Source organism: Cavia porcellus, unplaced genomic scaffold (assembly GCF_034190915.1).
Source record: "Cavia porcellus strain 051 isolate PalLab524CR breed Dunkin Hartley unplaced genomic scaffold, mCavPor4.1 scaffold_24, whole genome shotgun sequence".
NCBI classification, from domain to species: Eukaryota; Metazoa; Chordata; class Mammalia; order Rodentia; family Caviidae; genus Cavia; species Cavia porcellus.
This window is the reverse complement of record NW_026947507.1, coordinates 36,235,658-36,296,605: the sequence shown is the minus strand read 5'-3', so window position 1 is coordinate 36,296,605 and position 60,948 is coordinate 36,235,658. Positions and strand designations below refer to the sequence as shown.

Below are 60,948 nucleotides of genomic sequence, written 5' to 3'. Positions count from 1 at the left end.
ACCATAGTGTGAGTATGAAGCTACAGCCCAAGATGTGAAAGATGCTTTCCTAACCATAATCTACATGTTCAACCATACCCCCAGGATGACCCTGGAGGTGATCACACCAGAGTTTCTTTCCTAACCACAATGTGAATATTCAGCTACACCTGATTAAGATGCTGGAGTTAAGTTTCTCAACCACGGTGTAAAGGTTCTGCCCCATTGTGAAGATGCTGGAGGTGGTTTTCCAACCACAGCCTGAAGGTTTCAGTCACACCCCATAAAGATTCTGGAGATGGTTTTCCAGCCATGTGACTGTCCAGTCATGCCCCATGATGCTGCTGGAGGTGATTTCCCAACCACATGTTAGAATTCCATTCACATCCCATAAGATGTAGACTGGTTTCCCAGCCACATATCCATCTACACCAAATGATGGTAGAGGTGGTTTCCCAACACAGTATCAATGTTCAGTGATACTTCATGAAGTTGCTGGGGGTGGTTTCCCAACAATAGGGTGGATGGACAGCCACATGCCATGAAACAGAGATATTTTCACTCTGACAGGCTGACTGCCCAGTCACCCTGCTGAGAATATTGTGGAGGTGGTTCCCCACAACACTTTAGAGACGCAGTCTAAGCCCATGAAGATGTTGGAGGTGGTTTCATCACCACATGGTGGGTGTCCAGGCCCAGGTGAATAGAACACCACTTGGTTGACAATGAAGAAGCGAGCCAGCAGTACACAAAGATCCCAAGAAGATGTATCAACTTTAGCGCCTTCGTCTTGTTTGCAAAATATTGAATATAACGTTTCAAAACGCAATTTGAAAACACGTGAAGAGGCTTCTCATGTTTGGGCACTTCCTTTCAGGGGAGTTTATCACTACACATCTTGGCATCATCCCACCTCCTGTACCCATCAGGTTGACTTTCAGGTCCCTTCCAGGCCTCGGTTTCTCAGTGTCCTGGGCTGGTGCTCCCAATACTTTCCCCAGCTGGCTCAGCTGCTGACTTACCTGGCACTGTGGCCAATCTAGCCTGCTCCTTGCACTCAGCCTCAAAGCCTGCTGCTCCCAGGGCATGGTGGATATATATCCAAAGCAGGGAAGCATTTTTTGCCCAGCACAGGGCTCACACTATGATGTTAGAACCAAAATGCGGATACACAGGTGGCCAGGGGAAGCAGAAAAAAAAAACAAAAAACAAAAAAACAGAAAGAAAAGACAACACAAGGGTTTTCTCTTTTAATTATTTACCAGTTAAAAAAGAAAAAAAAAATATTTTCTTCACCCTTGTTTCCATTTACCAAAGTTTAGTGGGAAAGAAGTTTGTTGAGTGGAGTTGTACTTCCAGCCCAGAGCCAAGTACCCCGCTCTGCTCTGCAAATCATGAGGAGCAGGGCAGAATCCTTCAACCTGGGCAGCGGCCTGGCCGTGTGGTTGTCACTGCTTCTTTTTGCTGGAGCACTCACACCTGCCTGCCCTCTTCTCCTCCATCAAAGGAAGTAGGAAGATGCGACCACAGGAGGCAGGGCGAGGTTACAGCAGGACCCAGGAAACATGCAGTGAATCTGGCAAAGCCACAATCACCTGCTCCTATTGCACATCTAGGCTCAGGTCCCCCATCCTGAGCAGTGGACTACACAGGAAATGATTTTCCAACTCGAATGGGGGCTCTGTTGGTGTGGGTCAGGTTCTCAAAGGGGAGGAAGGAGTGATATTGTGTGGCATCTTCAGTAACAAGCATTTACATATATAATTGCATGAGGGGGCAAGGTAAAAGCTTTGCCGCTATGAAAAAAAAAAGATCATGGGGTGTGGATACCTTGGGGCCCTGTAGTCACCTGGGCCTCTCCCCACTCAAGTTCCAAAGCTCAAGAATGACTGACTCTTTCCACCATCAGTAGATCTTCTGCATTAAGATGGAAGAGCTGCATCCGCTGACCACACAAGTCCCCCTCCCAGCTATATGACCCTGGCCACTGAGGGTTGACATCCTTTCCTCACGTCTGGAGAATGTGACATTGCACGCTGAGAAAAATCTTGCACACTGTTTCTCCATGAAGTAGCAGCTGTTAAGTCTCTTCGAATTTAACTTTTAAGTATTTGATTCTTATTCTTCTCATTATCAATGAAAATGGAATTGGACAGGAAGTTGTTAATGGACATTACAGATAGAATAAATCCCTCTGGAAAAAAATGGAGGGGCTGTGGGAGAAGACTGACTTTGATTTGGCAAAGCTGCAAATTTTTCACCTTCATTGGCTGGAATGAAGCTGCTGGGTGAAGAGAAACCTAACTGAGCCGTTGGCAAGAATAGCAGGCTATGAGAGACAACAGGTCACACACAGCATTGTACAAACTGTGGCACTATCAGGATGAGAAGGGAGGTCTATGACACCCGCCAGGAGCAAGCTTTTGGAACACTGCTTCCAGAGCTTCTATCTGTCCTGCAGAGTGGCAGCATCCAGATATACCAGAGTGCTTCTTTTTCCTCCTCTTCCAATTCTGACAGGTTCTCATTTAAATAACTATGTACACACGTGAGGCTGGTCTGTTATGTGAGGGTCCTTCACTTGAGGGTCCTACAATGGCTTTAGAGAGTTGGTTCCAATAGCCTTTTTGGAGATTTACTGCTCGGGACCAAATCTGCAAGGAAAGAAAGGATAGCACTGCAGTAGGAAGATCTTCATGATGGAAGCATCCCAATGTATAAGGGACTGAGTTTTAATATAATATCCCCACCCATTCCTTGTAGAGCCTTGGGCTGCAATCCATCCATTCTGTACTTGGCTTCTCTGTCAGTCAGAGGGTCCCAGGCCCAGCAGCAACCCTAGAAAACAGCCCGTACCTGGCTCTGATAAGGACAGTTTCTCAAGTTCAGCTTCAAGTTCAGCATCAGAGATCCTAGGCACACTGTTGGTGTAAGACTGGGGTCTATCAGGCAGTTCCAAAGGTTCTTTGGTGGTGTCCTGAAGGAGGATGTCCAACTCCTTCTCCAGTTCCTCACTGTCAAACTCTGGGAAGAAGAAACAACAAGAACATATTAGCTTTATGGAGGAAATGCATCAATGAATACCAAACTAAGGTTCTAGTTTTAGGATTTTCTGAAACCCAGCTCAGCTTTACAAAAATGCCCAGGCCTCCTTGCAGGTTAAAGAGTCACAAGTGAGGAAGCGAAGGGGACCTTCAAGCAGATCTTTTTCCATAAGCAGACCTAGATTATCAGGGAGACAAAAATTCTGCTGACACCACTGAACTGGCCCTGATTCCTTTTGCACTAGGACCATGACAGGGGACCTATGGCACACACACTGCAATGTGCACATATGGGCCCCTCTGTGATAACATCATGAGTTGTTGTTTCTAAACTAGAACCTCAGTGTTCAGGTTTAACTGCAGTATTGGCATTCTGTGATAATCAAGTGGGTTTTGGATAGCAGTTGGGGCACCTGTTTCTAGTAAAAGGTTCGCCATCACTATCCTAGAAGGACCTGCCAGCTGAGCCTTGCAAGGAAGGGTCGCTGAAGCAGAGAGGACCATTGGGACGGTAGATCTAGGCAGGAATGGCAGTTCCCTCCAGCCACTCCTGTGAGTGACCCCCATGTAGGGGCCTCCCACATCAGGGAAGTCCATGAGCAGACCTGTCACAGCACAAGGAAGCAAGACCTCTTAGAAAGAAAGGGAAGAAGAAAGTGTCACCCTGGCAACTCACCTAAACCGTTGGTTACGCCACCAGCCAGAGTCTGAGAAACTTCATCCTGGGTGTCACACAGCTGGAAGAGACAAGTGCAAAGCCCTGAACTAGGAAGGATGGTCTAGCACCCTAAGGTCTTTAGAGGAACACAGTGTTACAAGGCTTCTGAGAGTCAGGGAAAGGCTCTTCAAAGTCACAAGGTCAAGGCTGGGAAAGGGGACTGCAACGAAGTCACGGCTGTCCTCTGTGACTTGTTTTTGCATGTGCCCCTCCCCAGCCCCTTCTTGTACCTCTTGGATCTGATCCACCAGGCTCTCTGCCTTCTCCACCGTGACGTCCTTCATGGACAGCTTCAGAGCTCCTACCCCAGCCTGGTAGGCATTGAAAACCTAAAGACAAGGCCCAGTTCTCAGTGCAAAGGACATTTCCAGCAAAATCTAAACAATCATGCTTAAAACCCTGAAAGCCTGCTTTGGGCAGTTTTGGGCACCAAATTCACACCCACACAGGGGCCAAACCTCCCAGAGGAAACACAAAGGTAGCCTAGCTATGCCCTGATAGAACTGAGTTCCTTCCCAACAGCACAGCCACAAGGCCAACGTAAGCTGTCAGCCCGAGGGGAGGGGAATGGCTACCATCTGGTCAGTCTGGGAGGCATAGATGCGGTCCAGGATGCCTTGAACAGTGTCCAGCTTGGCGTGCAGGGCCTCAATGCGCTTCTCTGTCCGCTGCTTGGCCTTGAGGGACCTTAGTGCCTGGGGGCATGGAGATTTAGGTTAGGGCTAGCCAGAGTTGGCCACAAAGCAAGAGGAAGGCAGACCCTCAGGTGGTAAGATCACACCAGGCCTTCTCTCTCATATATAAAATAATCTGTTGCTAGGCATAGTGCCATAGGCCTGTAATCCCAGCACTGGGGAAGCTGAGCCAAGAGGATCAATGTAAGTTCATGGCTACATAGTGAGTTCAAGAACAGCTTTGACTACATAGTGAGATCCTGTCTCAAAAAGTAAAACAAGCTGGGTGTGCTGGTCATGCCCATAACCCCAGCACTTGGGAGGCTGAGGCAGGAGGATTGCTGCAAGTTCATGGCTACATAGTGAGTTCAAGATCAGCCTGAACTGCATAGTGAAATCCTGTCTCAAACAGAAAAATAAATACATAAAACAAAACAAAACAAGCTATGGACTTTGGGCCACCTGTAGCCTCTGCTCCTGATATCCAAGAAGGCCACTCAGAACTGCTGGGCACCCCTCCCTGCCAGCCCAGGACACTGCTACATGGCTACAGAAGAAGAGAGCTCACCAGCTGTTTCTTTCCTGCTCGGCAGGCCCTTCGGGCTTCCTCCTTACACCTGTCAAACAACAGACAGATGCAGGGGACTGTGCACTGGACAGTGGTGATGTCCCAAAGAGGCCCTGGGAACCACACTGAGTCTAAGTGATCTGGGATCTGAAGATCAAACCCACTCCTCCCCGTGGCAGGGCAAGGAATCGACCCCTAACCACTGCGATGACCTTGGCCATATCGTGCCACCTTGCGACAGACATGTGCTCTTCTCGCTGGGAGGAGGGTGAACAAGTCCCAATTTACTGTCTGTCTGTCCTCCTTTCAGAGACACATCTATGGCTGTCACCACAGATCCCATGCAGGCACCCAGGGAAGAACAGTGGTCCCTTGGGAAGATCCCTAAGAAGACACCGAGGGCCCCGCTCACTGCTATGTCTCCTGTCCCTAAGCTGACTCAGCTCAACAAATGCTGGCTAGACAGACACTGCCACAGGAGGACACAGTAACAGGTCAGTAACTGTCATCAATGGGACACATTCACATAGGTCCCGCTCCTCTGTGATACTCAGTGTTTCCCACGGTTTCTGGGGTTAGGCTCCTCGGACAGCCCGCTGGGGAGGAGCTACCCACCTCTCGGCCTCCTGGGACAGGGACTCCACTTTGCGTGAGAGGAGCTGCTCACTCTGCATCAGCTGGTACACCCCAACATCCACGTCATTGACAGGGGACACCTTGGCGTGTGGCCCCCGGGCAAACTTCACAATCTGTGGGACAGGAATGTGTCACTGCTGCCCCTCCCTGAGGCCCAATCAAACCACTATGTGAAAGGAGTGAATGAACAGGGCTCTGACCTTCTCCCCGTTCTGCTCGAGGACCGTGACCCGCTTCTCCTTCTGCAGCTGCAGCAATACCAAATAGAAGGTCCTCTCATCGGGGCAGGAGTTGGCGCACAGGGTGCTGAGCTCCGACAGGGCCACCACAGGGTGGGAGGACAGGGGCGAGTGCTGGTACAAGCGATACACCTCCTCAGCCTTTTCCTGCAGGAAGGGCAAGGACGCTCACAGGCTTGGTCGCCACCAGAGGAAGGGTGAAACCTGGCCCTGAGCTTCAGAACTAGGCCCGGTCAGCACAAGAGTCAGGGAGCAGCATCCCCATCCTTCCTAGAGCGGTGACATCTAACAAACAAAAGAGCCTGCAAACTCTGCAGGTGAGCCATGACTGCACGAACTGAGGTACATAAAGTGGCAGCTGCCAGCTGGCAGGTCTGCCTGGACTTCCTGTGTGTGCCTCTCTGTTGGGAGCCATTGAAACTGGAAATTGAACACATATTCATGGCTGGGGCAAGATAAGATAATGGTTGAGGACACCAGGCTCCAACTAACTAAATAAAGACTGCAGCTCAGGCATTTCACCCCTGTAGTGAAATGCAGATAGAGATCTTCTCCTAAGATACCTCTCCTTGTTAATGTAATTTGTTGCTTGAAAAGCCCTTGAACCACTCCCAAGGTCTGTTCAATTTCCTGCATTTTCCACTCTAACCCCCTAAGTAAATATGGGCAATCCAGAAACACTCTCTTAGCCACAAGAGTCCTTGAGCTCTGTAGAGGGTTTTGATCCTCCTGGAGCCCTAAAATCATACCACTTATCATACCAGTAAATAAATGCCCACTCATTTGGGAGATTGGGGATCTAGGCCAGGTCTTTGATATCTCCCCATAGCTGTGCCCCTCAGGAGGAAGAAGAGCTGGGGTGTGGTGGAACTGGCCACGAACCAGAGTGCAGCCTGACTTCTGCTAGTCCATGTGATCCTACACCCCTCAGGCTCACAGGTCCTCAGCATCCCTCTCAAAACTGGAAGAGCCACATGGATGAGAAGATACCTACATCTCCTTCCCAGTCCAGTCTCTGCATTTCTAAGGCAACTGGCAAGGCCACAGGCAGGGATGCTACTGAGTTTGTAAAGGATCTGAAGAGCAGAGTACATGATGAGCAGAAGGGCAGGGTTAGGTCTTCCGGGAGAACATGGTGGACAGAGAGCAGCACCTCGCAGGCTCTCTGCGAGACCCAGCTTAGAATCCAGGAATGGCGCAGAGTGAGGAATCCTAACCAAGAGGAGATATACCCTGCTGACCCAAGAATGAACTGGGCTGAGAGAAACCAACTGGGAATGCAATCCTGGTGCTATAACAGGAATAGGTAAAGCCTCAGCATGGAAGCTGGAGCCCGCGCCATTGGAAGCCGCGATTTGGGTTTTCTGCTGCCGCTGCTGCGTCTGAATTGGCTCGGCAGGGAGAGATGCACGAAAACTCTGAGAACAGGAATCGGTAAATGGAGTTGAGAGCTGGACAGGCGGGCGGGGAGCCATGCATCGACCTGCAGTGAGTTAGGGAAACTGGGACTCTTCCACGGTCTAGGAGGCTCCAACAGAGGACATTCTGGGACCGGGCAGACTTGCCAGAACAGGGCACTGTAGTGACTTCAGTCACATATCCCCCTCTCAAGCGGGATTGGTGAGCAGTGCCTAGCCTATGTGATGCTGCAGGCTGAGACCCAATAGGCTAGCACAACCCAGGTCCCAGCACCTGGAGGTGCACCCTAGTGGTGAAGTCTTAGGTAGATTGACCTGGAGGGGCGGGCCCCGCATAGGCTGCCCGGTCCGTAACTCCCTGGTGCGCTGCGGTGGGTGGGAACACCTAGCCAGCACAATTCAATCAGACTGTGGCTGACAGGGAAGGAAGCTGGGCCTCCTATATAAGAAACAAAGAATATGGGAAGAGGGAGCAACAAGAAAGGCTCCTCGGCCCCCAATCCTGAAAAACAGGCAATAGCAGACATGGCACCAATAGACATAAAGTGGTATCTCCAGAGCCTCATAGAAGAGTTCAGGAATGAAGTTATTAATGACCTGAAGCAAGACATAAGCAGAATAGTTAGAGAAATGTTAAGCACCACCCAAGAAAAAGCAGATGGTGGAATGGAAGAACAGAAAAAGAGGGGAGAATTGTTTGATGGAGAAAATAGAGAAAACACAGAATACATGAAGCAGGTTCAAAGAGTTTACCAGGAAACTAAAAACTCTATCAAAAACTGGCATAACAGCTTGAAAGAAACTAAAGATAGATTATCTGAACTGGAGAACAGATTTGTAATATGGGAGCATGAAATGAAAAACTTCTTAAAAGTAACAAAGAAACAAACAGCAACAATACAAAGACTAGAAGATGATAAGAGGATCTATAACTTAAGAATTAAGAACATAAAATAAGAGGTAGGGACACAAACAAATGAACTACAAAAGCTACTCACAGAAATAATCCAGGAGAATTTCCCTAATTTAGCAAAAGGTAAAGATACTCAGATGTATGAAGGATACAGGACCCCAGCCACCTGCAACCCAAACAGAGCTATACCCAGGCATATAATAATCAAAATACCAGAAATCCAATATAAGAACAGAATATTAAAAACCATCAGAGACAAGAAACAGATCACTTACACAGAACACCCATCAGAATTACAGCAGACTTCTCGGCACAAACCATCAAATCACGAACAGCGTGGGGGAAATAATTCAAGCTTTGAAAGCTAATAACCTCCAGCCAACATTGAGATATCCTGCACAACTATCCCTGGAAATTGATGGAAAAACAGGTGCTTTCCGGATAAAGAGGAACTAGGAGAATATGCAACCACCAATTCAACTCTACAGAGAATACTGCAGGACATTCTAAAAAAGAAAAATATGAAGAATCCAGAAATAGTGGCAGAGAGGCCACAATGAATGGAGCAGAAAACAAAATGAAGAAGACAAACTGACAACTAATGACAGAAAAAGAGCTCAACAGAAATGAGGCAGAGAAGATTGAATGATAGGAACAGCTATTTTGGAAACAACAAATAGGTAGTGCTGATTTGCTATCATCTTGTTTTGAAGTCCCATCAAGCTTTTGTTCTTCTGTCTCCATAGGTCTTAACAGGTTGTATCTTATTGGATTTTATTATATGTGATAGTATAAACAAAAACTTTTATAGACAAGGAGATTATACAGAAAGCATAGTTCATTATCTGTTAGTTGATTCTAAATACCCTGTAATATTGTCATTCTCTTGAATGGTTTTACATTGTTTTGGTATATTTGATGCTACAGTATATGAAGTTATACTCAACGATTTCAAGGAAAGAGACACTATGGTAACTACTTTTATGTCCAGATTATATTGTGGTGAAACACTATTTTGCTTAAATGGTTGTTTTGATCTGCACTGTTTTGTTATGCCCTCTTTTATCTCAATCTCCATTTTATTATTTACTTTTTTATTTTTATCCTTTTAATTAAGGGAAAAATAAATTTAAAAATAGCAGGATATATTATAGTAACCCACTTTGATTTTCTATTAACTTGATTTGAAGCCCTGTATTGCTCTCACCATCTTGTTTTGACTGATGTTCCTCTATTCTGTTTTGTTAATAGTACCAGGTTCGAAAGTTTAGGCAACAGCTGTGAAGATAGTGGGATTCATTATGACGCCCATTCTGGTTGACTACTATCTACTTTTGAAGACCTGTAATGTCTCCAATGTTTTGGTTTTGTTGGTTTCGTTCTTTACTGTTTTGTTCAACTTTATTATAACTGATGATATAGGCAATTTTATTTGAGATAGCGGGAGGCATTATGGTAACCATTGTTGATCACCTTGTATTATGTTTTTATATTATCTATTATGTCCACCCTTTTGATTTAACCAACTCTGTTAAGTCACATTTGGTTTTACTCTCTTCCAAAAAAAGTAATAAAAACTGTGGGAGCAATAAAACCCAAAATGTGTAATAGTCATTGTACAAAACAGAGGAAAAGAAAGTGCTCTAAACGGTTTAAATGCATGTATATTTAAGTGTGTAAGATAGACAATGGTATTACTGAGTTTTGTTGGATCATTGAACAGAACTGTTTGCAGTCTCACTGCTTGAATGTCTACTTCATATGCTTTAATTTTGTAATTTGAACAAACATTTCTAAGATGACAATATGTAATTCATTAACTAGTGATTTCCTACTGTTTATTTTTTTTTTCTGAAATTCTGTATGACTTGTACCTTTTTTCTGCTTTTTTTTCCTTTTTCTCCTTAAATAAAATTTAAAAAAAAAAAAAAGGAGGGCAGGGTTAGTGGGAAGCCAGGAAACGTAAGCTCCAGGAAAAAGTGCCAGTTTCCCTTGGACATAGAAATCACTTCCGCAGTCAGATGACCACTGAGGGGGGCCCAGGATGCTATGAAAATGCACAGAAGAAAGCCAGAGGATTCAGAGGTTTCTTTAAAAAGGCTGCACTGGGAATGGTTAGTTCAGTGTTGAGGTGGGACCAGCACACACATGGCCTTGGGGTCAACCCCAGCATCAATAAAAAAGGCTGCAGAGGTAAAGCCTGAGGGGTACTGCCATTACTTGGTGAAGCGGGTGGAGGAGGATCTCGGGAAGAGGGGCAGTCATGAGCACAGAAGTGAGTCGGTATGGCAGATTGGTCACCGGAGGGCACAGGAGAGGAGTGGTAGTGCTTCTACGTGATGCAAAGAACACTCTGACCCGCTGCACTTTGTCCTATGGCAGGCAGGCCATCACAGGAGGGACCAAGCAGCTAGACAGAAAGCAAGGACTTTAGAGCAGTGACTGGAGGCAGGTACCAGTTATGCACGAGAAGATATGGGGCTGACCAGAGAGAATCTGTGAATGGGGGAGAGAAGGGCAGATTCACGCAAAACACAGATGATAAAACTGATCACGTACAACGACAGAGTACAGGACTGAAGGAGAAAGAGGAAGGTCTAGGCTCCAACCTCGGCCACTGGTAGATATGTTACTGTTAGTAACAAACTCTGAAGGAAAGACTAAACATTCCTCTTGAGACATGCTGGTTGGGACACCTAAGGGACAGCCAGGACGGTAGGTACAGCAGAGAGCAGATGTGCAAATCTGAAGCTCCAAGAAGACACCAGGATAGAGAAAGAACTCTGAAAGTCTTCAGCACCTGGCTGGTAATTACGACCACAGAGGGGAAAAGAAAAAGAAAAAAAGGGGAGCTGAGGATTTAGCTCAGCAGCATGAACACCTACCTGGCAAGCAGGAGGTTGACCTTGATCCTCAGTACCAAAAATAAATAAATAAATTATGATCACAGGTGTAAGTGCAATGACCAAGGAAGGAAAGTGACAAGTGAGGAGGACCAATGTTTACACAGTGAAGAGACTCACCCAGTGGGACAGCTCAAGGGAAACCAAAGCAACTTGCTGCCCAAATTCAGGGAAAGGGAAAAGAAAGTGAGTCGGCAGAAGTGTCAAAGGAAACAGACAGTCAGTAAGACAGTGACTTAAGTTTCCATTAGACTTGGTTGTCCCATCAGATAATCCTACAAAGCTACAGTGGTCAGAACTGTATGGTGCCCACACACAAATAGATTCATGGTACACAACATTAATAAAAGGTACTCAGAGAACAAATAGGTGAGATGTTCCAGTAGCAAATGCTAATTTAAAAAACACAATGCAAAGTGATACAGCACAGAGTATGAGAGGGTCAACAGTAAAGACTGCAAACATGCACAACCAGTGAGAAAGGAACATACCAGAGAAATAGAATGGGATAAACAAGAGGAAACCAAAAGGATTTTTCCCTAGACAGGACACTACAGCAATGAGAGGTGGGACCAAGGGACATTTACCTTGAGGGCATTTTCCCCAAACCTAGGCAATTAACCTGTGGCTCAAAATGAGTTCCAATCATCTGCTGGCACATCAGTAATGCCCCTTTAGGCACCACCGCAGACCAAAGCTATGTGTATGCCCCTCAACACATGTATGGCAGACAAAGCCAGGACCCCATGGTCACCGAGTTTCTCTTCGCATCCTTAAAATAAAGGCCACTTTACTTTATATTCTGTCTTCTAACTGTGCCAAAAACTCTTTCATAATAGTGCTGTGACTCGGATGGCAGAGTGAGTGGCTCCTGGGAATTCCTGCCAGTTTGAGTCCCCTTGCCTAAGAATCACCTTTATCTTGCTCCGGGACTGTTTACTTGCTGCTTCTAATCTGCATGCAACAGCGACTTTCCTCACTCCACGCAGGTGAGCTGCCACCGCCGTCCAGGGTTTTTTGTTTTCATTCCTTGCAAGCTTGCGACAGAAAATCCATCCTGCCATCCCTGAACAGGGACACCAGTTTTCATACTCCTTAGGCTGCAAGGCTTGAGGCAAGACTCACATTTTTGTTCGCTGGGACCCACCTCGCACTCGTGACCAGGCCAAAGAGAATAGGTGTGGAGACAGGTTCTGTGTCACGCTTACAAGACAGGTGATGACCTCTTTTGATATGTGAGATCCAGGACAGCTCCACGCTCCTTGGGGGGAGCCGTTACTTCCCAAGGCAAAGTTGTTCTCTCAGCTCACTTATAATTCGGTCATGGGGACCACTTCTTGTTCTCCAAAAAACATACCTCTGGGGTGCCTGGTTTATAACCTTGGTGCTCTTGGCCTCTGAAAGGCTACCAAAACCAAAGCTGATCTTTTATTTATTCTTTTATCACAATGGCAGCAAGTTGGCAGAAACTCTCCATCTTTAGGCCTTTTTCACTTTAAGGATGTGTCTTTCACTCTGCTCTTCTGGGATCTCTCCCCCTCCCCAAAACCCTTGCTTCATCCTCTCCTCCCCCATTCACCCACAAAACTCTTATTCCTCAATCCCTCCTCACTGCTGCGCACCCCCGAGCTCAGTTCTGGGAGCAGTGCGAAGGAGGAGGTGACCAGACATGTCGGGAGGGGAAGAGCCATGGCCACCCAGTGAGGCAGTGAGGTGGGGCTAATCCTTTTTAGCTTTCTGAGCTAACCATAAATTAGGTTCCTTTTCTGGTATTCTTATTTCAAGAGATTGCTATTAATTGATCTACAAGAAGTATAGTTCAAATTGGCCAGATATATTTGAGTGCACTCTAATTTTATAATATGATTGTCTATGTATCTGTTGTCTGTTCAGTCCGTTTATAATGTACAGATCATCTGTCCATGTTTGTCCATTTGCCTGCTCTGTAAACAGCTATTCCTTTTTATTTGAGCTCAACAATCTTTTTTCCTTTTTTATATTTTCAAACCATTTAATCAAGGTTTATTTGGGTTATACATTTTTAAAACATGCTTCCACCTAGTTTGCCAGCTGGTCAAAATGATACTAAAATTGGTTAAACAAAATCCCTTGAGAAGACATTGGACAGGACTTCAACTGATGGACAGGAAAGTAGCCACCTGTAATTTTAACCAGCCCCTGTTTATTAATTGAAACCTCCAATAATCTCCATAGCCTTATGGGAGACACCTCAACTAAAGTTCATATGACTGGGACTGGGGGTTTAGCTCAGTGGTATAAGCACCTGCCTTGCAAGCAGGTGGTCGTGAGTTCAATCCCCGGTACCGATAAAAATGAAAAAGACAAAAAAAAATATTAAAAAAAAAATAAAGTTCGTATGACTAAGACAATGCATTGCTGCTGATCTGATGGTATAATCATGCCTTCAAATATAAAATTGGGGTTGTTTCTGCTGCCTTTTTCTTGTGTTCCAGCCAGGAGATTCAGATCAGACCAATACAATGTCACCAGTCAAATAATAATTTTTAAACAAAAACTTATGTAATGTATGATGACAAGTGTTTTCTTTCAGATCCAGATGTATGCTTAGAGATGCTTCACAAATTTCTTCAGCACTCAAATCTTAAAATACACATGGTTAATAGCCATTTAATGTTCTATGTTAAGCTTATTGCCTATACTGCATGGTACTGTTACCAGTCTTCTGGATGTTCAACAACTGAAATTAAGAGATTAATTATAAATTCCTTTTGGATTCCTATTGCCAGGATCCACCAGATCCCCCCCCCCCAAAAAAAATGGTTATATGATACATGCAGAAAAATGAGACCAGTACTGGGGCAGAGGCTAGGATTGAGCCTTTCCCAGCCCATCTGCTGGCCCTGGCTTAGCCCTCCACCGAGCCATAATTAACTATACTCAACTGCCGTTAAATGACACCATAGCTGATCTCTCTACTAAATAAAAAGGCCATCCTCCAAAAATCAGATGGCATTAGACATTCTAACAGGATAAGAGGTACTTACATATGACAAATGAATGACGTGTCAGTTCCTAAAATTCTCTGGACCTTATCCTTATCCTCCTTATGGGAAGCCACTGCTAAGGTTATGATCATAAATACCCTGTTGACTGTATTATTTGACTCCTGCATACTTAATTGATTTTACAGATACCTTCCACTGTGGGCCAGATTCCAAGACAAAAGGCTAAACTTGTCCCTCAAACCCCACAGGGAGACCTTCTTAGTATGGCTTTTCGTGTTTTCAACAACAGAGATAAAAAATAACATTCTGATCTTTTAGCAGTGACAGTTGAGAGCTCTGAGACAGGTAAACCGACACAAGGTGGAGCTGCCTGAGCCCCTCCTGGACCATGCTTCAAGTGCAGCAAAAAAGGACATTGGGCAAGAGAATACCCCAGTCCTGGAGTTCCTTTGGGGCCTTGCCCCACGGCCATGGGCTGTCCTAGCTGCCAGAGAGCAGGTAAGCCAAATCCTTGCCCTCACAGGAAACACCATCACTGCCAGATTCCCCCATCATTGCCAGATTCATCATTCTCTATACTTGTGGACATAGAGGCCATGTATAGGGTCCTTCCTAAGTTTTCAGGCCACTATATTAAGTCCTCAGTCTCTAGAGGAGGTGTTGATGGCCAACCTATGCAGCCTTTACAGACAGGACCTATTTCATGCAGGTTCCAGGCTCCCTTTTTCTCTGGTCGATCCCATAGTTTGAGAGACCTCCAATTCCACTTGCGCTGTCCATGCCATTCCTATTTTAATTCATCTTAGGAATCCTTCAATTTTTCCTCGTGTTCCCCAATATTCCATAGCTCCTAAACATTTACAGGGACTTAAATCTATAATTAAGTACCTTTTAGACAATGGTTTTCTTAAAGCTACCCATTCACCCTATAACACTCCCATTCTCCCGGTACTCAAGCCTGATGGGTCTTACCCTCTAGTAAAGGACTTTAGGATAATCAATAGTGCTATTACCCCAATCCACCCAGTGGTATCAAACCCTTATACCATGCTCTCTCATATTCCTCCCTCTACCACTCACTTTATATTCACAGATCTTAAAAATGCCTTTTTTATTCCTTTGTGTTTATGCAGACTAACCCAGACACTCTGAGGTCTCAACAGCCTACATCTGTTATCTCTAGGAAAACCTCTCCTCAGGGACACATAGCACCCCCTTCCTTTCCTATTCATCAATTTCTCAGACACAACCCTGGTCACACACGTGCCCTCCCACAAAACTCTCAAAAATCTCCTCACCTTTGTCTGTACTTTTTCTAGATAGATAAAAGCCTTTCCCACAACCAGGGGAACTGCTGATATACTAAAGTCCTATAACAGCAAATCATCGCAAGGACTACAACCAAGGTGAAGTAGCCCATACTTGGTCTTCTTGGCAACCCGAACAGCAGTCAAAGTTGCTAACTGCCATCCTCACATCACTCAGGCTAAGCAGTGCCCTCCCAGCCCTAAATCTAACCATCCTCAGCGGTCATCTCATCTTCTGTCGCCCACCCATCTCTGTCTCATCAAGGCCTCACAGCCACAACTCTCAGGCTAAGTCATGTTTTGTTATCCAATTTGGTTCCTAATTTCTTACATTCTATTAATTATTCTTTTTACAGCAGAACTCTTAACAGTCTTTCCTAAAGACTCCCACATCATGCGTAAGATTGTCTTCATACTGTTTTACGTGACAACTGTCTTAGTTCTCTCTACCCTCAGCTGTTTGGTCAAACGTGACATCCCTAAAGGCCTAGGCTCTTACCTTCCTTAAAGTGACACAGCCATGGCCATCCCCACCCTCTTATTCTTTCCAGCTCAACTCCTGGACCAGAGACAAGCCCTGCCTACCTACACTCTTAAGTTTTACCCTTTCAGATGGGAGAATAATCACCTCTCATAGCTTTACTCTTCCTAACTTCACACTTATTTTTCAGAATTCTACCTCATCATGGTAATGATTCTACCTCACAATGGTAATGAATCTACATATCTAAATAAAAGGCACCTTTTCTTCTACCTCACCTGCCTCTTCATAGCACTTTGTTTCTTTGTTTTTCCAGTCTAATGTGCAGGCATTTTCCAATGATAAAGTTGTCCTGGCTGAAACACCTGGCACCAGCTTCTGCATGGACATCAACCGTCATTCTGTCAACCCTCCTAAACTCCAATACGGGGCCCCCTTTCAGCAGAAAGTAGTAAGACAGAGAACTTCGCCCTTTTCCTAACAATAAAAAAATGGAATGAAAGGATCTGGCCCTAGATAGGACACTACAGCAGTGAGAGGCAGGACCAAGGGATGTTTACCTTGAGGGCATCCCCCCCCCCCCGGCAATTTACCTGTGGGGTGAAATGAGTTCCAGTCAGCTGCTGGCGTATCAGTAGCGCCCCTTTAGGCAGCACCCCAGACCAAAGCTGTATGTATGCCCCCACACCACGTGTCTGGCAGAGAAAGCCAGGCCCTGGTGGTCATGGAGTTTCTCTCCACATCCTTAAAATAAAAGCCACTTTATTTTCTGTCTTCTAACCACACCGAAAAGTTTTTCAGAAACTCAATTTTTTGTATACTTTTTTCCAAAGCAAAATCATAGGCAATTTTTTTTTTTTTAATATTTTCGAGACTGTTTAAAAGAAGATAAAAAGTTACAAGGTGTTTTCTAAGTCTAGGCTTAGGAAAACCAATCTCCCTCAGCTGCAGGTTTTTTTCTCTATGTCTGCATCTTTCTCTTCTACACCTAGGTAAGAGCCCTATAATGTCAGAAATGTAAGTAGCCGCCCCCAGCCCTGCCCGAGAAAACAATGGAGCCACCAACTATTCAAGCAAATGGTGAGGTGCTCAGTTAGTGAGGCGAGCACCAGTTTAGCAGTACTGCACTCAGAGAGCTTGAAGACTTACTATTCTTTGTTATTTCTGTGGTACTGGGTTGGGCTTGGTCTATGGCTTTCAAAACTAAAACCAATTAGCTGACTATCTGGTACTCAGTCAACTTCGTAAACACACACCCACTTCAAGGTTTCGTAACCCTGTGCACAGCAGCTTCAGTGAGAGATAGACAGACAAATGGAGACAAACAGAGAGAGACAGAGCAATAGCTGGCAGGAGCCAGAGACCATAAAAGAGTCAACTTGTGATGGGAAAAGCTTGGTGGGTTGAAGCCAAGGAAGAAAGCATTGAAAGAGAAAGAAATACAATATAAAGAGCAAAGGCTGATGGGACACAGGGACAGGGAAGGTGGGGCAGGCTCAGGAGCACTGTGGGAGGGAAGGAGGCCACTTCACCCTCATAGCATAAGAATGCAGAACTTCAGGGGGCAGGACAGCAAGTGGAAGGCATGCTTCTGAGGCCATCTTTTTGTGGCATTTGCAGAGAGAAGGGAGCAGGAGTGGAAGGGCATTGAGGGTTGGACGTGGTCTGCAGAGACACTGAGGGCCCTCGAACACCTGGAGATACAAGCAGGGCCCCATCTGGGTGACATAGAGCAGGAATGGCTGTGTGTCTTTCCAGTGGGACAAGGGGGCAACTTGCTACGGGCACTGAAGGTGCCTGTTAAACCAGTGGAGGACAGAGGCTGGGAGAAGGCAGCAGGAAAGACGCTGCTTGCACAGGGGAAGACGGGACCAAGTGCTGGTGGCTGCTTCGAGGCAGAAGAGCAAGGTCAGCGGAAGGCAGCCCTCAGCAAGCTGGAGGGGAAACTGAGCAGATTCTGAGTAGGAAATTAGAGCCTTGTCTGTTAATTTAGTGGTAGGCAAAACTGAAAGTCACAAGATCCTCAGAAATCCTGGGGATTTCTTACAGTAAACTACAGAAGGCAAAGCATTTCCTCAATTATCACTTATCAATATTCCTTACAACACCAGGAAGCAATCAACTGTTTGTTACAGATGATTCCTAGAACAAGCATCACACATAACAAATGATAACACTACAAAGGACAGCTCAGGGAGGCTGGGTAAACTCGGGTATCAACTCCGTCACCATGGAAGAGTCTTCCTCAAGAATGCACACAAGCAGACACTCCTGTCATTCAGGTGACCCCAGCCCTTCCCTTCTGTACACTCACCTTCAGCAGCTCTACGGCCACAAGCACCTCCTCAGCAGGGACCTTATTATCCCCCAGCACATTGGACAGAGTCCACTTGAGGGGTTTCAGCAGGAAGACGCCAACCCCCCAGGAGATCCAGCTGCTGTCCACGCTGGCCATGAAGTCTGACTCTCGCTGCAGCTCCCCTCGACTGTAGGGAAAGGAGGAGAAAGGCACAGGGCAGCACTTAACGCAATGGCCCATTCCAGCCCCTACCTGTCCCCTCAGCCCAAAAGAGAAATTTCTTCATCTCAACAATCATTTGTTAGGCCTATTGCTCTACTGTGCACTTATTGCTTATTGCTCTAGCGTTCAACCTCATAACCACTCTGCAAGACAGGTGGTGTCACCAGCACGGTAACCAGTGAGGAAACCCAGGCCCTGAGCAGGTAAAGAAGACTGGGTAGAAGCCAGGATCCAGATTCTAAATACAAGTGCCCACCTGACTCCAGAGACACAGCAGGTACTGCGCCTGCACTAAGTTTTCCTCTTACAAATGGAGCTCAAAGAAATGCAATGAAAGTAACAACAATGGGCCACAGTAAAAGACATAGGGAAAAACACAAAGTTGTATAGAAATAGGGCTTCCTGCTATCCCTAAGCTAAGCAGGTCATAAGATTAAGTACTTCCTGCTACCTGTAACGTAAATGCAGCTAAATATGCTGAAGTTACTATGTTAAGAGCTACATAAGGATCTTCAAATTCTCACAATAAATGTAGATACAATTATCACCACCATCTTATAATTAATTTGTTAAGCTAGGGGTTAAACATGACATATAACTTGTCCAGAATCACACAATTTAACAAATGGCAGAGCACTCCTGCAGAGCTGTTGACTGCTATGTTGAGTCTGTGGGGAAACTCAGTCAGGTGTCACGCCCAGTCAGGGACCAGGCATCTTCAAAGAACTGCACTCAGCAGAGGAGGGATCAAGCTCTTAAAAGGTCTCTGGATTGAAGTGGTAGAAGGCCCACTCCACTCTTGTCCACCATGGTTTCTTTAGCTAATGTCTCCCCTGTTCTCCACTTTAGGCGTGAGGCAAAACTTTCTCCATAGTTCACTTGCTCAGAAAGGAGAAATTCTGAAAGCCTGGTTCGTCAACGTCAGTCAATGGAGAGGTACTGAGAATAGGAGAGAAGCCAAATCCTTCCATTAGAAAGAATAGCAAGCTAAAAACTACTAGAGTTAACTTTCTCCTTCACTCACTGAGGCAAGCACCATGCTAGGTACTGGGCTTAGTACAATGCATTCAGTGTGAAGTGCAAGTAACTTAGAATCCAAAGAGTAGGAGGAGCCCAGTAATGAGGGGACTTCCAAGCAGCCGTAAGTCAGTTACTTTTTCTCGGTCTGCTTTCCAAGGTGAATTTTATTATCTCTTTCCTAAGACTGCTGAAAGAGTCAGATGAAAAGTATCTGCATACTGTTGGGTGCTATCATCTACTAAGTATCAGTGCTATCTACTCAGGCACTTCCAAAATACAGCACCCGTCACGGATGTGTCACCTACAGACCTCTTCGGGGTGCCCAGGTACTCAGGAAAGCCCTCTTCTTCCCCATGTCCTCTCTGCTCCAACAGCCTGTGCCAAACACTGGCCAGGAAAGGCTGGACGCATGCCTGCCCACAAACACCCTTTGCTCCGATCGTCCTTAGTTCAATGAATACTATCTCCTAGACCTCGTGGTACACGGGCATCTCAAATGTGGCCCTTAGGTAATAACTACATAACTACATAATGGGATTTCAGTTCACACAAGTCATTGTCACCTTTGCCGGGCAGAGACATGTGGAACGCGTCTAATTGGACTACCCCAGCCCCACCCCGAGCTCACCCCTGCACCCTGTAGTCCGGCCTCCTTGTGTGTCTCCTCTTTTGCCCACTCTGGGCCAGACCCCGGGCTGGGCACGCAGCGCCGTCACACAGTGGGGGAGCACGTCCCGCGGGGAGCCGCCCCGCCCACCGCCCGGGCCCCGGCCCGCCCCTCACCGCAGCAGGTCCTGTAGCACCGTGGCCAGCCCTAGCGGGACGCTCCCCTTGCGCTGAAAGGCCTCCTGCAAGTCTCGCAGACGCAGGCGCACCACCCCCTGGCGGCGGCTGTAGCTCAGCACCAACGGCGCCCAGAATCCCATCTTGCTGTCCCAGTCGGTGCTGTTCACCTCGCGACTCCTCTTGAAAGCCGAAAACAGGAAGGACATACGCTCCTCATCCTCCTCCCACTCCGGGGGCAGGAGGCCCGCCGGCTCTCCCCCGGCCGGGGCCTCGGCCTCCCGTTCCGGGGACCACATCGGAACCCCCAAGGAACCGAACACAATCCTGGCCCGTGGTCCCCTTCCGCCCTAGTTCCTTCCCGGCTTCCGTTCCTTGACTACTCATCACGTCACCGCCGCCCGCAGCGTGAAATAAATCCTGAAAGCCCTCACAGCGCAGGCGTTGCGCTACTCCGTTTGCCAGGAGGCGGGATGATGACGTTCTCCTCAAAGAGGCACAGAGCGCTTGCGCATACGCCTCCTATAGTCTTTGTGCGGAAAGAAGGGCTTCGCGCGTGCGCACCAACCAGAGTGTGCCGAAATGGTAGCGTCTATACTACAGCGCGCCAAGATACTGCGCCACCAAAAGCGGGGGTGGTCTCAGGTAGTGGGACTGAAGAGACCTTCCTCTGAGGCTCCGGGACATGGATCTCGAGTCTCGGATCAAGGCTTATCTCTCCGTTCCAGCCGTTCTTACATTAGGTCATTTAACTTCAAGATCGCCTCTATTCATGATGTCAGCCGAAAACAAAACTGCCAGTCACTCCAGCTGTCTGACAGTGCACACTCGTGTTTTTAGAGATATGTGAACTTCTATTATATATCTCTGACACAGGGAGACCCCTGTGTGTTTTCTTCTGAGTACCCTTTCTGATCTTTTTAAGGTCTTTTTAAGGTCCAGCACAGTTTTACCTTTTTCCTGAAACTTTCTTCTACTGTCCTGACGCATGGTCACCTCTTTGCTGGAAAGTACAGTGTAGCATTTGCTATCCCATCTCCCGTTCCCTCCCTGGTTGCCTGGGGACAGTGACTCAAATAGTTTAAGTCTGATAGCGGTGCTGAATTAAACATAAACAGAAAGATGTGTAACTTAAAGCTTGACTCTCAGTTATTAAAATCTTGTTAGAGATAACATAGAGAATAAGAGTCTCCCAAAGAATCTCAAGAGTAATTAATCTGTTCAGTGTTGATGAGGTAAAAATAGTTTTCCCGTACTGGAAGTGGCGCCCAGGGCCCCTACAATGGATCTATGAAATCGGTTTTCTTTTTAATGAAACCATTTTTAAGTGAGTGTTTTTTTTTTTTTTTTTTTTTTTTTTTTTTTTTTTTTTTAACCAGGGATGGAACTCACGACTGCCTGCTTGCAAGGCAGGTGCTTATGCTGCTGAGCTAAATCCCCAGCCCCTAAAATGAGCTTTCTGTAACTTGTCATTTGCAGTTTTAAGGGGCAATAACTACAGTTATATGAATCTGGCCTCTGCCACTCACTATCTGTGAGCCTTTGGTTAATGCATAACCTTTCTGAACCTGTTTTCTATTAAGATATTTCCTGTTAGGGTTGCTTGAAGGAAACCTTGATGTGGTATGTAGAATATTAGATGTTATCACAGAGTTTCAGGATTTACGATAATTAGAACTCAGTAAGGGTGAATTTTTATAAGCGTTTTGAGAGAGGATGATTAGTTCTAACACGTTTCAATGTTTGTAAAAACCTGTGAGGCAATTTTTGGCACATTATCCACTCGAGGGAAAAGGAAGTTGAACAGCAGCTATTTTAGTTCTGATTGTGAACATTCCAAGAAAGAAGTCTGGAGTATAACTTGAGCAAATAAGTTGTACCCTCAAGAAATGCCTGCCAGGTTGTCATGTCTATCAGATTAGATTGCTTCAATCTTTTGAAACAGGTCTTGAAGGAAAGTGTACTTGGTTTTTGGGTCAGATTAAGTCTTGCACCTAAACATTTCCAAGAGAGCAAAGTTATGTATCTAAGATTCTTGCAGCTGAAAGTGCCACTGATTACTAACATCAGCAGGAGAAAGATCTCTGCTCTCACCTTTTTGAGGCTGGAAAAATTACTGGGATTAGTGTAGAATTTTACATTACAAGAGGTCTACAGATCGGGGAGGGGGGCTGTTGGGTACATGGAGAGCTCTTTCTCACTGTGGGGCTCCCACCCACTATGCTCTTTCTTTTTTGTATGCAGTTTTCTGTCCTTTAGGTCACAGTTTAAAATTCAGTTCTCCAGAAGGGCCACACCCTATCTAAAGTAGCACCTTTGGGATTTTAGAATGGGTGAATCAGTTTGACAACACCTGCTGACTAATTGTACCTTCCCCAGAGAATGACAGCTAGGTATCCTGGGCCTCCTGAAGTAGATCGATAGAAAGTGTACAGAACTACTCATGCAATATTTTCCTCAAAAATTAAAACAATCTACTCCAGCTACTAGATGTAAGTGCTAGTTTTATTTTTTTAAATCAGAAGATGGAATATATTAAGTGAAAAGTAAGATTTGAATCAACCTCCAAACTGTGGGAATAATGACCCACTTTCCTCAATAAAATATGTCAAAATTGGTAACATGGACACTGGTCCTGTTTACACAAAGAATCATTAAAAACTCACTTATGAAACAATTACATCTTTTCAACACTGACTAGATATTTGTTGGTAGTGACATATTTTGAGGGCAATGATAATGGTGGCTATGATTTATAAAAAGTCTTCATATTTTGAAGAAACCCAAAGGCTGGAGGGTTAGTTCAGTGGCTTAAGTGCCTGCTTGGCAAGGGTGAGGTTATGAATTTGATCCCCAGTACCAGAAAAAGGAAAAGAAAGAAAGACTCCCAGAGTTTTTATGGATGAAACTGCATGGATACCAGGAGATGGGTGGAACAAGAATGAAAAATACATGTATACATTTTGTACTCACATCTAGCACAGTGCCTGAGACTTAGACATCATTCAGTTTTTTTAATGAATATATCTTTTTTACTGATCCTGGAAATCAAACCTAGGGTCTCATGCTTGCTAAGAAAGTGTTCTTCACCTTAAGCCCTCATTTTTAAAAATAAGGAAACAACATAGCCCTGGTTTCCTCCCTGTTAGTAAATAGCTTCATGAGTTCCTGCAAGCAACTTTCCTATCAGGTCCCCCCTCTAAAATAAAGGTTTCTAAGCTATGAACTTGAGAGTGTTTTCTTGCACACACTTTGTGATTGTATCTTTCTGGCATGATTCCTATAGATGACTGACTGCAGAGGTTCTTTAATTTGGGGGATCTTGAAGACCAGAAATCTACCTAAATGTCACTGTATTATGTAACAGTGATTCTTGTCAATTGATGCTCTAGTGCATGGTAGCAAACTTAACGGCACGCAGAGCCTTCTCTGTTGGCAGTTGAGCCAAGTCGCCTAAGCATCGCCTCAGTAGCTGAGCATCGGATAACAGCTCACCTAAGGGCCATGTGCAGGCTTGGAAAGGACCAGGCAATGATGTCACCAGCTGATCACTCGTGGCTCATCTGAGCTTTCACAGGGCTGGTCATATATTGAGGTTTAAGTGTAGTGTTGGCACTTTGCAATAAATATGTGGGTTTTGAGTTGGTTTGGGCACTTGGTCTCTACAAACATTTGCATCACTGCCCTGTGCTTTTGGTTAGACATCTAGACACCTGCATTCTGGCTGTAATCTACAATGTTGCAGAGGCATCACTATAACCCCTGTGAGGACCCCACATGACCTCCCTCTGGCTGGTTTGGGATGCTTCATCATTTTTGCAGCAACGTGCAAACCCTGCTGGATTATCCAGTTATTTGCACTTATCCCTAAGATTGACAACCTTTAGAATATGGCCAAAAGAAGGATGAAAAAAATACATAGTCTGTGGGATTTATAGGGAAAGAGGTCAGGCTTATTAATATTCTTTCAAGTGCTGCTACATGCTGAATGTCTTCTCTGACCTTTTTTTTCTTACTTTGTTCTTCCTCCAGGCTGGGTAGGGTTTCCCCTCACCATTCTGCAAACCTGAATACCTCGTATTATCTAATGTGTCTCACTGTTCTCTGACTCTATGCATGTGACCGCTTTTCTGACTAGTTTAAATGCATTTCTGGCAGGGACTGTGTTCTAATTATATTGAGTTCTAGCATAGTGCCTGGCATATCCTAACGACTGTTTGATGACTAAATAAATGAAGGAATTTAAACTATGAGTTAAGAAAATTGCTTCATCAAAGCCTATCATATATGGAGATTTATCCAGCTATAATGTACTATATGAGTTATAATTTTTATTAATTTAATGGATTATTTGTTGGTAGCCATTTTGAGCTCAAGTATCTCCAAATGTAGTTGCTGTTATGTTTGCATACAGTGATTAGAAAAATCAGAGATGTGGGAAACTCCCTTTTTGCAAAGTGTCTAAACCACAGGAAGCTGTTGCTATCCATTCATTCATGACCATAACTTTGTAGAATACCTCAGTGACCAGTTTTTAAACTGGCCATCCACGTTCATGCCAGGGACACTCCAAGGAATTTATCCTTTAGGAAAAGATCTCATTACCTTCTCTCCCCTCTCTTTTTTAAAAAATTGCTGTTTCTGGTTCAGCAGGTAAAGAGGCTGAAAACCAAGACTTCATCTTAATAAGTTCGAAACAGAATAAACACCTCCTCCGTGAACTATCAGAGAGTTGAGGTCAAGGAGCAAGCCACTGCCCCCACTGGAGAGAGAGACATTCAGGTAGTGTCAGAATGAAGGGATGGTCTCTATGGGAAACCTTCGTGGAGACTAGTGCCACATAAGGAAAACTATAAATGAGGGGGGGAGGGAAATGATGAGCCTCTGGAGGCTGCGTGTGGATGAACCTGAGAGTTAAGAACCGGAGGGAAGGCGGCTCCTAGGGGAACTCCAAGCAATCAGTCCAGAGCTCTACCTCCTGCTCTGCTAGACTCACAATAAACATTTAAAAATTCCCTGTTGCTTCCAGCAGGGGGAGCAAAAGAGTAACATTCTGAAATAGGAAAGGTGCTTAACCAGGCCAGCTCTCAAGAGAATCCCATTCACAGGAAAGTGCTGTCTTATCGCAGTCTGACAGGCCTGGAAGGACTGGAAACACCCAACTCTAACCTCCTGGAGCCATTTTGTCCCAGGGAATGGGGGAGGGGCAGGACAGCGAGGCACTTATGAAGGTTACAACCAGGAGTTGGGGGTTTCTAAAAAAACTGAGATGTAATCATTGATCTACCTAGGCTTCACTTTACTACCACTACTTAGAAGGCCTACTTAGAAGAATACCTTTAACCTTTAGCACGTTCTGTCCACCTTTTACATACTGAAAACACACCAAACCCTAGCAACCCACAACCAAGTGAAATTAAACCAACTAAAGCAAAACAGCAACCTCAGTTAAAGAGGGAGAAACACGTGTGAACTATAGCCTGATGTGGCAACTATAGCCTGGTTTGGTCTTGAAAGACCAGATCTGCATTGTAACTATGATCACTATTAATGGTTCTAATTTTAAAGGCAATAAAAAGACCACATAGTTTACAAATTAGGAAGATAGAAATCGCAAAAAAAAAATTTTTTAGAAATGTCAGGGACCAAAAATGCTATAAAAGAAAAGAGAAATGTGCTTGAAGCATTCATTAATACACTAGAAATAGGTGAGCAGAGAATTCATAAGCTTGAGGACACATCAATAGAGACTTTCAAAAATTAAAAAAATACAGAGAAAAAAGAAAAAAGTCAGATATGACTAAGAACTTTGGGAGACATATAAAAGGTATAAATATACATAATGGAAATATTAGAAAGAGGAAAAATGGAAGAAATATTTGAAGTGATAATGATTAAGAATCTCCCCTAAACTAAGATAAGACAGCAAACCACAGGTCCAGGAGTTTCAGAGAACAAGAAGGAGAAATGCAAAAATAAAGCTACATCTAGGCAAATGACATTCAAACTGCAGAAAATCAAAGAAGGAACATCCTGAAGGAAGCAAAGATAAGAATTAATCTGACTTCTCCTCGGGATCATATAAGCAAGAGAATGGAGTAAACCATCTAAATTGTGTGTGCATATGAGAGACAGAGAGAGAGAAAGAGAGAAAGAGAGGCTACCAAATTATAATCCTATATCAAGAAAAATTATTATTCAAAAGGAAAGGAAAGCCAGTGTGGTGGTTCACAGTTACAATCCTAGAACTTGGTGGCTGAGGCAGACGGATCGCCCTAGGTTACATAGTGAGTTCAAGACCAGCCTGAACTACAGGGTAAGATGCTATCTTAAAAAAAAAAAAAAGTGAAATAGAGATAGAGACTTTATCAGACAAACAAAAATAGTTTCTGGTCTGAAAAACAGTTTTTGTGGGTTTTTTTTTTTTCCCCTGAGAAACCACGGGGAACAGACTTGCTTTACAAGAAATGTTGCCGGCTGCAGTGGTACTCAGCAGTAATTTCAGCACTAGGGAGGCTGAGGAGGGTGGATCACTGGGCTAAACCAAACTACAAAGAAAAATCCTGTCTCAGGAAACCAAACAAACAAAGGTTAAAGTCTTTTAAAAAAAAAAAAAAAAAAAGGACAGTGGTCAAAAGGGCAGGGAATTTGCAGAAGTTCAAGTTTCAAAATTTTATTTTTCTTCTTAACTGATTCAAGAGACGTTTCCTTAGCTCATAACAACCATGAATTTGGTCATTTAGGTCTAAGTGAAATGAATGGCCGTGAGGGAACAAAGAATGGGAGGAAGGAATTAGCATTACTTTGTTACTGTGAGGCTTTTCCTCTACCTATGAAGTTGTGCAGTGTCATGTGAAAGTGATTTAATTAGTTATAAATGCTTCTTGCCATTTTTAAACCACTTAAAATAGTTTTAGAAAAACAATCTATATGCCAAGAAAGGAAAGAAATGGGATTTTTAAAAAGGTGCTTGATGAAAACCACAAAAAGAAAATAACAATGGCAATACATATAAAAGTATAATAAATACAGTAGATGTTTGTTCAATCAATAATTGCTTTAAATTCCAATAATCTCTACGAATACATTGCAGACTTGCAACATGGTGTCAAGAGTGGGGAAGCAGACCCCCAGCTATATGTTGTCATAAGAAATTATTATTCTGGCTTTTTTTTCAGTGCTGGAGACCAGTTCCAGGGCTTTATACATGCTGGGAAAGCTTTCTTCCACGGAGCTGCACCCCCAGACCCAAGAAACAGTATCTAAAATGACGGTTGCAGGTTACAAGGAAATGAATAGCTGGGTGTGGTGGCACAAACCTATCTCCCACCTACTTTGGAGCTGAGGCAGGAGAATTGCAAGTCCAAGGCTAAACTGAGCAACACAGGGAGACCAGGAAGTGGACAGAAAAGAACACACCGTACTAACCCTAATCCAAAATAAATGTAATTCTATTGATTGCAAACAAAGCAGACTTTGGAGCAAGGATAGTTATCAGGAATAAAGAGGGACATTACATAATACCAAAGGCATTGATTTTCCCTGAAAACAATACTGTGGGTGCACCGGACAGCAGAACATTAAGATACATGAGGTATAGAACTGATAGGATTATGAAGAGAAAGACACTAGAAATAGAACTAGAAATTTCAGAAAATGTCTGTTAGAAATACACAGATCTGAGGCAGCACAGTGTCCATGTTGGACAGTATATTTCCTTCTTTCAAATTTTTCCTACTCTTTTTTTTTTTTTTTTTGGTCTTTTTCCTTTTTATCGGTACCAGGGATCGAACTCACAACCGCCTGCTTGCAAGGCAGGTGCTTATGCCGCTGAGCTAAATCCCCAGCCCCCAAATTTTTCCTACTCTTTTTTTTTTTTTAATTTTTTTTTTTTTTTTTTTTTTTTTTTTTTTTTTTTTGTCTTTTTCCTTTTTATCGGTACCAGGGATCGAACTCATGACTGCCTGCTTGCAAGGCAGGTGCTTATGCCGCTGAGCTAAATCCCCAGCCCCCCCTTTTTTTTTTTAATAATTTTTTTTTGTCTTTTTCCTTTTTATCGGTACCGGGGATCGAACTCAAAAATCTTTTTATGCTTTTTTTGTTTGTTTGTTTGTTTTTTTTTTTTACTGGTACCAGGGATCGAACTCATGACCACATGTTTACAAGGCAGGCCCTTATGCCGCTGAGCTAAATCCCCAGCCTTTCCTACTCTTAACATAGGGAAACATAATATTAGAGCATCCCTTAAAGGACTTTGATATAAAATGTTATAAAATGGTCTTTCCATGAATCTAGCTAATACTTAGAAAATATACATGCCTATTAATAAACCATAGGACTCTTTCTACGAATTAAAAGATGCTAGGTCAGTGGTCATTCTTGAGCCTGGAGGACAGGTTTCACTGGGACAGACTGGCTCTGATTCTCCTCTACACTCTAGAGGAGGTATAGGGCCTGCTCAGCCTCAGCCTCCTCCTTGGTCTGATCTTCCACTGGTGAGAAGGCAATCTTAGCTCTTGAGATTTCCCATCATTCTCATCCTCCTAGGCTGAAAATGATGACTCATAGGCAAACTGTTTCAGTAACTCACCCTGAGCATGGGAAGAAAAGACTTTCTTCTCTGTCCTTACTTGTTCTCTTTTCTTGCTACTTTGGACTTTTCTTTTTTTTTTTTTTTTGGAGACATGTAAGAGTAAAGAAAAAAAACCTAAACTGTCCCAATCTTTCCTCCTATCCAACAACTAAATGAATCCCACAGAAAATGAGCATTTGCTAATGCTGAAGACAGGAAAGTCATTCCGGGACATAGACCTCCATCTTTGGCTTGCATGAGTCACTGGAATTTTTCCCATCCGGGAGAACACACATAAAAGCCATGTCCTGGCTTAGTGGTCTGGTCAACAGTCTTCCTCAGGAAGACTCTGTGGTGAAACCAGAAGTGCTGGAGCACAATTATAATGCAAGAGCAAATTTATAAAACAGAAAAGTTACAAGTATTTCATGATATAAATTACAAAGCAATTAGAGGCCTCTGACCCAGTTTCTGCGGCTGAATTCAACTGACCTTCACAGTTTCTGCAGCCCAGCTGCACACCTCTGATAAGAACTGAGTTAGAGGGCTGGGGATTTAGCTCAGCGGCATAGGTGCCTGCCTTGCAAGCAGGCAGTTGTGAGTTCGAGCCCTGGTACCGATAAAAACACAAAAGACAAAAAAAAAGAACTGAGTCAGAGCAACTGTCTATGCCTTCAGGCACCCTGTGCTGGTCTAGGACACCTTTAACTCTGCTCACCCTGTAAGGGACCCTTCCCTTGTTCCCAGAATGTTTCTATATATGATAAAAATTCCTTTTTCAACAAATCTGTTCAAGACTAGCCTGCTTGTCAATATAGGCCTCAGTGTAACCAGTTATGCAAAGTATTGTCACTTGCTTTGTACTTTCTGCTTCTAAACGCTATATAAACTAAGCTCTTTGTAAAATCAGTGCTGTTGCTGGAATGATCTGGCAACAGTCTGCTGGCATAAACATTAAATGCTGCCTTCTCGTCTCCTCAGTACGAAGACCCTTTCAGTCTGAGAAGTTTCCCACAACAGAAGGAGCTATTTCCAAAGCACCGCACTGAAGGGACCAAAACACTTTACCCTGAGGGAGGATCTCCAACCTTTTCTCTCCCCTCCTAGGTCTAATTATCATTTATGTGCAGGGGCAGAGGACAGATTTCCCCAGCATCTTTTGGTGCAGCCCTATTGAACACTGACCAGATAGGCAGCCGAATTGCTTTCGGGAGACTGATCTCTGGTTGTGTGGGTCATCAGAAACTGAGAACAACTGAAGGGTCATGGCCAGGGCTACTCTCTGGTGAACACCCAAAGGTTCCTAGGTAGAAACTGGTTCCCAACACAGAAAAATCTCCACTTACCAATTGTATTTTTCTCTTTACAACTAAGTTAGCAACTCAAATTTTTCTCCAACTTGTTGGGAGTTCACTTGAAAACCACCTTGTCCTTAGACTGCCCTACTCTCCAGAAATTAGACTGAGGCAGTTTGCAACAAACACTTGCCTTTCACAGAGGAAAACCACTGTGAGGGCAAGAGCTTACATTTGTGTCTTACATGGGCTAGCAGAATGAGAAAGATTTCAGCCAGACTTTTGTTTTGTTGTGCATGTAAAAGGCTAATATATATGCTTTCAAAATGTGAATTGTGATTGCTAGACAATGAATATAAGTTTAACCTGTGAGGTTGAGAGATATAAAAATTTTAAAATGGATTAAAGGCATAGCCTTGTTTTGCTGCTAGAAAAGGCTACCGAGGTGGTTAGATAGGTGACAGGAATGTTTTAGAGGCTTGTTCACCCTAGGGCCCAGGGTGGGACTTTTCTCTGGGTTATTTTTACCTGTCTGTAGCTGTCTCTACAGATGATCTCCTCTGTAGGCAGAGAAGCACTCTGACTACTTTCACTATTGTTTTTTTTTTTTAGTATTTGCACCTTCTTTCAAAGAACTAGAAACTAATGGTTTAAGGCTAAGCAATGCTTTTCTGAAGATGGTTGTTACAGTTGAGATCAATTGTAACGTGCTTATAAAAAAAAACCGCAGGAGTGGATACATGAATTTCCTGGGAAGATAAAATTACGCACCAGTTTCAGCAGATAGACTGCTCAGATTTATCTTCTGGTCCTTCTCCAGATGGCATCCACCTGTGCTGGAGTGGAGTTTATTTGAGGGCATAAAAAAATCAAATAAAAATTTAATGGGATGGCCGATTCTTACTGTTTGCATTTCGGATAGGAAGATCAATGTCAAAATCTCTTACTTCTTTGGAATGTACACTTAAGCACTGGAAAATGTTCAATTCTCACATCTGAAAGACAGCAATTCATATTTTTCTGCACCTGCACATGGCCTACCTATCTTCTAGAGCCTAAATGGAATGCAAAGGGAAGTATTAATTATGATGATCTTTTACAGCTAGAAAACTACTGCAGGGAAGAAAGAAAATGGTCAGAATTGTGTTATGTTCAAACTTTCTTTACATTAAGAAGTAATTCTTATTTATACTCAAAGTATAATTATAATCCATGTAAGTCCACCCAGGTTTATATCTCTTCCTCTCAAAGACCTAAAACAGATCAAGTTAGATCTAGAAAAATTTTCAGAGCATCCTGATAAGTACATTGAGAACTTTAGAGGATTTACTCAGACTTATAGGCCACACTGGAGTGATGTAATGTTAACCTTAAATCAAGCATTGACTTCTAATGAGAGATAAGCAGTGTTATAAGCTGCTATTGCATTGGGGAGGGATATTATGTTGGTAACTTTAGACAGTCAGACAATAGATAATCTGGGAACAACTAGTTCCACTGGGGCCAAAGAAGTCCCTACCCAAGACCCCTGGCCTAACTGCCAGACAGGCGTATGGGGTAGGAGACATTTTCAAGTGTGTATTCTTGAAGGTCTAAGGACAAAAATCAACCCTTCTAATTATGCCAAATTGTCAACTATTTATCAGGAAAAAGATGAAAACCCCTCTGCCTTCTTAGACTATTTGCAAGAGGCATTGGTAAAACATGTATCTTTAACTCATGATTCAGTAGAAGGACAGGTTATGCTTCCTGAGACAGGGTTTCCCCTGGGTTACAAAGTTCAAGCTCATACTGGCCTTGAACTGCAGTGATCTTCCTGCCTCGGCCTCCCAAATACTGGGATTACAGGCATGAGCCACCACCCATGGCTTAAGACAAGTTTATTACCCAGTCAGCCTCAGATGTTGGAAAAAAGCTGCAAAAGATGGCCTTTTTGCTTAAAATAGCTCACTCAATACTTTAGTAAAAACCTCTTTCTCAGTGGTTTGTAACTGGGACTAGGAAGATGCCAAGGGGAGAAACCAGAGACCAAGAGAAAGCAGCTGCCTTTGTTATGGCTTTAAAAGAAATTGAGCCAGGGCTGGGGATTTAACTCAGCGGCATAAGCACCTGCCTTGCAAGCAGGCGGTTGTGAGTTCGATCCCTGGTATCGATAAGAAAAGAAAGAAAGAAAGAAATTGAGCCTAAGTCTGGTTCTCAGGGATCCAAGAAGAGTTCAACAACTACCAACCTCACCTGTGACAGCTGCCAAAAGCCAGGCCACCTCAAGACAAGGAGGAACCGTGGGAGTTCATGGCACCAACCCAACCCTACAAAAAATACTGAAGCACATTCCAGAGAGAGAGAGGAAAAACTATCAGGATTCAGCAACAGTGGCAGAGAGGCCTCAATGAATGGGGCAGATGTGGAATGAAGGAGTGAAGTGGACAAATAAATAGCAGAAAAATAGACTAGCAGACATGAGGCAGAGAAGGTGGGCTATAATCGCTAATATAGATGGCCATGATACACTAACAAAAAGAAGCACAGGCAGAATAGATCAAGAGATAGGATCCATCGAGATGCTCTGAATAGGAAATATACTCAACCTGAAAGAGGGTTAATAAACTGAGAGTCAAATATGAGAAAACAATGCTATATGTAACAGGAAACCAGAGAGAAATAGGGACAACTCATCCAGCAGCCGCAGATAGACTGGAAAGCTATGACACTTTGGGGCAGTGTAGAACTACACAGCTGGAAGCTGTGACTTTGTAAGTAAAGGAGTACAGCTCAAGATCAAGCTCAGGGGTAAAAAGGTTCAGCAGCACTCAGATAGATAACAGATTGGCCCCCTAGTCTAAAAACTAAAGGAGCTAATGGGACCCAAAATATACAAAGCATCCTGAGAAAGGGAAAGGGGAGGAATTGTCTAAAAAAGGAAGGCAGAGGATATTGTTAATAGTGTATCAGGATTTAAAAGTCACAGTAGTCTTATCGCTCTGTTTAGTTTGATTATATTTTGTTCCGGTCTGTCTACTCAGATTAGATTTGAGGGCACAGACAGCTAACCCCAAAATAGCAGGTTATACTATGGTAACTATCTTTAATTTCCTATTAACTTACACTGAAACCCTGTATTACTTACATTGTCTTTGAAAGGTTTGGCCCAGACAGGACACTGTAGCCAGGAAAGCCACAACCGGAAGCAGGAAGCCCCATCTTGCCCTGCCCCTAGGAAGTTACCTGTGACGCCATCGCCATCTTCCCGCCCCTGGGAATTTACATATGGCACCAAACCTAGGACCAATGGGCTACCTGTGTATCCCTAATGCCCGCCTTAGGTTCCACCCCAAACCGAGGCTATTTACAGGCCCCCACGCCGCGTGTCCGCCGGAGAGATCGCCGGACGCCAGTGGTGGGGTGCCGGTCATCTCTCTCCGTGTTCTCAGAATAAAGGCCGCTTTTTATTTTATATTTCTCATCTTTTGTTAATATTTTTCATCTTTTGGGAATAACTCTATCATTTGGTGCCGTGACTCGATCGGCAGGCAACTGACTCTTGGGCCACATACCCAAAGTCTTCTAACCGATAACCAGATAACATCCTGGATTAATCCCGAGCTTTTTCCTCTCCCGAGACGTTCCTGTCGCCAGCCGCCTGCACTCCGCATCGGCCAGACTGATTTCAGGTGAGCACTCCCCGGGGAACTTTTCGCACTGGGCAGCCCCAGTGGAATGTTCTCCCCATCTGCGTGGGTCTGTGCATTTTCACGTCCTTAGGACTGCCCAGGATAGGGTTCTTTCTGGGCAAACCTGCGCCCACAAAATCTCTCACGTTCTTTGGGTTCAGATAGCCCAAAGCAGAGATTTTTGGGACCGCTCACACTGAAAGAATGCCTCACTTCCCTTAAAGCCTTGTGCTTTCACGGGCAAAACTGTTACTGACCCCACGTAGACTCCATTCGTAAATCTCTCAGTGACGACTGGAGTATACGAGTTTTTGGAACCGTAGCTGCCGCGTGGTACCACAAATAAGTGACGACTTTTTCTGGACCTCCGGTTTTTTTTCTTGCCTGAATCAGTCATGGGGAACGTATTTTCTAACTCCCAAAAGACGCCTTTACGATGCCTAATTTCCAATTTACGTACTCTAAAAATTAAAGGTACCATAAAAACTAAACAACTAACTTTTTACTGCCAGGAGGTCTGGCCAACCTACCCGCTTATCGGCAAGCCTTGGCCTCAGCAAGGAACATTTGACCCCTGCATTCTCAGGAACTTGTATGATTTTTGTCAATCTGGCAACAAGTTATTAGAACTCCCTTATGTCCAAGCCTTTCTTATTCTGAGAACACGCCCATCTCTCATTAAGTCTTGTGCTCCCGCTGAGATACTTTTAGCTAACTCTACCGCGCCGCAAACTTTTCCACCCTGCCCTCAGGATTCGCTTGAGGACGTTCCTCCGGTGTTTTCCCGGCTGCCACCTGCCTACCACCAAACTCGTTCCCTGCCGTTACCTCCCACCGGGCCACCCTCCCCCTATGCCTGATTCTCCCAGCAGCTCTAATCCCTCTCTGTAGCAGATACCTCCCGCTGTGCGATCATCTCCCTCTCTGCCTTCCGGGACCCATAACTCTCCCAACAGCTTTAATCCCTCTGTTAGCGCTTCCTCGCAGTCTCCGACTTCCTCTCCTGAGAATTCTGTATCCCCTACAGCATTCTCACCGCACGCCCACCATACTAGGTCTCGGTCGCTATGTCCTTCCAGCAGGTCGTGTGATTGTTCCAGCTTGTGCGGGGAACAGTCGCCATGTTGCAACCCTCTGCCACGTGGCATGGTGCCGCCATGTTCCCAGGCGCCGCCATGTTTTGGGTCACGTGACAGGGTGCCGCCATGTTTCCAGGACCCTCACTGTCAACAGGCGTCTCCTTGTGGCTCCTCTTGTGAACTGCAACAGCCGCCCTGTTGCAGTGCACATGATGCTTCATTGTGCTGCCGACAGCAGTCCTCTCGCTGCAAGGCACACAGTGAGACGCCATCTGCCTGTGTTTCCCAGGGTGACCGGCAGCAGCTCTGTAGCCGCTCTACAGATGATTGCTCACATGCGCCTACCAGAAGGATGGCTGCTCAATGGCCCTCTGCTCCGGAATCTCCTCAGGCTCTGCTACCGCTTCGGGAGCAAGCTGGCCCCGAGGGACTTGTTAACATCCATGTGCCTTTTTCCCTTTCTGATCTATCCCAGATTGCCCATAAATTAGGTAGCTTTTCTGTTGACCCACAGAATTATATCAGGCAATTTGAATTCATTACTAATTGTTATGATTTACGTTTTAAGGATGTTTATGTGATTCTAGATACCTCTCTCATCTCACAAGAATGGAATCAGCTGTGGCAAGCAGTTCGAGAAAAAGCTGATCACAGACATGAGGTAAACACTGCTGGTAATGACTCTAGGCCTATAGCTGTGCCAGAGCAGGACAAGCATATTAACTATAACAAACTTTTAAAACAGGTCCAGGAGGCTAATCAAAACCCAGCTGTGTTCCTAAATTGGCTTTCTAATCCTCGAGCCCTGCAAGCAGTTCCAGCTTTGCGCGCTGTGTCAGGCCGCCTCCCAGCCCCTCCCCCATGCACCGTCCCAGCCCCTCCCTCCCCTGTGCACCGTCGTCGCTGCTGCCACCTTACACATTTCCGGGGCAGTCCGAGCCCGCCCCTGCGCGCTACATCCCAGCGCTTGCCCCACCCACTGGGCGTGCTCTGCTGGAGCACCGCGAAACAGCAGCTCAGAGGCTCTGCTCAGGCATGCTTTTTTTTACAATTTGGCTCCACTCAAAAGATGCTTTTTTATTACAATTCTCAAACCATTTAATCAAGGTTATTGGCCACCTGATAATTTTACCAGCCTTGTTTATCAATCAAAGCCTTCACCAATCTCCTGTTTAACAACTAAGGTTATAAATTCCTTTTTGCTGGGAACCACTAGCTCTATTTCAAGACAAGGGTTTTCTTCAAAGTTTTATTTTATTTGTCTTGGTTCATACTACTGCAAATAACAACTTTAAAAGTAAATGTGTTCAGAATTTGACAGTATTAGATCAGTTTTGATAGATTTATTCATAAGATTGCTAAACCTTTACTGCAAAACATTTCCATTAAAGCCTTGTTTGGCAGACTAAAGCTTTGTTAATTCTACGTGTCACCCTATAAAAAAAAGCGATATGCCATCCAGATAAAGCCTGCTCTCTAATCCAAAATGCCAATATTAAATTCCTGCATACTTACTTAATTCTACCATAGTCCAAATCCCAAACAAAAAGGCAAAACTTGACCTTCAAACCTTAGAGAGATCTTAATATGGTTTTTCATATTTTTAACACTTGTGACACTTGGAGTTCTGAGACAGGTAAACCTACACAAGGTGGAGCTGCCTGCCCCCTCCATGGACCACGCTCAAATGCAGCAGAAGATACTGGGCAAGAAAATGCCCCACCCTGTCATTCTTTGAGATCTTACTCCAGGGCTACTGGACTGTCCTAGCCACCAGAGAGTGGGTAAGTCATCCTAGCCCTCACAGGAAATGTTGACACTGCCAAATTCGTCACCGACAGAAAATCGCTGCTGAAGACTGAGGAAGTTCAGGGCAACAACAGCCCCCTTTAAGGTGTCCATCTCAGATTCCAAGTCACACAAAACTCTCAGGTAAGACATTCTCTATATTTGTGGTCATAGAGGCCATATATACAGAGTTCTTCCTGAGTATTCAGGTTGCTATATTAAATCAATCTCTATGACATGGTATTGATGGTCAACCTATGCCATTTACAAACAGGGCCTATTTTGTGCAGGTCCCAGTCCTAAATCTTTTTTTTTTTTTTTTTTTTTTTGTCTTTTTCTTTTTTTTTTTTTTGTCTTTTTCATTTTTATCGGTACCAGGGATCAAACTCACGACTGCCTGCTTGCAAGGCAGGCACTTATGCCGCTGAGCTAAATCCCCAGCCCCCCCCAGTCCTAAATCTTAAAATGCCTTTTATACAGGCTGACTTAGACACACTGAGGCCTCAACACCTGTTGTTGCTGGTGGACCCTTCCTCAGTGATATAGACCACCCCCTTCCTATCTTATTCACCAATTTCTCAGGTAACCCTAGTCAAGACTCACAGATACATTTTTGTCTTCTCACTTGGTTTATACTTTTTCAGGATACATAAAAGCCTTTCTCATACTTGCTAAAGTTCTGTTACAGCAAATCATTCCAAGGACTACAACCAGGTTACAGTGACCCATGCCTAAATCAAAGTTGCTAGACTGCCATTCTGGTTTCACATCACTCAGGCTAAGAGGTGCCCTTCCAACCCTAAATCTGATCATTCTGCGTAATCACCTCATCTTCTGTTGCCTACCCGTCTCCGTCTCACAAAGGCCTCGCAGCCACAGTTAACAGGCTAAGTCATGTTTTGTTATCCACTTTGGTTCCTAATTTCTTACATGCTATTAATGATCATTTTTACAGCAGGATTCTTTAACAGTATTGCCTACAGACTCCAACATCATGCATACCAGAGACAAGCCTTACCAACCTACCGTCTTAACTTTTATGCTTTCAGATGGGGGAGTAATCACCTCTCATAACTCCACTCCTCCTAACCCCACGTTTAATTTTCAGAATTCTGCCTTACCGTGGAAATGTTTCTACCTCAACATGGTCCTGATAGAATGATATGTCTAAATCAAAGGCACCTTTCCCTCTACCTCACCTGGGTCCTTAATATGACAGTGCCATGTCTCCTCATAACATCTTGTCTCTTTGTTTTTCCAGTCTGACATACGTGCATTCACCAGTGAAGCTGTCATGGCCAAAACACCTGGCACCAGCGTCTACCTGGGCATCAACCTTCATCCCGTTGACTCCCCTAGGCTCCAGTACAGCGCCCTTTGCCAGCAGGAAGTAGTTAAAGAGAGAAATTTTCGCCCCTTTTCATAATAATAATCATAAGACGGGATATGAAAGGTTTGGCCCAGACAGGACACTGTAGCCAGGAAAGCCACAACCGGAAGCAGGAAGCCCCATCTTGCCCTGCCCCTAGGAAGTTACCTGTGACGCCATCTTCCCGCCCCTGGGAATTTACATATGGCGCCAAACCTAGGACCAATGGGCTACCTGTGTATCCCTAATGCCCGCCTTAGGTTCCACCCCAAACCGAGGCTATTTACAGGCCCCCACGCCGCGTGTCCGCCGGAGAGATTGCTGGACGCCAGCGGTGGGGTGCCGGTCATCTCTCTCCGTGTTCTCAGAATAAAGGCCGCTTTTTATTTTATATTTCTCATCTTTTGTTAATATTTTTCATCTTTTGGAAATAACTCTATCAGTCTTACTATGACTGATCTTATTTGAAGCTGGTTTGTTAGACTGCTGTTTAGTCTTGACTGATTTCATTCGAATTTGGTATGCTTGATAGTATCAAGTCTAAGAGTAGAGACAACTACTCTGAAGATGACAAGATGTAAAAGATACACATTCTAGTTTTATTATTAACTGCGTTCAAGTCCTACAATATCTTCAAAGTTATGTTTTTATTAAAATAGCTATGTAATGTTATGTTCAATTATATTATGCCTGATGATGTGAACAATTCTATTGAAAATAACAAGAGAAGGCATAGTAACTACTGTAGATCACCTAATATTTTGGTCTTATATGTCTTTTTCATTTCATATTTTTCTAGGAATTTATTTTGTTGTCTTGTTTTGATCTGTTTTTCCCTATAATACAGAAAGGATAGATATACATGTTGAGATTCACACATGGGAAGAATTTCTAAACTATTCACGGGAATAGATTATATAATACACGATGTAATGAACGGATGCTCTGAAGAAGAGACACTAAGAAACCCAATGCTAGCTCTGTAGCATTATGATATGAAATTTAGCAATACTATCATTCACTGTTCAGAGTGATATTAGTCTCTTATCTTCAATTTCAGCATACATAAAGATAAAGACTGCTACTACAAAGAGACTGAGAAACATTATGGTATACATTATTGACTTCCCCAAAATCAGGTCTTGAAGACCTAAAAAGCCTTCATCATCCTGTAATGATTTGATTAGTTCTATAATGTTCAGTATATATTCAATGTGTGTGAAGATGGCAACAAGTATTTGGAAGAAAACTGGAGAAAATAAGATAGACAGTGAAGATCTCCAGTGGACTTGCTTGGAATTCTATGTTTCTTTAAATTGTTTCCTTATAAACTGTTTTGTTCTGTTTTGTTATGTTTAATCTTACCCTCTTTAAGATAAAAACAAGTGTGTAGGATTGATAACCATATTACTAAGTTCTTGTTGGATTGTTGAGCAGAACTGTTTGCAGTGTCATTGTTTGAATATCACTTCGTATGCTTTAATTTTGTAACCGAGCAACTTTCTAAGATAACAGTATGTAATTTTTCGACTGGTGATTTCTCACTGTTTAGTTTTCTGAAATTCTGTATTGTTTCTATCCTTTTTATCTTTTTTTTTTCTTTAAATAAAAAAAGAAGAAGCTGCAATGAAAATGCCCTGGGCCATGCCCAAGTTGCAAAGGTGACCCTTGGAAGTTGGATTGCCCCCCTGAGGCAGAGGCCCCAGAGTTCACACCCATCTTACCCTTTGGTCCAGCGCTCTCTGCCTTTTCCCTTTGGCTGGACTGTCATCTCCACAGAGGACCTCAGGTAATCATGACTGTACGGGGAAAAGAAGCCAGCCTACTTTGGAACACTGACATGTGTCTCTCCATTCTCCTATTCAACCCCGGCCGGCAAGAGTCACTGGAAAGGCAAGTGACTCACTATTTCCCACAGTCCTTAGACTGCAACTAGGATGGCTTTTTTTTTGTTTTACACGTTCCTTTTAGCTATGCCTAAAAGCCCAACTCCTATCCTGGGCAGAGAGATTTTATCCTGTCTAAATACTATAATATGTGTACCCAAGTTGCCAATTAATTGAAATGATGCCAGACTGGTTTTATAAATACAATAAAATTTTCTCTCTATGTGTAATGATTTGGGTTTTTCATTGGTCAAAAATAATGGATTAATTTTTATATATTTCTCATAAGTCATCAAAATTTTGGAGATAATTATAGTTAAAAGTACAAGAACTTAAAACAAAATAGCAGACTCCATCAGTAGAGAGGTCTAAGAGCGGGTTAGAATTGCTATTGGATTAGAATTGCTATTCCAGTCCCTTAAGAACAGTTTCTAGGGCTGGGAATTTAGCTCAGCGGCATAAGTGCCTGCCTGGCAAACATGAGGTCATGAGTTCAATCCCCAGTACCAAAACAAACAAACAAACAAAAAAAAAACCAGTTTCTAGATTTGCTGTCAGATCTAGTGCTTGTGTTTTGATTAAACATGCTCTAATTTCTCTAAAATTTGTTTCTTCTTGCCTAGAGGCTGCCAAACCCCAAGTGGATCCTACAGATAAAACCAGTGACAATTATGCTAGACTCTAACTAGGATCCACCAGATCAACCTTGTCAGGAGAGGATTATCTGACACATACAAGGCTTTAACTAACTACACTCAGTGGGCCTTAAATGACCCTGCATCTGGTCTTTTTCCTGAAAGAAGAAAGTAAAACCTTTTAAAGACAAGGAGATTATACAGAAACCATTGTTCATTTTCTGTTAGTCAATTCTAAATATTCTGTAATGCTGTCATTCTCTTGAATGGTTTTACATTGTTTTGATATACTTAATGCTACAGTATACGAAGTTGTACTCAAGGATTTCAAAGAAAGAGACAATATGGTAACTACTTTTAGGTTAGGATTATCTGGTGGTGAAACACTATTCTGCTTAAATGGTTATGTTTTGATCTGCGCTGTTTCGTTGTTATGCCCTCTTTTATCTCAATCTCCACTCCATTATTTACTTTTTTATCTTTATCCTTTTAATTAAAGGGAAAAAATAGCAGGATATATTATAGTAACCCACTTTGTCTTTTCATTACCTTGATTTAAAGCCCTGTATTACTCTCACCATCTGGTTTTTAACTGATGTTCCCCTATTCTGTTTTGCTGGATAGTATCAGGTTCGAAAGTTTAGGCATCAGCTGTGAAGATAATGAGATTCATTATGACGCCCATTCTTGTTGACTTTTATCTACTTTTGAAGACCTACAATGTCTCCAATGTTTTGGTTTTGTCGGTTTTGTTCTTTACTGTTTTGTTCAATTGTATTATAACTAATGATATAGGCAATTCTATTAGAGATAGCGGGAGGCATTATGGTAACCATTGTTGATCACCTTGTATTATGTTTTTACATTATCTATTATGTCCACCCTTTTGACTTGACCAATTCCTTTCTGTTATGTCACATTTGGTTTTACTCTCTTCCAAAAAAGTAATAAGAACCGTGGGAGCAATGAAACCCAAAATGTGTAATAGTCATGGTACAAAAGAGAGGAAAAGAAAGTGCTCCAAACTATATAACTGCATGTATATTTAAGTGTATAAGATAGAAAATGATATCACAGAGTTTTATTGGATCAATGAACAGAACTGTTTGCAGTATCATTGATGGAATGTCCACTTTACAAGCTTTAATTTTGTGACTTGAATTATTTCTAAGATGACAATATGTAATCCATTAACTAGTGATTTCCTACTGTTCATTTTTTTTCTGTAAATCTGTATAACTTGTACCCTTTCCCTGCTTTTTTTTTCTTTTCTCCTTAAATAAAATTTAAAAAAAAAACTAATGAGACAAATTGGCCTCCAAAACTGGATTGCATTAGATATTCTAACAGCAGCACAAGGGGATACTTGTGCAATTATAAAATTTGAATGTTTTATGTTCATTCTGCTAATATTGCAGTAGCTGTTCAAGATATTAGACAACAGGTTAATGATATGTCAGGTTCTGAAACTAACCTTCTAGACCTTCTCCTTATCCTCTTTATGGTTCCTCCTGGTGGAAAACTTTGTTGGCTACATTTGTAATTATCCTGTTGGTTTTATTATTTGGCCCATGTATACTGAATTATTTCCTTGGCCTTGTCTCCTCCAGGCATCTATCCAAGATAAGAATGTGTGAGTCTATCATGGGCCTTTAGATAGCAGCTCTGTGGGGTGTCTCTGACTGCTGATCCCAACTGCAACCCTCTTCATCTAGAAGTAGCCGGATCAGTCTTCACTCCTTGACCCTCAAGACAGGTAGGGGTACTTCAGAGGGGGGAATACGATAGGAAGCTAAGCTAGGTAGAAACATTATAGGAAGTCAGTCAGCACTGGGCCCTTGAGGGATCAATGCAGAAGACAATTGTGGCTGGAGGTGTATTCACTGAGGGCCAGACTTTAGGAAAAAGAGGAACTGCTTACACTTATACTTCCCCTAGGGGTAAAAAAGCAGTGACTGATAGTCTAAGTAGACATGAATCACTTTGGAATGCAGGACCAGACAAACCTCCTTACTCCACCCCTTCCAGTGAAGTCTTATCTGCCCTGGTGTGCTTGTGATGAGACTTGCTTCCCCATTGGTCCCCATTTAGTCAGTATTACTCAAGTGACTTTACTTGTTGTAACCTTATTGGATCACCAATGTCATGTCTCACCTCATACTCACCTTGTGATTTCCTATTGGATCAATATTACCTAGGTGACTGTATCTGTAATCTTGATTGGTTATAATTCTGTCCCACCTTATACCTGCCTCACTTTATGGCTTTACTTGATAAAACACCCTTGAGAAGCTTGGTTGGGGCCACTTCTGACACTCTTAGATGGAACTTTTCTTTATCTCAATAAATTATTCCAAAAGGAAGAAGAAAGAAAGAAAGAAAGAAAGAGAGAGAGAGAAAGAGAGAGAGAGAGAGAAAAGAAAACTAATTCAAGCAGACAGAAAATCAGTAAGAACACAAGTAAACTAAACAATACTATCAGTGCACTGAGAGGAATTGACAACTGTAGAATACATAATCAAACACCAATAAAATGCATATTTTTATCAATATTGCATAGAACATTCACCAAGCTAGACCACATTCTGGACCATGAAGCAAATCACAAATTCATAAGAATATAAATTAAATATAAAATATAAATGAGGTGGCGCACTTCTATTTCCACGAGGGGATGGAGCCCTGGATGGGTTTCTAGGTTCTGCGCGCAATGAACAAAGAATTGGCTATGGTACATGATGGGAGGGAAACAGCAGCATAGTTTTAAGTAGTTTTAATATAGTCAGAGCAAATAGCCTCATGCTAGGAAGTAAACAAGGGCACAAGGGTAGAATGTGTTGGGATTAAGAATTTAAAATGTTGCGCTGGGTCTAGGGCACCTCTCATCAGGCCTTCCAGAAGATACTTGATGATGTGATTGACATGGCATTGACAAATCACTCTGTTATAATTGGACGTACGAGCTGTGGTCCATATGTGTGAACTGGCAATGAGCACCAAGTGGAGAAAGGTTATTGCAGGTCAAGCCCAAGAATATGACACACAGGTGTCGTGATTTGGGACTTCAGATCTTTCCAGAGGTCTTAAAAATTCTTTTTTAATCTCTTCTTCCAGGTAGTAGCCTTAGGACAAAATAGAGGATGCGCTGGCCCTGGGGCGATGCCCACGATCCACTGAGTGGGAGTGGTCCCAAACCCCCAGTTGTGTTATCTATGTTACTTGTATAATTCTAGCACTAGAAGACTGTGAGGCAGGAAGATCACAAATTTGAACCTGGTCTGGGCAACTCGGTAAGACCTTGTCTCGAAATAAAAGAATAAAACAAGGTCTAGAATTAAACTACACTTTTGCTTTTAGACTATAATGGATTCGACAAGTAACTGATGACATAAAGATGGCTAAAAATCTCAAAAATACTTGGATACTAACAACACATGTTCAAATATCACAGGTCAGAGAATAAATCTCAAGAGAAATTTTATAACACTTTGAACTGTAAATGAGAAAGACAAAACAAAACAAAAACCCTGGCCACAAAATAGACATGTTTATGCCTGAAACAGAATAGAGAATACAGAAATAAACCTATACCACCACAACCATCTGATTGAGGACAAAAGGCTGAAAGATATACATTGGAGAGAAGACAGCCTATTTAAAAAATGGAAAACTGGGAAAGGCTGGAATCTTTTCTAATCTAGATTAAAACTAGAACCCTATCCCCTATCCTGTACAAAAACTCACTTACAAAATGGGTCAAATACCTAGGTATTATAAGACCTGAAACTTTTACATTGCTAAAGGAAAATATAGAGGACACATGTAAAAAAAACCAAGAGCACAAAATAATAACAAAAAATAAGAAGTCACACTCTATCAAGTTAAAAGTTTCTACACAGCAAAGGAACAACTAACAGAGTAAAGAGACAACACATCAAAAATGGAAAAATCTTTGTGGCCGCGGATTTGGCTCAGCAAAGTAAGCACTTGGCTAGCAAATGCAAGGTTGAGAATTAGATCTCCAGTATTAAAAAAGAAAAGAAAAGAAATCTTTGGGAGATACACTTCTAACAGAGGATTAATATTAGAATGTATATGGAACTCAAAAACACTTAACACAATCAAAAGCTCATTCATAAAAAGGCAAAAGATCTGAATAGACATTCTTCACAAAAGAAAAAATACAGAGGGCCAATAACTATGTAAAAATGGTCAACATTTTTAGCCGTAAGGGAAATGCAAATCAAAACCGCAATGAGATCTCCTCGCAGCCACGGAGTGAATGGCTGAGGCCTTTTGTATCACTCATTCTTCAGACTGATGTAGACCTAGGCCACCCTATCAAAACCTGCTTGATTTCATTCCCGAACAATTGAAGATAGCACTTTCTTATTATCCCAGGTGTGCGGTTTGGAAATTTCTGTGTCCCACCAGTTCGCTTGGCTTGCTGGGATAGATTGGCACAGGTTGTCTGTTACTGAAACCAGGGAGCATCTTGGAAGTGGACAATTGGGGTTTCTTTTTTTTCTTTTCTCTTTCTCTTTTATTGTTTTTATATGAATGTGAACATTGGTTCTTAGCTTCTTTGTGGGTATGGTTCTGCCCTGTTCTTCCTTGTATCTTTTCCATCTCTCCCTAACCCTAACCCTAAGTGGATAAAAACTGAAAACTATCTCTCTAAAGTCAGGAAGAAGACAAGAATGTCCACTGTCTCCACTCTTATTCAATATAGTCCTGGAAACTTTAGCTGTAGCAATTACTCAAGAGAAAGAAATAAAATGAATAAAGATAGGAAATGAAGAGGTTAAACTATCATTATTTGCAGAGGACATGATACTCTACAAGAAGACCACAAAAGCTCCATCAAAAGACAACTAGATTTAATAAGCAAATTCAGTAATGTAGCCAGTTACAAAGTCAGCACTGAAAAATCAATAGCCTTTCTGTACAAGAATAACAAACTCACTGACAGAAAACAGAGAAATCAGGGAAATAACCCTTTCACAATAGCATCCAAAAAAATACTTAGGAATCAATCTAACAAAGGGTGTAAAAGACCTCTACATTGAAAACTACAGTACTCTAAAAAAGGAGATTGAAGAGGATATTAGAAAAATGAGAGATATTCTGTGCACCTAGATAGGAAGAACCAATATAGTGAAAATGGCCATACTTCCATAACTGTTATACAGATTCAATGCAACCCCAATCAAAATTCCAATAGCATATCTTATAGAATTAAGGAAAATAAACCTAAAGTTCATATGGAACTAATAGCAAAGGCAAGTCTAAGCAACAAAGACAAGATATGGGCATCACAATCCCTGACTTGAAATTATACTATAAAACTACTGTGATAAAAACATTGTGGTACTGGCAAAAAAAACCAAAACAAACAACAGCAACAAAAACAGACCCAAAGAGCAATGGAACAGATTGGCAGATGCAGAAACAACTCCAGACATACTAAGTTACCTAATCTTTGACAAAAGTCCCAAACACATTCACTGGAAGAAAGATGTCCTCTTTGGTAAATGGTACTGAAAAAACTTGCTGGGACCCATGAGGCTCCTAAGGTTCCTGGCGTGAAGGACTGCGAGAGGATGACAAAATAAAAAAGAGACAAAGCTAGGGTCAGGTGGAGCCCTTACTCTCCTAATGGGAGGAGAACTGCTCAACCACTGTCACACATTTATTTATACACTCAGAAGGGGATGCCACTTTCAAACCTGCTGCCCAGCAACACACTGCTTGGATTGTCTAGTGACTTGGTATTTTTCTGCACCAAAGCAACGTCTTCACATGGCTTGGGCTCTGTATTGAGTTTGAAAGCCAAGCTGAACTACATAGAGAGATCCTATCTGAAGAAGAAGAAGAAGAAGAAGAAGAAGAAGAAGAAGAAGAAGAAGAAGAAGAAGAAGAAGAAGAAGAAGAAGAAGAAGAGAAAGAAGAAGAAAAAGAAGAAGAAGAAGAAGAAGAAGAAGAAAGAAAAAGAAGAAGAAGAAAGAAAAAGAAGAAGAAGAAAGAAAAAGAAGAGGAAGAGGAGGAGGAGGAAGAGAAGGAAGAGGAGGAGGAGGAGAGAAAAGAAGCAAATGATTGATATCAGAAATGAAAGAAGAAACATTACGACACATCCCATGCACTTTAAAAAGATCACAAAGGAATACTATGAATAGCTGCATATACACAGATTTGACAATTGACATGAATTGGACCAGCTGCTTTAAAGCACATTGCCAAAATTCACACAATAAATTCACAATTCACACAATAAATCGACTACCAAAATAGGTGTATACTGATGGAATTTTATCATTCTAACATTCCAAAATGCAAGGCACTCAGCACAGAGTTTCACTAATAAATTTCTACCAAAATTTAAAGAAAGAATGTACAAATTCTGCAAATATGTTTCAGAAGATATAAGCAAAGGGAACACTTGCAAATTCACCATATGAGGCTAGCATTATCCTATACAAAATTCCACAAAGACATTACAAGTAAGAACAGCTACAAAAATGTTTCTTGGATGCATAGATGTAAAAATCATTAATAAAATATTAGCAAGTTGAATCACACAACATATAAAAAGAACTTTATACCATAACAACCAGGATATATCAGAAGTATGCAAAGCTAGTTCAACATTTGAGAGGTTGGGGATATAGCACAGTGGTAGAAAGCTTGCCTGCCATGTGTGAAGCCTTGGATTCAAATCCCAGCTCTGAAAAAAACTGAAAATCATCCAGTGTAATCCTCCTCAACAGGAGGAGGAGAAAATCACACTATATACATATACATAAAAAAGTATTTTACAAGATCAAGGCTCATTTATGGCAAAAATTCTGAGTGCTCTGATAACAAAGGGGAGTTTCCTCAACTTGCTAAAGTTAATTGACATAAACCTTATAACTAAGAATATGTGGTGAGAAACTAGGTGCTTCCCTCTAAAATCAGTATTAATATAAAAATAGTAACTCACACCAGAAAAACCAAAAGGGAAAATAAGGACCAAAATATGTAATAGACATTGTAAAACCGAAGAAAATGTTTGAATGGGAAAGGGAACAAAAGGGGAGATAGGAAATAACGGGGGAAAGGAGAATGGGAAAAAGAGGGAACAACAAATAAGGGAGCAGCTTTCTTTTCTTTTTTTTTTTAATTCCCAGCCCCTCAGCAATTTTCTTTCAAACCGGGAAACTCAGCTGGTGGCTGGGGTGAGTCTGCACGCCATCCCGAGCCCCTGGAGACTTTAAGATCATTCCTCCCAGAGCTCAAGGACCCGCCCAGAGCCCAGCCACACTAGACTGGCCTTGGGAGGTTTGCAGCCTGAGTAGATTCCCCCCAGTGACCTTCAATTACGGGAGTTGAGAGCAGGTGAAGTGAGTTCCAGGGCATTGGTCTTTGCCCAGGGAGAGCTTTAGCCCATCATCCACAGTGACTAGGTGCCTACCCAGCTACCTGGAACACTGAAGGTGGCATGGGAGGGCCTGAGGGCCTGACTGGACCTCGCTCAGCAACCTCCATTCAGTCCCAGGAGCCTAGGGCATAGGAGACGATTTCCAACACATCCAGGGGAAGCCTTGGAACAACACTTGAAACACAGAAATAAAGGAAAATGACAAAACAAAAAACCAAAATGCAATCTCAAACCTCCAGCCCATCCCAAGAAATAAGGGGGGAAAAGGGGCAATCTTTCTTCCTCAGAATAGAAGAAAAAATGGAAACAGCTTTGTAGATAAGGAGGGAAAGAGGCATTGAAAGGAGGGGAGGGTATTGGGAAAACAGAAGGATCAGGATCTATCATGTACAGGTAGAAATGCCTGGATGGATGTTATCTTTATGTAAAAGGTACCAAATACTATTTTTTTAAAAATACAAGGGGAAGGGCTGGGGGATTTTAGCTCAGCAGCATAAGTGCCTGCCTTGCAAGCGTGTAGTCGTGAGTTCAATCCCTGGTACTGGTAAAAAAAAAAAAAATACAAGGGAAAGAAATACACAGCCAGCTGAAACAAAAATAGCTTGAACGTTGTGAAAAAATTATAACTATCTACTCATGATGCTTAGCCTCTTGATCTAGAAGCTTAATATTTAGTTTCCTTTTTTTTTTTTTTTACAAGTTTTTCCATGCTCAGATTTATACATGTTTTCACTGAAATTGAATTCAGACATTGAGGACAAGACAATATGAAACAAATTTTTTGTGTGCACCAAGAGCTAATTTCTAATGGTATATACATGTGTTTTTAAAAGACAACTTCTATACTAAACAAATTACATGTGACATTATATGTAGTTCAATGTGATGTACACATTCAGTGTTTGAAAAATTTTAATATTGTGGATATATTCAAAATCTAAATGATGGTGATCAGAACCAATGTTCTGATCTGATTGATTTCTTTTCAAGCAGTCCTCCAAACACCACAGATGACTCATATTCCAAAATATTAGAAGGCACATCTCCATGTCATTGGTGGGACTGTCAGTGTGCTGTGACATCTATGCAGATGGATACGGAGATGCCACAGAAAAAGAATGTAGACATTGTATTTTGTCATCTATACTGTTTTTTTTTTAAAAAAAAAAACAGGTTATCACTGTGTAGTCCAGGGTGACCTCAAACTCACAGTGATCCTCCAGCCTCAGCCTCCCAAGCGCGGGGATGACAGTAATGCACCACCCTCCCGGGGTGTAGCCAACTATACTTACACTGCGTGTATTCCCCAAACATTTAAATAATCACATTACAGTGGTTCTCAAATAACCATTTGTAGCGGCACAAATTGGAAAAGCTAAGCTCTGGCAAAAGCCTAAATATCCATCCTCAGATGAACTGACTAAGGAAATATGGAATTCACTTAGGCATAAAAGGACAGGTTTCGAATCCTAGTGTTCTAGTAAACTGAGGCAGGAAGATCATGCATTCATGCTTAGTTGGGTAACTTAATGATTGATGAGACTCTGTTTCAAAATAAAAATAAAAATGCAGGGGCTGGGGATTTAGCTCAGCGGCATAAGTGCCTGCCTTGCAAGCAGGCAGTCATGAGTTCGATCCCTGGTACCGATAAAAAGGAAAAAGGCAATAAAAAATAAATAAATAAAAATAAAAATGCATGTGCATGTATCTTAATGCTAAAACTGTGGATTCAATTTCCAGTAGTGAAAAACATGTGTTCTATCTACATAATGGCTTAGTATTCATGCCAAAAAGAATGAAGTGCCATTTGCCAGAATATGGATGAATGTAGATACCATAATGTTAGATTAAAGAAGTCAAAAAGAAATTTCAGTATCAAATGTTCTCTTTTGTATGAGAATTCCATCATATGAGCTAAGGAGTAAACAGGAGAGAGATGGTGGCAGAGAGAGAGGCAGGCACTGGAGGGGCTGAGGGGCTGAGTGGGGGGCCGGGGATGGGGTCACAGGGGAAAGGTGTCAGAGGTCAGCAGTGCACGGATCTGCTTCCTTTTTAGCTATTATTGTCCAGATAACTGTGCTTCTTCATCAGTTTTTTCAGTTCTTGTCATTTATGAGTTCTTGATATTTTGCCTGTTTATAACACTTTTAGGAAAAACAAATACTCTTCCCACCCCCCACCCCCCAAAAATAAGAACAGTTGTACCATTCCTAGGCAACATGGTACTGGAAGTGCTAGGTAATGCAATAATTTAATAGACACGGTTTTTTTTTTTTTTAAATAGGGCTTTGCTGTATAGTTCAGGCTGGCCTGAATTGAACTGTACTTACCGTGCAACCCAGGATGGCCTCAGACTCATGGCAATCCTCCTGCCTCAGCCTCCTGAGTGCTGGAACAACGGGCTTGTACCACTACACCCAGCTGCATTAAGTTAATACAATAAAAAAAGAAAAGAAGATGTATGTGGATTGGGAAAGAAGAAATGAAACTGCTTATATATGATGTGATTGTGTAGAAATTAAAAATAACTGGGCCAGGGATTTAGCTCAGTGGCCTAAGTGCCTGCCTGGCAAGCACAAGGTCATTAGTTTGATCCCTGGCACAAAAAAAAAAAAAAAAAAAAGAAAGAAAGAAAAAGAAAGTAAAAATAACCTCCTGGCACAAATAAGCAGTCATAGCAAGTTTGCAGGACACAGAGTGAATACAGTCAGGTGCCATTTAAAAACCGAGGTGCATTCTGACCAATGCATTGTGAGGTGAGTTTTTGTTACTTGTGTGAATTTCACAGAGTGCACTTCCACTGACAGCTATTTGCTTAATTGTTAGCCTCATGACTGGGATAAAACACCTGATACCCACAATTTAAAGGAAACATTTACTTTGGCTCATGTTTTCCATTCACAATTAGCTAGTTTCAAGGCAAGAAAGGCATAGTTGGAAAAAACTGGCAGAGAAAAGCCGCTCACGTCACAGTGGGCAGGAAGCAAGAGAATGAAGCAAGAGGGCGGGGCAGGAGTTGTAACCTTCTGGGTCATGTGCCCAGTTACCTAACTCCTGCACCAGGCCCGCCTCCTGGCAGCAAGTCAGTACTGATTTAATCACCTTCCACGAGCCCAGCCTTGGAGCAATATGAGGCTTTGGGGAGATATGTGATATCCACCACAGCACCAGGTGACATAATCTTGTGGGACTTTTGTCACATATGCAAACCACCATGTTAAGAGGTGCATGACTGTAGATAGAAGTCAGTCTTTTTCCTGTCAGCCAGAAATGGACAAGAGAGATATGAAATTAAAAGCACAGTATCACTTATATTACCAGTCCCAAATGAAATACTTGCATGTAAGTTGAATGAGACATGTATAAGGTCTACATGAGGGAAACTACAACTCTAATGAAAGTAATCAAAGAAATATGCAGAGAGTCCATATTCATGCACAGGAAGATGATGTTCTGTATTCATGCCATGTTGGGATATCAGCTCTTCCCAAATTCAACTACAGTGTGATCCCAATTAAAATCCTCACTAGGAGTTGGGCATAGTGGCATACATCTGTAATCCCAGCACTTAGTGGGGCTGAGACAGGAGGACACTGAGAGTTTGAGGTCAACCTGGGCTACAGAAGCGGGTGTAAGAGTAGCTTGCATGACATGGCAAGCTTGTCTCAAAACAAAAACAAAAACAAAATCCTTATTAGGTTTTTGACCATTTGTTTGTTTGTATTTGTGGATATTAACATGCTGATTCTGAAGTTTATATGTGGAGGCAAAAGAGCCAGTACTGCAAACACAACATTAGAGAAACTTAAGTGAGACAATCGATGTGACCCATCCTCAAGAATTACTCTGAATCTACAGTAATTGCTGTGGTTTGTATCTAGATGCCCCCCAAGGACTCACACATTCAAAAGTGGAGTTTTGGGGAGGTGGCTAGATCATGGGTGTGTGGTAGTAGATTATGGGTGTGTGATAAACATAGGAGTCCATTGATTGATTTAGCATAGTTCTGGGTGTGGTTAATAGAAAGGCCCACCAGGGTGTGGGTGGCACCAACCAATAGGCTTGTGTCCTGGATGGGATAAAGTGAAAGAGAGGCTTCCTGCCTGCATTCCATGAACTGTTTCTCTTCTTCTATGCCACTCTGCTTTGGAGCTGGCCTACTATGTACTGAAAGCTTGACAAACTGTGAGTTAAAATACGTAAACCTGGGAAAAAATATGTAAAGTTTTCCTCCTTTAAATGGTAGATGTCGGGTGTTTTGTCCCAGCAGTGAAAAAGTGACTAAGATAGTGACCAAGATGGTAGGGCATTTATGAACAAATAGGCAAAGAGATCGGTGGAATAGATCTTAGAAATAAGCCCATGTAATTATACTTAATTAATCTTTGACAAAGAAAGGCAATGTGTAAAGACTTTTCAACAACTGTTCCCGGAACAACTATTCATCCACATGCAAAAATCGAGCCAGTCAAAAGCACAAAACAAGTCAATCAAACAACAACCAAAACAGATCTAAACACAGATCTTATAGCATTTTTAGGACTTAATTAAAAATGGATCATGAGCCTAAATATAAAATGCAAAGTAATAATAGGGAAGACACTATAGAATGAAATCTATACCACCTTGGACATAGTGGTGATGTATAATGCAAAAAGTACAATCCATGGAATAATAATGACAAGGTGAACATCAATTTAAAAAAATTTTTTAATTTCTGTTTTCTGGACAAAGTGGAGACATAGACTGGCAGAAAAAAAAATATATATATTTTCAAACTCATGACCTTGCACTTGCCAGGCAAGCTGAGCTAAACCCCCGGCCAGAAACTACATTTAAATGATAAGGTTGATTAAAGTTTAGCATGGAAAATAAGGAATCTTAAAATAAGCAACTCAATTGACACAGAAGTAAAAAACCTAACGGATACCTCACTGAAGAAGATACCTAACATCATATGTCATTGGAAAACTGAAAATTAAAATGAGATACTACTAAATAACCATTAAAATAGCAAAAATTAAAAATGCTAACCGCATCTCAAATACTGGCAAAGATGTGGAGGTACAGGAATTTTCCTTTACTTCTGATGAGAAGATGTGATAAGTTCAGTTAGTATAAAAAATATTTGAGCTAATCCATTTGTAAAGATAAAAGGTTTATTTTATTTCATAATTTTGGGAGTTCCAGTCCATGATTGGCGGCCCTGTCGTTCTGGGCCTGTGGTGATACTGCATGATATGGAAGAAGCACGTGGTAGATCAAAACCATACATGTGCTGGCTTGGAAGCAAAACAAGAGCAAAAATGGGGTTAGGTCCCAATATTCCCTTGAAAGGTATACACCAATGACCTACAGACCTACCGCTGGACCCCGTCTTCTTAAAGGGTCCACTCCACCGCAGGAAAACCCTGGACCTTGGGAATTTCTAAACCATAGTAGAATGCAAACTGGTACAGTTGCTTGGGAGGAGAGTGTGACAGTTTTCACAAAACTACACATTCTATTACCACATGATCCAACAATCACAGTGCTCAGTACTTACCAAAATGAGTTAAAAATTTCTATCTCCACAAAAGCCCTGCACATGTGGGTATTTTTATAGCATGTTTATAACAACGGTCAAAAGTTGGAAGAAATCAAGATATTCTTTTTTAAAATTTTTTTAAAAATTTTTTATTTTAAAGAGATTAAGACAAAAGAGGACATAACAAAGCAGATCAGAGCAATGCAAGCAACACAGCATTTTACTACAAGACAACCCATTATTAACAGTAACTACCACAATGTCTCTTTCTTTGAAATAGTTGAGCATAGCTTCATACACAACAGTATCAAACATAACAAAACAGTATAAAACCATTCAAGAGAATGAAACCATTACAGGGCTTTCAGAACCAAATAACAGAGAATGAACAATGGCTACTATATTATCTCATTTTTCATAGAAAATTTGTTTATACTATCACACATAATAAAATCCAATAAGATATAACAGGACAGAACCAAAGGAAACAGAAATACAAAAGTATAGTAGGACTTCAGAGTAAGATGATACTAAATCAGCTCTGGCTATTCTAATGTCTTGTTTTCTTCAAAATAGCTGTTTATACTACCAAAGATAATAAAATCAAGCTAGGGTAAAACCATTCCAACTAATGAATGCAGACATTATAAGGCTTCAAAGCAATGTAATGGGGAATCATGATTGCCATAAACTCTTATGTACTCTTACCATTTCTTACACTAGGGAGACTATATGGTATTTATACATCTCAGTTTGATTTATTTAGCTTATGAGTATGGTCTCAAGCTGCATCCATTTATTTATAAATATCTCAATGTGATCATTCTTTATAACGGAGTAGTACTCCATTGTATAAAAATACCACATCTTTTTTATCCATTCCTCAGTTGATGGACCCTTAGGTTGTTTCCAAGATCTGGCTATTACAAATTGTGCTGCTATAAACATGGGTGCACATATATCACTGTGGTATGATGTTTTCAGTTCTTTGGGAAAATGGCTAGAAATGGAGTAGCTGGAGCTAATGGGGCTTCCAGTCCCAGCTTTCTGAGGAATCTCCAGACAGACCTCTACAATGGTTGCACCAGCCTACACTCCCACCAACAGTGCAGGAGAGTTCCCTTTTCCCCACAGCCTCTCCAGCATTTGTTGTTGGTAGTTTTCTTGATCCTGGCCATTCTTTCAGGAGTGAGATGGAATTTCAGTGTGGTTTTAATTTGCATTTCTCTAATGAGTAATGATGGTGAACATTTTTTCATGTATTTATTTGCCATTTTTATTTCTTCACCTGAGAACTGTGTATTCATCTCAGATGCCCATTTTTGGATTGGGTCTTTGAATTTCGGGGTACTGATTTTTTTTTTAATTCTTTATATGTTTTAGACAGAAGTCCTTTGTCTGGGGGACAGTTCACTAAGATATTTTCCCAGTTTGTGGGTTTTCTTTTCACTATGTTGGAGATTTCTTTTGACGTACAGAAACTTTTTAATAAGACATGACCAGCTATCGATTCTGGGAAGTATTTTCCATGTGGTTTGATTCCTGTTCATGAATTCTCTAGCTACCCTACGTCTTTGAAATTTTTACCTAATTTGTCTTCAAACAGATTTAGTGTTTTTTTTTTAATATTCAGATCTTTGATCCATTTAGATTTTAGTTCAGTATATGGTGATAGGCATGGGTCTAGTTTTATCTTTCGGCATGTGGAGAGCCAGTTTTTCCAGCACCATTTTTTAAAGAGACTGTCATTCTTCCAGTGAATATGTTTGGCCTCTTTATCAAAGATAAGGTGGTTGTGGTTGTATCTTCAAATCTATTCCATTGATCTTCAGATCTGTTTTCATTCCAATACCGTATTGATTTTATTACAGTTGCTTTGTAGTATAAATTCAAGTCAGGGATTGTGATGCCTCCTGTCTTGCCTTTGCTGCTTAGGATTGCCTTTGGTATTCTAGGTCTCTTCTGGTTCCAGATGAATTTTAGGATTGATTTCTCTAGATCTATGAGGTATGTTGATGGTACTTGCATTGGGATTGTATTGAATCTGTATAACAATTTTGGGAGAATGTCCATTTTTACAATATTTATTCTTCCTATCCATGAACAATGGAGCTCTTTCCCTTTTCTGAGATCCTCTTCAATTTCTTTTTTCAGGGTATTATAATTTTCACTCTATAGATCTTTTACTACTTTTGTGAGATTAATTACTAATTATTTCATTTTTTGGATGCTAGTGTGAAGGTGTGGCTTCTTTATTTCTCAGTGATTTTGTTGTTAGTGTATAGAAATGCTATTGATTTTTGAGTATTGATTTTGTATCCAGCTACATTGCTGAGTTTATTTATTATATCTAAAAGTCTTTCAGTGGAGTTTTGGGGGTCTTCTATATAGAGTATCATGTCATCCACAAATAACGATAATGTAACTTACTCTTTTCCTATCTTTACCCCTTTTATTTCTCTCTCTTGTCCTATTGCTCTTGCTAGTATTTCCAGTACTATGTTGAATAAGAGCAGTCTTAAGTGACATTCTTGTCTTGTGCCTGATTTTAAAATAAAGGTGTTCAGTTTTGGGCCATTAATATGATGCTGGCTGTTGGTTTTTCATAGATGGCCTTTATCATATTGAGTTAAAGACCATCTATTCCAATTTTCTGTAAGGTTCTTAGCATCAATGAGTGTTGGACCTTATCAAAAGCTTTTTCTGCATCTATAGAGATGATCATGTGATCTTACTTTTGGCTTTATTGATATGGTGGATTACATTTATTGACTTACATATGTTGAACCATCCCTGTATGTTTGGGATGAGTCCCACTTGGTCATGGTGTATGATACTATTTGTCAATATTTTATTGAGGACTTTTGCATCTGTGTTCATTAGGGAGATTGGCCTGTAGTTCTCTTTTTTAGTTGGGTCTTTCTCAGGTTTGGCACTAGAGTAATATTTGCTTCCAGGGGTGACTATTTCTTCTGTGTTATCGAATCTACGAGAGTAGAGATTTTTGAAATAGGTGTTGATGATCTTCTGTATTTCCACAGAGTCTGTAGTGATTTCACCTTTTTCATTCCTTATTGCATGAATTTGAGCTGTTTCTTTCCTTTTTAAAATAAGATTGGCTAGGGGCTTATCAATTTTATTTATTCTTTCAAAGAACCAACTCTTTGATTCATTGATTCTTTGGATTGTTTTCTTAGTCTCTATTGTATTAATTTCTACTCTGATTTTTTATAATTTTCTCCCTTCTTTTGGCTTTGGGCTTGACTTGCTCTTCTTTTTCTAGATGTTTGAGATGTAACATCAGGTTGTTTATTTGTATTCGTTCTGTTTTCCTGATGTGGGAACTCAGTGCAATAAATTTTCCTCTGAGGACTGAATTCATTGCATCCCACAGATTCCAGTAAGTTGTATTTGTATTTTCATTTGCTTGTAGGTATTGTTTAATTTCTTCTTTAATTTCCTCTGTGACCCACTGATTGCTCAAGAGTGTATTATTCAATTTCCATGTGCTTGTGGGGTTTTTGCAGTTTCTTTTATCATTAATTTCTAGTTGATCTGATAACATGTAAGGGATAATTTCGATTCTTTTGCATTTATTTAAATATGTTCTGTGAGCTAATATATGATCTATTTAGAGAATTTCCCATGTGCTGCTGAGAAGAATGTATATTCTGATGTTGTTGGATGGAACACTCTGTATATGTCTATCAAGTCCATTTATTCACAGGTATGATTCAGTTCTATTATTTCTTTGCTGATTTTCTGTCTGGTTGATCTGTCCCTGGTGTGTTAAGGTCTCCTGTTATAATTGTGTTATTGCTAATTTGATTTTTCATTTCTATTAATACTTGCTTTGTATAACTGGGTGCTCTGGAATTTGGTGCATATATATTTAAGATAGTTATCTCTTCCTCTTGAAGTTTTCCCCTAACCAGTATGTAGTGACCTTCTTGATCTCTTAGGATCATTCTCGGTTTGAAGTTCACATTATCTGAAAACAGAATAGCTAACCCCACTTTTTTTTCGGTTCCTGTTGCATGAAGTATTATTTTCCATCCTTTGACTTTCAGTCTGTGAATGCCCTTTTGGGTTAGATGGGTTGCTTGCGGACAGCATATGGTTGGATGTTGTTTCTTGATCCATTCTGCCAGTCTGTTTTGTTTAATTGGTGAATTGAGGCCATTTACATTAATGGTTATAACTATTATATATTGGCTTATTGTTGACATATTATCTTTATGTTGTTGCATCTCTACCTTTCCATTCTGTTTAGTTGTCTACCTTGCTTACTGGTTTTTTTCCTATGTGTGTACAGACTGTCTTTCAGTATTCTTTGCATGTTTGGCTTGGTGTTCATGAAGTTCTTCAGCTGTTCTTTGTCATGGAAGTATCTTATTTCTCCATCCATTTTTAAAAAATTTTATTTGAGGAGAAAAAGAAAAAAAACAGAAAAAGGGTACAAATTATACAGAATTTCATAAAAAATAAACAGTAGGAAATCACTAGTTAATAGATTACATATTGTTATCTTAGAAATAGTTGTTCAAGTTACAAAATTAAAGCATATAAGGTGGACTTTCAAACAGTGAGACTGCAAACAGTTTTGTTCAATGATCCAACAAAACTCAGTAATATGGTTATCTATCTTATACACTTAAATATATATGCAGTTATATCCTTTAGAACACTTTCTTTTCCTTTATTTTGTACAATGACAATTACACATTTTGGGTTTTATTACTCCCACAGTTATTACTTTTTTTTGAAGAGACTAAAACCAAAAGTGACATAACAGAACAGAGTCAGTCAAATCAAAAGGATGGGCATAATAGATAATGTAAAAACAAAATACTAGGTGATCACCAATGGTTACTATATTGTCTCTTGCTATCTTAAAAAGAATTGCCTATGTCATCAGTTATAATAAAATTGAACAAAACAGTAAAGAATAAAACCAAAACATTGGAGACATTACAGGACTTTAAAAGAAGATAATAGTCAACCAGAATGGGCATCATAATGAATCTTATTGTCTTCACAGTTGTTGCCTATACTTTCGAACTTCGTACTATCAAGCAAAGCAGAATAGAGGAAAATCAGTCAAAACAAGATGGTGAGGGCAATACAGGGTTTCAAATTAAGTTAATAGGAAATCAAGGTGAGTTACTATAATGCATCCTGCTATTTTTTATTTTTTCCTTAATTAAAAAGATAAAAATAAAAAAGTAATAATTACAAAAAGGAGATTGAGATAAAAGAGGGCATAACAACAAAACAGCACAGGTCAAAGCATAACCATTTAAGCAAAATAGTGTTTCACCACAATATAATCCGGACATAAACAGGCATTTCTACCTGTACATGATAGATCCTGATCCTTCTGTTTTCCCAATACCCTCCCCTCCTTTCAATGCCTCTTTCCCTCCTTATCTACAAAGCTGTTTCCATTTTTTCTTCTATTCTGAGGAAGAAAGATTGCCCCTTTTCCCCCCTTATTTCTTGGGATGGGCTGGAGGTTTGAGATTGCATTTTGGTCTTTCATTTTGTCATTTTCCTATATTTCTGTATTTCAAGTGTTGTTCCAAGGCTTCCCCTGGATGTGTTGGAAATCGTCTCCTATACCCTGGGCTCCTGGGACTGAATGGAGGTTGCTGAGCATGGTCCAGTTAGGCCCTCAGGCCCTCCCATGCCATCTTCAGTGTTCCAGGTAGCTGGGCAGGCACCTACCCACTGTGGATGATGGGCTAAAGCTCTCCCTGGGCAAAGACCAATGCCCTGGAACTCACTTCACCTGCTTTCAACTCCCGTGATTGAAGAAGGTCACTGGGCTTAATATAGTCAGTCCACATAACCTCCCAAGGAGGATTTGAGCAAAGATAGTGGATAGATAACAGTGGGCTACAGAGGCTCCCTAAGAGAATCAACTTAGAATTCACCATAATACAGTGTAGGGAGTCTTGAACAGAGGGAGATGAATTCTGCCATCCTAGGAAGAAACTGAGGTGAGAGGAACCAGTCAAACATACAGTCCTAGTGCTACTATTGGAACAGCTAAAGGTACAGTGTGCTTGCCGCAGAGGGCGACTTGCCGGGCCGTCTGAGTTCCCATTGCTTTAGCTCACTGGAGGCACAGTCACACTGAGGTTGGGGGTTGGCCAGCCAAAAGGACAGCTGAGCTGGCAGGGAGTCTGCATTGACCTGTGGTGAGTGACGGGAAGGGAGCCATTCCACAGAAAAGGGGGCTCCAGTGGAAGACATTCTGGGACTGGGCAAGATTGACAAGTACAAGGGGCAGCAGTGAGTTGGTGGAGTGAGCTTGGCCTTGGTCACATGACCTGACTGAGACCCAATAGATTATCTGAAATCAATTCCCTATGGTGGTGGTGCACACTAACCCAGTGAAGGCCTCAGAAGTTTGACTGACCCGAAGGGGAGGCAGCACATAGTAATACAATGAAGGCCTCAGCAGCTTGACTGATCCAGAGGGGCGGGGCCAGCATATGTTGCCCCTATTTGCAACTCACTAGTACACTGCAGTGGAAAGGGTCACCAACCAGTGTGCTTCGGAAGAATTGTAACCAACAAAGAAAGAAACTGGGGCCTCCTGGAAGAAACAAAAAAGATGGGAAGAGGAAGCAACAAGAAAAAGCCCCCAGGTCTCAACCCTGAGAACACTGACATGGGACAGGTAAATCCAAAGGAGAATGAGAACAGCCAACATGCAATATCAGACATGGCACCAGTGGACATAAAGAGATATTTTCGGGACCTCATAGATGAGTTCAAAAGTGAAATATTTAGCCAAGCAAAGCAAGATATAATAAGATTAATAGAAGAGATGCTAAGCACCCCTCAAGAAGACACAGACGGAAGAAGGGAGGACCTCAAACAAAAGAGAGAACCATTTGGTGAAGAATATAAAGAAAATATAGAATATAGGAAGCAGATTCAAAGAGATTACCAGGAAATTAAAAACTATGGAAAGATGGCAAATCTGCTTGAAAGAAACTAAGGATAGATTATCCAAACTGGAGGACAGTTTTGCAATGTGGAATTATGAAAGGAAAAACTTTTTAAAAATAACAAGGAAACAAGCAGTAACAATACAAAGGCTAGAAGACAACGAGGATCTATAACTTGAGAATAAAGAATGTGAATGAAGAAGTAGGGGGACAAACAAAGGAACTACAAAAGCTATTCACAGAAATAATTAAGGAAAACTTCCCAAACATAGGAAAAGGAAATGATATTCAGATGTATGAGGCATACAGAACTCCAGCCACCTACAACCAAAACGGAGCTACTTCCAGGCATATAATAATCAAGATCCCAGAAATTCAACATAAGAACAGAATATTAAAAGCTGTTAGAGATAAGAAACAGATAATCTATAAAGGAAGGTCCATCAGAATAACGGCAGACTTCTCGACACAAACCATCAAGTCAAGAAGAGCCTGGAGTGAAATATTCCAAGCCCTGAAAGAAAATAACTTCCAGTCCAGATTGATATACCCT

At 41.9% G+C, this 60,948-nt stretch overlaps 1 protein-coding gene across 1 annotated transcript; it reads right to left on the bottom strand.

The window, feature by feature from the left end:
- Window positions 1-1,215: 1,215 nt before the first annotated feature.
- On the bottom strand, window positions 1,216-20,575 carry Chmp7 (charged multivesicular body protein 7). The gene is made up of 10 exons (XM_003479357.5): window positions 20,192-20,575; window positions 18,182-18,353; window positions 5,820-6,005; window positions 5,599-5,732; window positions 4,984-5,032; window positions 4,317-4,436; window positions 3,972-4,070; window positions 3,700-3,760; window positions 2,836-3,003; window positions 1,216-2,633 (listed from the first exon to the last, which is right to left on the bottom strand). Exons 1-10 carry the CDS (start codon window positions 20,488-20,490, stop codon window positions 2,581-2,583), a joined length of 1,341 nt encoding a protein of 446 aa, XP_003479405.1. The 5' UTR covers window positions 20,491-20,575; the 3' UTR covers window positions 1,216-2,580.
- Between the last annotated feature and the right edge of the window lie 40,373 nt (window positions 20,576-60,948).

Coding starts and splice junctions, on each gene's coding strand:
- Chmp7 (XM_003479357.5), bottom strand. CDS start 20,490: ATGTGGTCCCCGGAACGGGAGGCCGAGGCCCCGGCCGGGGGAGAGCCG. Junction 4,437..4,983: donor GAGCAGGAAAGAAACAGCTG/GTGAGCTCTCTT, acceptor CCATGCCCCCAG/GCACTAAGGTCCCTCAAGGC. Junction 4,071..4,316: donor CCTCCCAGACTGACCAGATG/GTAGCCATTCCC, acceptor CCTTGTCTTTAG/GTTTTCAATGCCTACCAGGC.